The following is a 71696-nucleotide window of genomic DNA, read 5'->3' as shown; positions in this document are numbered from 1 at the left end:
CTATTAAAGTCAACCGCATCGGCCCTGGCCACATATCCAGACTGTTGGGGCCGTCCGCCTCGGGCCTGGCCCCATGTCCGAACTGATGGGGCCGCCAGTCTCGGGCCTGGCCCTTTGTCCGGAATATTAAGGCCGCACGCCTCGGGCATGGCCCCGTGACCGGATTGTGGGGTCCGTCCGCCTAGGGCCTCTCCCCGTGTCCGGACTGTGGAGGCCACCCGCCTTGGGCCTGGCCCCATCTCCGGACTGTGAGAGCTGTCCACCTCGGGCCTGGCCCCGTGTCCGAACTGATGGGGCCGCCCGTCTCGAGCCTGGCCCTTTGTCCGGAATATTAAGGCCGCACACCTCGGGCATGGCCCCGTGACCGGATTGTGGGGTCCGTCCGCCTAGGGCCTCTCCCCGTGTCCGGAATGTGGGGGCTGCCAGCCACGGGCCTGGCCCCGTGTCGGGACAGTTTGGGCCACCCGCCTCAAGCTTGGCCCCGTGTCTAGACTGTTGGGGCCGCCCGACTCGGGCCTGTTCCCGTGTCCGGACTATTAAGGCTGCCCGCCTTGGCCCTGGCGCTGTTTCCGGAATGTTGGGGCCGTCCGCCTCGGGCCTGGCCCCGTGTCCGGACAGATGGGGCTGCCTGTCTTGGGCCTCGCCCTGTATCCGGACTATTAAGGCCGCTTGCCTCGGGCATGGCCCCATGTCCGGACTGTGGGTACCGCCCGCCTCGGGCCTGGCCCCGTGTCCGGACTGTGGAGGCCGCCCACACCGAGCATGGCCCCATCTCCGGACTGTGGGGGCTGCCCGCCTCGGCACTGGCCTCGTGCAGGACTGTGGGAGCATCCCGACTCGGGCCTGTCCCTATGTCCGGACTATTAGGGCCGTCCGCATCAGGCCTGGCCCCGTGTCCAGATATGGAGGCCGCCCGCCTCGGGCCTGGCCCCGTGTCCGGCCTGTGGAGGAAGCCCGCCTCGGGACAGGCCCCGTGTGCGAACTATGGGTGCTGCCCAACTCGGGCCTGGCCCCATATCCGGACTATTAGGGCCTCCCGCATCGAGCCTGGCCCCGTGTCCGGACGTGGGGGCCGTCTGTCTCAGGTCTGGCTCGTGTCCGGACTGTGGGGGCCGCCCGCCTCAGGCCTGTTTCAGTGTCAGGACTGTGGGGGCAGCCCGCCTCAGGACTGGCCCCGTGCCCAAACTGTGGGAGCCACCCGCCTCGGGCCTGGCCCCATGTCCAGACTGTGGGGGCTGCCAGCCTCGTGCCTGGCCCCGTGTCGGGATTGATTGGGCCGCCCGCCTCGAGCTTGGCCCCGTGTCCGGACGTGGGGGCCGTCTGTCTCAGGTCTGGCTCGTGTCCGGACTGTGGAGGCCGCCCGCCTCAGGCCTGTTTCAGTGTCAGGACTGTGGGGGCAGCCCGCCTCAGGACTGGCCCCGTGCCCAAACTGTGGGAGCCACCCGCCTCGGGCCTGGCCCCGTCTCCAGACGTGGGGGCCGCCTGCCTCAGGCCTGGCCCCGTGTCCGGACTGTGGAGGCCGCCCGCCTCGGGCCTGGCCCCGTTTCCAGACTGTAAGGGCCACCCGCCTCGGGCATGGCCCCGTGTACAGACAGTGGGTGCTGACCTCCTCGGTCCTGGCCCAGTGTCCGGACTGTGGGGGCCGCCCGCTTCGGGCCTGGCCCCTTGTCCAGACTGTGGAGGCAGCACGCCTCGATCCTGGCCCCGTGTCCGGACTGTGGTGGGCGCCCGCCTCGGGCCTGGCCCTGTGTCCAGATTGTGGGGGAAGTCCGCCTCACGGGCTTGGCCCCGTGTCTGGATTGTGGGGGCCGCCCGCCTCGGACCTGGCTCCGTGCCCTGACTGTGGGGGCCGCCCGCCTCGAGCCTGGCTCTGTGTCCGGACTGTGAGGGCCGCCCTTCTTGGGCCTGGCCCCGTGCCCGTAATGTTGGGGCCACCCACCTCGGGCCTGGCCCCGTGCCCGGAATGTAGGGGCCGCCCGCCTCGGGCCTGGCCCAGTATCCGGAATGTAGAGGTCGCCCGCCTCGGGCCTGGCCCAGTGTCCGAACTGTGGGGGACGCCCGCCTCGGGCCTGGCCCTATGCCCGGACTGTGGGGGCCACCCGCCTCGGGCCTGGCCCCGTGTCTGGACTGTGAGGGACGCCAGCCTCAAACCTGGCCCCGTGTCCGGACTGTGGGGGCCGCCCGACTCGAGCTTGGCCCCGTGTCCGAAATGTGGGGGACTCCCGCCTCAGGTCTGGCCCATGTACGGACTGTGGGGTCCTCCCGCCTCGGGCCTGGCCCCGTGTCCGGACTGTGGGGGCCACCTGCCTTGGGCCTGAACCCGTGTCCGGACTGTGGGGGCTGCCCATGTCGGCCCTGGCCCCGTGTCCGGACTCTGGGGGCCGCCCAACTAAGGCCTGGCCCCATACCCGGACTGTGGAGGCCGGCCGCTTCGAGCCTGGCCTCGTGTCTGGACTGTGGGGCCTGCAAGCGTCGGGCTTGGCCCCGTGTCCGGACTGTGGGGCCTCCTGCCTCGGGCCTGGCCCCGTGTCTGGACTATGGGTGATGCCCGACTCGGGCCTGGCCCTGTGTCTGGACTGTGGGTGCCGCCTGACTCAGGTTTTGCCCCGTGTTTGGACTGTGGGGGCCGCCAACCTCGGGCCAGGCCCCGTGTCCTTACTGTGGTGTCCGCCCGTCTCGGGCCTGGCTCCCTGTCCAGAATTTGGGGGCCGTCCGCCACGGGCCTGGCCCCGTGTCCGGGCTGTGGGGCCTGTCCACCTCGGGCCTGGTCCCGTGTCCGGACTGTGGGGAACGCCGCCTCGGGCCTGCCCCTGTGTCCTGATTGTGGGGGATGCCCGCCTCTGCCCTGGCCCTGTGTTTGGACTGTGGGGGCCGCTCGCCTCGGGCCTGGCCCCGTGTCTGGACAGTATGGGCCCCCTGACTCGTCCCGGGCCCCGAATCCAGACTGTGGGGGCTGCCCGCCTCGGCCCTGGCCCCGTGTCCGGACTGTGGGGGCCGCCCGTCTCAGGCCTGTCCCCATACCCAGACTGTGGGGGCCACTCGCCCCGGGACGGGCCCGGTGTCCACACTGTTAAGGCCGCCACCTTAGGCCTGGCCCCTTGTCCAGACTGTGGGGGCTGCTCGCCTGGGGTTTGGCCCCATGTCTGGACCGTGAGGACCGCCCGCTTCGGCCTGGCCCCGTGTCCGGAATGTGGAGGACGCCCGCCCGGGGCCTGGCCCCATGCCTGGACTGAGGGGGCCGCAACTCTCGGGCCTTGGCCCGAGTCTGAAATGTAAAGTCCGCCCACCTCGGGCCTGGCCTGGTGTCCAGACTGTAGAAGCCGCCCACCTCAGGCCTGACCCTGTGTCCAGACTGTGGGGGCCGCCGTCCTCGGGCTTGGCCCCTTGTCCAGACTGTGGGGGTCCACCTGCCTCGGGATTGGCCCCATGTACGGACTATGGGGGCCTTCCGCCTTGGGCCTGTCACTGTGTCTAGACTGTGGGGGCCGCCCGCCTCGGGCCTGGCCCCGTATTCGGACTGTGGAGGCCACCCGCCTCGGGCCTGGCTTCGTGTCCAGACTATGGGGGACGTCCGCCTCGGGCTTGGACCAGTGCTCGGAATGTAGGGGCTGCCTCCTCGGGCCTGACCTCGTGTCCAGACGGCCTGGCCCCTTGTCCAAACTGTGGGGGCCACCCACCTCAGGCCTGGACCCATGTACCGACTGTGGGGACTGCCCGACTCAGGCCTGACATCGTGTCCAGACAGTGGGAGCCGCCCGCCTCGGACCTGGCTCCATATCCGGACTATTGGGGCCATACACCTTGGGCCTAGCCCTGTGTCTGGACTGTGAGGGCTGCCAGCCTCGGGCCTGGCCTCGAGTCTGGACTGTGGTAACCGCCTGCCTCGGGCCTGGCCTCGTGTCCGGACTGTGGGGGCCGCCCTCCTCGGGCCTGGCCCTGTGCTTGGACTATTGGGGCAGCCCACCTTGGGCCTGGCCCCTTGTCCGGACTGTGGAAACCACCCACCTCTGGCTTGGCCCCGTGTCCAAAATGTGGGGGCCTCCCTCCTCAGGCCTGGCCTTTGTCTGGACTGTGGAGCTGACCACCTCGAGCCTGGCCCTGTGTCCGGACTGTGAGGGCCACCCACCTCGGGCCTGGCACCGTGTCCGGACTGTGGAGACCATCCGCCTCGGGACTGACCCCGTGTCTGAACTGTGAGGGACGCCCGCCCCGGACCTGGCCCCTTGACCGGACCGTGGGGGTTGCCCACCTTGGGCTTTGACCCGTTTCCGAACAGTGAAGGCCGCCCGCCTCGGGCCTGGCCCCGTGTCCGGACTGTAAGCGCCACCCGCCTCGAGCCTGGCCCCGTGTCCGGACTGTGGGAGCTGCCCGCCTCTGGCTTGGCCCCATGTCCGAACTGTGGGGGCCGCCCGCCTGGGGCCTGGCGTCGTGTCCGGACTGTGGGGGTCTCCCGCATCGGGCCTGGCCCCTTGTCCGAAATGTGGGGGACGCCCGCCTCTGCCCTGGCCCTGTGTTTGGACTGTGGGGGCCGCTCGTCTCGGGCCTTGCCCCGTGTCTGGACAGTGGGGGCCCCCTGCCTCGTCCCGGGCCCCGTGTCCGGACTGTGGGGGCTGCCCGCCTCGGCCCTGTCCCCGTGTCCGGACTGTGGGGGCAGCCCATCTCAGGCCTGTCCCCATACCCAGACTGTGGAGGCTGCTCGCCCCGGGCCGGGCGCGGTGTCCACACTGTTAAGGCCGCCCACCTTGGGCCTGGCCCCGTGTCCGGACTGTGGGGGCTGTTCGTCTCGGGTTTGGCCCCGCGTCCGGACTGTGAGGGCCGCTCGCTTCAGACCTGGCCTCGTGTCTGGACTGTGTGGACCGCCCGCCTCGGCCTGTCCCCGTGTCCAGACTGTGGAGGACGCCCACCCGGGGCCTGGCCCCATGCCGGGACTGTAGGGGCCGCAAATCTCGGACCTTGGCCCGAGTCTGAAATGTAAAGGCCGCCCACCTCGGGCCTGGCCTGGTGTCCGGACTGTAGAAGCGGCCCACCTCGGGCTTGACCTCGTGTCCAGACTGTGGGGGCCGCCCTCCTCGGGCTTGGCCCCTTGTCCGGACTATTTGGGCCGCCCACCTTGGGCCTGGCCCCGTGTCCGGACTGTGGGGGCTGTTCGTCTCGGGTTTGGCCCCGCGTCCGGACTGTAAGGGCCGCTCGCTTCAGACCTGGCCTCGTGTCTGGACTGTGTGGACCGCCCGCCTCGGCCTGTCCCCGTGTCCGGACTGTGGGCGCCGCCGCCTCGGGCCTGGCCCGGTTTCCGGTCTGTGGGGGCCTCCCGCCTCGGGCCTGGCCCCTTGTCCGAAATGTGGGGGACGCCCGCCTTGGGCCTATCCCCGTGTCCGGACTGTGGGGACCACCCACCTCGGGCCTGGCCCCTTGTCCAAAATGTGGGGGATACCCACCTCGGGCCTGGCCCAGTGTCTGGATTGTAGGGGCCGCCTACCTCGGGCTTGGCCCAGTGTCCGGACTGTGGGAGACGCCCGGCTCGGGCCTGGCGCCTGTGCCCAGAATTTAGGGGCCGCCCCCCTCGGACCTGACCCCGTGTCCAGACGGCCTGGCCCCTAGTCCGGACTGTTGGAGCAGCCCGCCTCGGGCCTGGGTCCGTGTCTGGACTGTGGAGGCCGCCCGCCTCGGGCCTGGCCCCGTGTTCAGACTGTGGGGGCCGCCTGCCTCAGGCCTGGCACTTGTCCGGACAGTGGGGGCCGCCCGCTTTGGGCCTGGCCCCGTGCCTGGACTATGGATGCCGCCTGCCTCGGGCCTGTCACCGTGTCCGGACTGTGGGGGCCACCCGCCTCGGGCCTGGCCCCGTATCCGGACTATTGGGGCCGTCCACCTCAGGCCTAGCCCTGTGTCCAGACTGTGAGGGCTGCCTGCCTCAGGCCTGGCCTCGTGTCCACACTGTGGGAACCGCCCGCCTCGGGCCTGGCCCCGTGTCCGGACTGTGGGCACCGCCCGACTCAGGCCGGGCCGCGTGTCCGGACTGTTGTAGCCACCCAACTCGGGCCTGGCCCTGTGTCCGGACTGTATGGGCCGCCCGCCTCGGGCATGGCCCCTTGTCCGGACTGTCGGGGCCACCCACCTCGGACTTGGCCCCGTGTCTGAACTGTGGGGGCCTCACGGCTCGCGCCTGGCCCCGTGTCCGGACTGTGGGAGCCACCCGCTTCGGGCCTGGCCCCGTTTCCGGTCTGTGGGGGCCGCCCGACTCGTGGCCTGGCTCTGTGTCCGAACTGTGGGGGCCGCCCGCCTCGGACCTGGCCCTGTGTCCTCACTGTAGGGGACGCCCTCCTCGCGTCTGGCCCCATGCCCGTACTGTGGGGGCCGCCCGCCTTGGGCTTGATCCTGTGTCCGAACTGTGGGGGCCGCCCGCCTCAGGCCTGGCCTCATATCCGGGCTGTGCGGGCCATCCGCCTCGGGCCTGGCAACTTGTCTGGACAGTGGGGGCTGCCCGCTTCGTCCCTGGCCCCGTGTCTGGACTGTGGGGGCCGCCCGACTCGGGCCTGGCCCCATACCCCAACTGTGGGGGCCGCCCGCCTCGGGCTTGGCCCCGTGTCCAGACTGTTGGTGCCGCCCTCCTCGGGCATGGCCCCTTGTCCGTACTGTGGAGGCCGCCCACCTCGGGCTTGGCCCCAAGTCTGGACTGTGGGGGGCCGCCTGCCTCGGGCCTGGCCCCGTGACTGGAATGTAGGGGCCTGCCCCCCTTGGGCCTAACCCCTTGTCTGGACTGTGGGAACTGCCCGATTCAGGCCTGGCCCTGTGTCCGGACAGTGGGGCCGCCCGCCTCGGGCCTGGCCCCGTGTTCGGACTGTGGGGACTGCCTGGCTCGGCGCTGGCCCTGTGTCCAGACTGAGGGGGCCACCCGCCTCGGGCCTGGCCCAGTGTCCGGACTGTGGGCGCCACCCGCCTCGGGCCTGGCTCTGTGTCCGGTCTGTGGGGGCCGACCGACTCGGGCCTGGCCCCGTGTCTGGACTATGGGGGCCGTCCGCCTCGGGCCTGGCCCCGTCTCCGGAATGTCGGAGCCGTCCGCTTCGGGCCTGGCTCCGTGTCCGGACTATGTGGGCAGCCCGCCTCGTGTATGGCCCCTTGTCCGGACTGTGGGGGTCGCCCACCTCTGGCTTGGACCCATGTCCAAACTGTGATGACCGCCCGCCTCGGGCCTGGCCCCGTGTCCGGACTGTGGCGACTGCCTGACTCAGGCCTGGCCCCGTGTCCGGACAGTGGGGGCCACCCGCCTCGGGCCTGGCAACCAGTCTGGACAGTGGGGGCTGCCCGCTTCGGCCCTGGCCCCGTGTCCGGACTGTGGCGACTGCCTGACTCAGGCCTGGCCCCGTGGCCGGACAGTGGGGGCCACCCACCTCGGGCCTGGCCGCATACCCAGACTGTGGGGGCCACCCGCCTCGGGCCTGGCACCGTGTCGAGACTGTTGGTGCCACCCTCCTCGGGCATGGCCCCTTGTCCGGACTGTGGAGGCCGCCCACCTCGGGCTTGGCCCCATATCCGAACTGTGGGGGACGCCCACCTCGGGCCTGGCCCCAAGTCTGGACTGTGGGGCCCGCCGGCTCGGGCCTGGCCCCGTGCCTGGAATGTAGGGGCCTGACCCCGTGTCTGGACTGTGGGGGCCGCCCACCTCGGGCTTGGACCCGAGTCCGGATTGTGCGAGCCGCCCGCCTCTGGCCTGGCTCCGTGTCCGGACTGTGGGGACCGCCTGACTCGGGTCTGGCCCTGTGTCTGGACTATGGGTGCAGACAGCCTCAGGCCTGGCCCCGTATACGGACAGTGGGAGCCGCCCGCTTTGGGCATGGCCCCTCGTCCAGACTGCGGGGGCTGCCCGCCTCGGGCTTGGCCCCTTGTCTGGATTGTTTGGGCCGCCCGCCTTGGGCATGGTCCTGTGTCCGGACTGTGGGGTCCTCCCGCCTCGGGCCTGTCCCCATGTCCGGACTGTGGGGGCCTTCCGTCTCGGGCCTGGCCCCGTGTCCGGACTGTGGGGGCCTTCCGCCTCGGGCCTGTCACCGTGTCCGGACTGTGGGGGCCACCCGCCTCGGGCCTGGCCCGTGCTCGGAATGTAGGGGCCGCCCCCTCGGGCCTGACCTCGTGTCCAGACGGCCTGGCCCCTTGTCCAAACTGTGGGGCCTCGCACCTCAGGCCTGGACCCACGTACGGATTGTGGGGACTGCCTGACTCTGGCCTGACACCGTGTCCGGAGTGTGGGAGCCACCCACCTCGGGCCTGGCTCCACATGCGGACAATTGGAGCCGTCCACCTCGGGCCTAGCCCTGTGTACGGACTGTGATGGCCGCCCGCCTCAGGCCTGGCCTCGTGTCCGGACTCTGGTAACCGCCTGCCTCGGGCCTGGCCCCGTGTCCGGACTGTGGGGGCCGCCCTCCTCGGGCCTGGCCCCGTGCTTGGACTGTTGGGGCAGCCCACCTTGGGCCTGGCCCCTTGTCCGGACTGTGGAAACCACCCGCCTCTGGCTTGGCCCCGTGCCCGAAATGTGGGGGCCTCCCTCCTCAGGCCTGGCCTATGTCTGGACTGTGGGGCTGACCACCTCGAGCCTGGCCCCGTGTCCGGACTGTGGGGGCCACACACCTCGGGCCTGGCACCGTGTCCGGACTGTGGGGCCACCTGCCTCGGGCCTGGACCCGTGTCTGGACTGTGAGGGACGCCCGCCCCGGACCTGCCCCATGACCGGACCGTGGGGGCTGCCCGCCTCGGGCTTGGACCCATGTCCAAACTGTGAAGGACGCCCGCCTCTGGCCTGGCCCCTTGTCTGGACTGTAAGCGCCGCCCGCCTCGAGCCTGGCCCTGTGTCCGGACCGTGGGGGCCACCCGCCTCTGGCTTGGCCCCGTGTCCGAAATGTGGGGGCCTCCCGCCTCAGGTCTGGTCCATGTCAGGACTGTGGGGCCAACCACCTCGAGCCTGGCCTCATGTCCGGACTGTTGGGCAAACTACCTCGGGACTGGCAACGTGTCTAGACTGTGGGGGCTGCCCGCCTCGGCCCTGGCCCCGTGTCTGGACTGTGGGGGCCGCCCAACTAGGGCCTGGCCCCATACCAGGACTGGGGCCTGGCCCCGTGTCTGGACTATTGGTGCAGCAAGCCTCAGGCCTGGCCCCGTACACGGACAGTGGGAGCCGCCCGCTTTGGGCATGGCCCTGTGTCCATACTATGGGGACCGCCCGCCTCGGCCTGACCTCATGTCCGGACTGTTTGGGCCGCCCGCCATGGACATGGCCGCGTGTCCGGACTGTGGGGCCTCCCGCCTCGGGCCTGGCCCCGTGTCCGGACTGTGGGAGCCTTCTGCCTCAGGCCTGTCACCGTGTCCGGACTGTGGGGGCCACCTGCCTCGGCCCAGGCACCGTGTCCGGACTGTGGGGCCACCCGCCCTGGGCCTGGCTCCTTGTCCAGATTGTGGGGGCCACCCGTCTTGGGCTTGGCCCCGTGTCCGAACTGTGGGCGCCGCCCGCCTCAGGCCTGGCCCTTGTCTGGACTGTTGGGGCAGCCCGTCTCGGGACTGGCCCCGTGTCCGGACTGTGGAGGCCTCCCGCCTCGGGCCTGGCCCCGTGTTCAGACTGTGGGGGCCGCCTGCCTCAGGCCTGGCACTTGTCCGGACTGTGGGGGCCACCCGCTTTGAGCATGGCCCCATGCCTGGACTGTGGAGGCTGCCCGCCTCGGGCCTGGCCCCGTGTCCAGACTGTGGGGGCCGCGTGCCTCAGGCCTGGCCCTTGTACGGACTGTGGGGGCCGCCCATCTTGGGCCTGGCCCCATGTCTGGACAGTGGGGATGCCCGCCTCGGGCCTGGCCCCATGTCCGGACTGTGGGGGCCACCCACCTCAGGCCTGGCACTGTGTCTGGACTGTGAAGGCCAACCACCTTGGGCTTGGCCCCGTGTCCAGACTGTAGGGGCTGCCCGCCTCGGGCTTGGCCCGTGTCTGAACTGTGAGGGCCTCCTGCCTTGGACCTGGCCCCGCGTCCGGATTCTGGGGGCTGCCCGCCTCGGGCTTGGCCCTGTGTCCGAACTGTGGGGGCCATTCGCCTCGGGCTTGGCCCATGTCCGTACTGTGAGGGCCACCCGCCTCAGGCCTGGCCCGTGTCTGGACTGTGGGGACCGCCAGCCTTGGGCTTGGCCCGGTGCCTGGACTGTGGGGGCCGCCCGCCTCGGGCCTGGCCCTGTGCCTGAACTGTGTGGGCCGCCAACCTCGGGACTGGTCCCGTGCCCGGACTGTTGGGGATGCCCGCCTCGGCCTGTCCCCGTGTCCGGACTGTGGGGGCCACCAGCCTCGGGCCTGGCCCGTGTCCAGACGGTAGGGGCCGCCTGACACGGGCCTGGCCCCGTGCCTGGACTGTGGGGGCCGCCCGCCTCAGGCCTGGTCCCGTTTCCGGACTGCTGGGGCTTCCCGCCTCGGGCCTGGCCCCGTGTCCGGACTGTGGGGGTCGCCCGCCTCGGGCCTTGCCTTGTGCCCGGAATGTAAGGGCCGCCGACCTCAGGACTGGCCCCGTGTTCACACTGTGGGGATCACCCGCCTCAGACCTGGCCCCTTGTCCAGACTGTTGGGGCCGTCCGCCTCAGCCCTGTGTTCACACTGTGGGGGCCAACCGCCACAGGCCTGGCCCCGTACCCGGGACTGTGGGGGACACTCGCCTCGGGCCTGGCCCCGTGTCCGGACTGTGGGGGATGCCAGCCTTGGTCCTGGCCCCTTGTCTGGACTGTGGGGGATGCCCTCCTCGGGCCTGGCCCAGTGCCTGGACTGTGGGGGCCGCCCGCCTCGGGCCTGGCCCCGTGCCTGAACTGTGTGGGCTGCCTGCCTCGGGCCTGATCCCGTGCCCGGACTGTTGGGGATGCCCGCCTCGGCCTGTCCCCGTGTCCAGACTGTGGGGGCCACCCGCCTCGGGCCTGGCCCGTGTCCAGACGGTAGGGGCCGCCCGACACGGGCCTGGCCCCGTGCCTGGACTGTAGGGGCCGCCTGCCTCGGGCCTGGCCCCGTGCCTGGACTGTGTGGGCTGCCCGCCTTGGGCCTGGTCCCTTTTCCGGACTGCTGGGGCTGCCCGCCTCGGACCTTGCCTTGAGCCCGGAATGTAAGGGCCGCCCGCCTCAGGACTGGCCCCATGTCCGGACTGTGGGAATCACCCGCCTCAGGCCTGGCCCGTGTCCAGACTGTTGGGGCCGCCCGCCTCAGCCCTGGCCCCGTGTTCACACTGTGGGGGCCAACCGCCACAGACCTGGCCCCGTACCTTTACTGTGGGGGACGCTCACTTCGGGCCTGGCCCCGTGTCCGGACTGTGGGGGATGCCCGCCTCGGGCCTGGCCCCTTGTCTGGACTGTGGGGGATGCCCGCCTCGGGCCTGATCCCGTGCCCGGACTGTTGGGGATGCCCGCCTCGGCCTGTCCCCGTGTCCAGACTGTGGGGGCCACCCGCCTCGGGCCTGGCCCGTGTCCAGACGGTAGGGGCCGCCCGACACGGGCCTGGCCCCGTGCCTGGACTGTAGGGGCCGCCTGCCTCGGGCCTGGCCCCGTGCCTGGACTGTGTGGGCTGCCCGCCTTGGGCCTGGTCCCTTTTCCGGACTGCTGGGGCTGCCCGCCTCGGACCTTGCCTTGAGCCCGGAATGTAAGGGCCGCCCGCCTCAGGACTGGCCCCATGTCCGGACTGTGGGAATCACCCGCCTCAGGCCTGGCCCGTGTCCAGACTGTTGGGGCCGCCCGCCTCAGCCCTGGCCCCGTGTTCACACTGTGGGGGCCAACCGCCACAGACCTGGCCCCGTACCTTTACTGTGGGGGACGCTCACTTCGGGCCTGGCCCCGTGTCCGGACTGTGGGGGATGCCCGCCTCGGGCCTGGCCCCTTGTCTGGACTGTGGGGGATGCCCGCCTCGGGCCTGGCCCCTTGTCTGGACTGTGGGGTCCGCCCGACTCAGGCCTGGCCCTTTGTCCGGACTGTGGGGGATGACTGCCTCGGCCCTGGCCCCAGACTGTTGGGGCTATCTGTTGGGTCCATCCGCCTCGGGCCTTGCCCCATGTCTGGACTGATGGGGCCGCCCGTCTCGAGCCTGGTCCTTTGTCTGGACAATTAAAGCCACCCGCCTCGGCCCTGGCCCCGTGTCCAGACTGTCGGGGCCATCTGTTGGGTCCGTCCACCTCGGGCATGGCACCGTGTCCGGACTGTGGGGAACGCCCGCCTCGGGCCTGGCACCGTGTCCGGACTGTGAAGGCCGCCCGCCTTGGGCCTGGCCCCGTCTCCAGACTGTGGGAGCAGCCCGCCTCGGCCATGTCCCCGTATCCGGACTGTGGGGGCCGCCCGTCTCGGGCCTGGCCCTTTGTCCGGACTATTAAGGCTGCACGCCTCAGGCATGGCCCCGTGTCCGGACTATGGGTGTCATCCGCCTTGTGCCTGGCCCCGTGTCCGGACTGTGGGGGACGCCTGTCTCGGGCCTAGCCCCATGTCCGGACTATTGGGGACACTTGCCTCGGGCCTGGCCGCATGTCCAGATTGTGGGGGCCGCCCACCTGGGGCATGGCCCCATATCCGGATTGTGGGGGCCTCCTGCCTCAGGCCTGGCCCTCTTTACGGACTATTAAGGCCGCCCGTCTCGGGCCTGGCCCTTTGTCCGGACTATTAAGGCTGCACGCCTCAGGCATGGCCCCGTGTCCGGACTGTGGGTGTCATCCGCCTTGCGCCTGGCCCAGTGTCCAGACTGTGGGGGACGCCTGCCTCGGGCCTAGCCCCGTGTCCGGACTATTGAGGACGCTTGCCTCGAGCCTGGCCTCGTGTCCAGACTGTGGGGGCCGCCCGCCTGGGGCCTGGCCCCATATTCGGACTGTGGGAGACGCCCGCCTCAGGCCTGGCCCTTTGTCCGGACTGTGGGGGACGCTCGCCTCGGGCCTGGCCCTGTGTCCGGACTGTGGGGGACGCCCGCCTCGGGCCTGGCCCTGTGTCCGGATTGTGGTGGACGCCCACCTCGGGCCTGGCCCCGTGTACGGACTGTGGGGGACGCCCGCCTCAGGCCTGGCCCCGTGCCTGGACTGTGTGGGCCGCCCGCCTCGGGCCTGTCCCCGTGCCTGGACTGTGAGGGCCGCCCGCCTCGGGCCTGGTCCCGTTTCCGGACTGTTGGGGCTGACTGCCTCGGGCCTGGCCCCGTGTCCGGACTGAGGGGGTCACCTGCCTCGGGCCTGGCCTCGTGCCCGGAATGTAGGGGCCACCCGCCTCAGGCCTGGTCCCGTGTCCGGACTGTGGGGATCACCCGCCTCAGGCCTGGCCCCGTGTCCAGACTGTTGGGGCCGCCCGCCTCAGCTCCGGCCCAGTATTCACACAGTGGGGGCCAACCGCCACAGGCCTGGTCCCGTACGCAGACTGTGGGGTCCGCCCGACTCGGGCCTGGCCCTTTGTCCGGACTGTGGGTGACGCTCGCCTCGGGCCTGGACCTGTGTCCGGACTGTGAGGGCCGCCCGCATCGGACCTTGCCATGTGTCCGGACTATTAAGGCCGCCCGCCTCGGGCCTGGCCCCGTGTCTGGACAGTTGGGGCTGCATGCTTTGCAGCCCGCTCCAGGTCTGACGCCGTGTCAGGACTGTTGGGGACGCCCGGCTCGGGAATGGCCCCGTGTCTGTACTGTTGGAGCCGCCCACCTCTGGCCTGTCCCCATGTCTGGACTTTTAAGGCCACCAGCCTCGGCCTTGACCCCGTGTCTGGACTGGTGGGGCTGTCCGCCTAGGGCCTGGCCCCGTTTCGGGACTGTTTGGGCCGCCCGCCTCGAGCTTGGCCCCATGTCTGGACTGTTGGTGCCGCCCGACTTGGGTCTGTTCCCGTGTCCGGACTATTAAGGCTGCCCACCTTAGCCCTGGCGCCGTTTCCGGACTGTTGGGGCCGTCCGCCTCAGGACTGGCCCCGTGTCCGGACTGACGTGGCCGCCCGTCGTGGGCCTGGCCCTTTGTGGGGACTATTAAGGCCGCTCGCCTCGGGCATGACCCCGTGTCCAGACTGTGGGGGCCGCCTGCATCGGCCCTTTCCATGTGTCCGGACTATTAAGGCCGCCCGCCTCGGGCCTGGCCCCGTGTCTGGACAGTTGGAGCTGAATGCTTTGCATCCCGCTCCAGGTCTGACGCGGTGTCAGGACTGTTGGGGCCGCCCGACTTGGGACTGGCCCCGTGTCCGGACTGTGGGGGCCGCCTGCCTGGGGCCTAGCCCCGTGTGTGGACTGTGGGGGCCGCCCACCTCGGGCCTGGCAACATGTCTGGATTGTGGGGGCCCCCTGCCTTGGTCCTGGCCCCGTCTCCGGACCTTGGGGTCTGCCCGCTTCGGCCCTGGCCCCGTGTAAGGACTGTGGGGGCCGCCCACCTCGGGCCTGGCCCACGTCTGGACTAATAGGGCCGCCCGCCTCGGGCCTAGGCCCGTGTCCAGATTGTGGGGGCCGCCCACCTCAGCCCTGGCCCCGTGTCCGGACTGTGGGGGCCGCCCGACTCGGGCCTGACCCCGTGTCCGGACTGTAGGGGCCGCAAGCCTAGGCCCTGGCCCCGTGTCCGGACTGTGGGGGCCGCAAGCCTAGGCCCTGGCCCTGTGTCCGGTCTGTGGGGGCCACCCGCATCGGACCTTGCCATGTGTCTGGACTATTAAGACCGCCCGCCTTGGGCCTGGCCCCGTCTCTGGACAGTTGGGGCTGCATGCTTTGAAGCCCGCTCCAGGTCTGACGCCGTGTCAGGACTGTTGGGGACGCCCGGCTCGGAAATGGCCCCGTCTCTGTACTGTTGGGGCCACCCACTTCTGGCCTGTCCCCATGTCCAGACTTTTAAGGCCACGCGCCTCGGCCTTGACCCCGTGTCTGGACTGGTGGGGCTGTCTGCCTAGGGCCTGACCCCGTGTCGGGACTGTTTGGGCCGCCCGCCTCGAGCTTGGCCCCATGTCTGGACTGCTGGGACCGCCCAACTCGGGCCTGTTCCCGTGTCCGGACTATTAAGGCCGCCAGCCTTGGCCCTGGCGCCGTTTCCGGACTGTTGGGGCCGTCCGCAACGGGCCTGGCCACGTGTCCAGACTGTGAAGGCCACCGGCCTCGGGCCTGGCCCCGTGTCCAGACTGTGGGGGCCGCCCGACTCGGGCCTGGCCCTGTGTCTGGACTATTAAGGCAGCTTGCCTCGTTCATGTTCCCATGTTCGGACTGTTGGGGTCGCCCGACTCGGGCTTGGCCCCGTGTCCGAACTAATAGGGCCGCCCGCCTCGGGCCCAGGCCCCGTGTCCGGACAGTTGAGGCCTCCTGCTTTGCAGCCCCCTCCAGGTCTGACGCCGTGTCCGTACTGTTGGGGCCGCCCGACTCGGGCCTGGCCCCGTGTCTGGACTGTTGGGGCCGCCCGCCTCGGGCCTGTCCCCGTGTCCGGACTATTAAAGTCGCCAGCCTCAGCCCTGGCCCCATGTCCGGACTGTTGGGGCCGTCCGCCTCAGGCCTGGCCCAGTGTCCGGACTGACGGGGCTGCCGGTCTCGGGCCTTGCCCTGTGTCCAGACTATTAAGGCCGCTTGCCTCAAGCATGGCCCCATGTCCGGACTGTGGGGGCCGCCCGCCTCGGGCCTGGCCCCGTGTCCGGACTGTGGAGGCCGCCCACACCGAGCATGGTCCCATTTCCGGACTGTGGGGGCTGTCCGCCTGTGCCCTGGCCCCGTGCCGGACTGTGGAGGCCGCCCGATTCGGGCCTGTCCCCATGTCTGGACTATTAAGGCCGCCCGCATCAGGCCTGGCCCCGTGTCCAGATGTGGAGGCCGCCCACCTCAGGCCTGACCCCGTGTCCGGCCTGTGGAGGCCGCCCGCCTCGGGACAGGCCCCATGTCCGGACTATTTGTGCCAACTACATCGGGCCTGGCCCCATGTCCGGAAGTGGGGGACTGTGGGGGCCGCCCGCCTCAGCCTGTTTCGGTGTCCGGACAGTGGGGGCTGCCCGCCTCGAGCCTGGCCCCGTGTCCGGCCTATGGAGGCCGCCCGCCTCGAGACAGGCCCTGTACCCGAATTGTGGGGGCCGCCGAACTCGGGCCTGGCCCCATGTCCGGACTATTAGTGCCCCCCGCATCGGGCTTGGCCCCGTGTCCGGACGTGGGAGCCGTCGGCCTCAGGCCTGGCTCGTGTCCGGACTGTGGGGGCCGCCCGCCTCTGGCCTGGTTCGGTGTCCGGACTGTGGGTGCCGCCCGCCTCGGGCCTGGCCCCGTGCCCGAACTGTGGAAGTCGCTCGTCTCGGGACTTACACAGTGTACGGACTGTGGGGGCCGCCCGCCTCGGACCTCGCCCCATGTCCGGACTGTGGAGTCCGCCCGCCTTGGGCCCGGCCCCGACTCCAGACAGTGAGAGCTATCCGCCTCGGCCCTGGCCCCATGTCCGGACTGTGGGGGTTGCCAGCCTCATGCCTGGCCGCGTGTCGGGACTGTTTGGGCCGCCCACCTCGAGCTTGGCCCCGTGTCTGGACTGTTGGGGAAGCCCGAATCGGGCCCATTCCCGTGTCCGGACTATTAAGGCCGCCCGCCTCGGCACTGGCCTTGTGTCCGGACTGTTGGGGCCGTCCGCCTTGTGCCTGGCCCCTTGTCCGGTCTGACGGGGCCGCCCATCTCGGGCCTGGCCATGTGTCCGGACTGTGGAGGCCGCTTGCCTCTTGCATGGTCCCGTGTCCGGACTGTGGGAGCCGCCCGCCTCGGGCCTGGCCCCGTGTCCGGACTGTGGAGGCTGCCCGCCTCAGGCATAGCCCCATCTCCGGACTGTGAGAGCTGTCTGCCTCGGACCTGGCCCTGTGTCCAGACTGTGGGGGCTGCCCACCTCAGGCCTGGCCCCGTGACCGGACTGTGGGGGACGCCCGTCTCGGGCCTGGACCTATGCCCTGACTGTGGGGGCCGCCCGCCTCGATCCTGGCTCTGTGTCCGGACTGTTGGGGACGCCCGCCTCGGGCCTGGCCCTCTGTCCAGACTGTGGGGGCTGCCCACCTCAGGCCTGACCCCGTGACCGGACTGTGGGGGACGCCCGTCTCGGGCCTGGACCTATGCCCGGACTGTGGGGGCCACCCACCTCGGGCCTGGCCCCGTGTCTGGAATGTAGGGGCCGCCCATTCGGGCCTGGCCCCGTGTCCAGACTGTAGGGGCCGCCTGCTTTGGGCCTGACCCCGTGTCCAGACTGTGGGGGCTGCCCACCTCGGGCCTGGCTCATTGTCCAGACTGTGGGGGCCGCCCGCCTCGGGCTTAGCGCTGTGTCCGAATTGTGGGGGACACCCTCCTCGGGCCCGGCCCCGTGGCCGGACTGTTGGGGACGCCCGACTCGAGCCTGGCCCTGTGTCCGGAATGTGGGGGCTGCCAGCCTCGGGCCTGGCCCCGTGTCCGGACTGTGGGGGACGCCCATCTCGGGCTTGGCCCTATTCCCGGACTGTGGGGGCCACCCACCTCGGGCCTGGCCCCGTGTCTGGAATGTAGGGGCCGCCCATTCGGGCCTGGCCCCGTGTCGGGACTGTAGGGGCCGCCCACCTCAGGCCTGGCCCCGTGTCCGGACTGTGGGGGCCACCCCCCTTGGGCTTGGCCCCGTGTCTGAATTGTGGGGGCGCCCGCCTCGGGCATGGCCCCTTGCCCGGACTGTGGGGGTCGCCCGCCTCGGGCTTGGCCCCGTTTTAGAATCGTAGGGTCTGTGCGCATTGGGCATGGCCCAGTTTCCAGACTGTGGGGGCTGCCCGCCTCGGGTCTGGCCCCGTATCCGGACTGTATGGGAAGCACACCTGAGGCCTGGCCCCGTGTCTGGACTGTGGGGGCTGCCCACCTCGGGCCTGGCCCCGTGACCGGACTGTGGGGGACGCCCGTCTCGGGCCTGGACCTATGCCCTGACTGTGGGGGCCGCCCGCCTCAATCCTGGCTCTGTGTCCGGACTGTTGGGGACGCCCGCCTCGGGCCTGGCCCTCTGTCCAGACTGTGGGGGCTGCCCACCTCAGGCCTGACCCCGTGACCGGACTGTGGGGGACCCCCGTCTCGGGCCTGGACCTATGCCCGGACTGTGGGGGCCTCCCACCTCGGGCCTGGCCCCGTGTCTGGAATGTAGGGGCCGCCCATTCGGGCCTGGCCCCGTGTCCAGACTGTAGGGGCCGCCTGCTTTGGGCCTGACCCCGTGTCCAGACTGTGGGGGCTGCCCACCTCGGGCCTGGCTCATTGTCCAGACTGTGGGGGCCGCCCGCCTCGGGCTTAGCGCTGTGTCCGAATTGTGGGGGACGCCCTCCTCGGACCTGGCCCCATGGCCTGACTGTGGGGGCCGGCCGCCTCGATCCTGGCTCTGTGTCCGGACTGTTGGGGACGCCCGCCTCGGGCCTGGCCCTGTGTCCGGAAGGTGGGGGCTGCCCACCTCGGGCCTGGACCTGTGTCCGGACTGTGGGGGATGCCCTCCTCGGGCCTGGCCCTGTGACCGGAATGTAGGGGCCGCTTGCCTCGGGCCTGGCCCCGTGCCCGGAATGAAGGGGCCGCCCGCCTCAGGCCTGGCCCCGTGTCCGGACTGTGGGGGACGCCCGTCTCGGGCCTGGCCCTATGCCCGGACTGTGGGGCCACCCACCTCGGGCCTGGCTCCTTGTCCGAATAGTGGGGGCCGCACCTAGGGCTTAGCGCTGTGTCCGAATTGTGGGGGACACCCTCCTCGGGCCCGGCCCCGTGGCCGGACTGTTGGGGACGCCCGACTCGAGCCTGGCCCTGTGTCCGGAATGTGGGGGCTGCCAGCCTCGGGCCTGGCCCCGTGTCCGGACTGTGGGGGACGCCCATCTCGGGCTTGGCCCTATTCCCGGACTGTGGGGGCCACCCACCTCGGGCCTGGCCCCGTGTCTGGAATGTAGGGGCCGCCCATTCGGGCCTGGCCCCGTGTCGGGACTGTAGGGGCCGCCCACCTCAGGCCTGGCCCCGTGTCCGGACTGTGGGGGCCACCCCCCTTGGGCTTGGCCCCGTGTCTGAATTGTGGGGGCGCCCGCCTCGGGCATGGCCCCTTGCCCGGACTGTGGGGGTCGCCCGCCTCGGGCTTGGCCCCGTTTTAGAATCGTAGGGTCTGCGCGCATTGGGCATGGCCCAGTTTCCAGACTGTGGGGGCTGCCCGCCTCGGGTCTGGCCCCGTATCCGGACTGTATGGGAAGCCCACCTGAGGCCTGGCCCCGTGTCTGGACTGTGGGGGCTGCCCACCTCGGGCCTGGCCCCGTGTCCGCACTGTGGGGGGACACCCTCATCGGGCCTGGCCCCGTGCCCGGAATGTAGGGGCCGCCCGCCTCGAGCCTGGCCCTGCGTCCGGACTGTGAGGGACGCCTGTCTTGGGCCTGGCCTTATGCCTGGACTGTGGGGGCCACCCACCTCGGGCCTGGTCCCGTGTCTGGAATGTAGGGGCCGCCCATTCGGGCTTGGCCCCGTGTCCAGACTGTAGGGGCCGCCTGCCTCGGGCATGACCCCGTGTCCAGACTGTGGGGGCCGCCCACCTCGGGCCTGGCTCCTTGTCCGAACTGTGGGGGCCGCCCACCTCGGGCTTAGCGCTGTGTCCGAATTGTGGGGGACGCCCTCCTCGGGCCCGGCCTGTGGCCTGACTGTGTGGGCTGCCCGCCTCGTTCCTGGCTCTGTTGCCGGACTGTTGGGGACGCCCGCCTCAGGCCTGGTCCTGTGTCCGGAATGTGGGGGCTGCCCACCTCGGGCCTGGCCCCGTGTCCGGACTGTGGGCGACGCCCTCCTCGGTCCTGGCCCTGTGACTGGAATGTAGGGGCCGCCCGCCTCGGGCCTGGCCCCGTGCCCGGAATGTAGGGGCCGCCCGCCTCGGGCCTGGCCCCGTGTCCGGACTGTGGGGGACGCCCATCTCGGGCTTGGCCTTATGCCCGGACTGTGGGAGCCACCCACCTCGGGCCTGGCCCCGTGTCTGGAATGTAGGGGCCGCCCATTCGGGCCTGACCCCGTGTCGGGACTGTGGGGGCCGCCCCCCTTGGGCTTGGCCCCGTGTCCGAAATGTGGGGGCCGCCCACCTCGGGCATGGCCCCTTTCCCTGACTGTGGGGGTCGCTTGGCCCCGTTTTAGAATCGTAGGGTCTGCCCGCCTCGGGCTTGGCCCCGTGTCCAAACTGTGAGGGCCACCAGCCTAGGGCCTGGCCCCGTGTCCGGACTGTGAAGGCCACCCGCCTCAGGCCTGGCCCTGTGCCCGGAATGTAGAGGCCGCACGCCTCGGGCATGGCCCCCTGTCCGGACTGTGGGGGAAGCCTTCCTCGGGCCTGGCCCTATGCCCGGACTGTGGGGGCCACCCACCTCAGACCTGGCCCCGTGTCTGGAATGTAGGGACTGCCCATTCGAGCCTGACCCTGTGTCCAGACTGTAGCGGCCGCCCACCTCAGGCCTGACCCTGTGTCCAGACGACCTGGCCCTTTGTCCGGACTGTGGGGGACGCCCGCCTTGGGCTTGGCCCCGTGTCCGAACTATGGGGGTTGCCCACCTCGGGCTTGGCCCCGTTTTAGGACCGTGGGGGCTGCCCGCCTTGGGCTTGGCCCCGTTTTCGGACCATGGGGGCTTCCCGCCTCGGGCATGGCCCCGTGTCCGGACTGTGGGGGATGCCCACCTTGGTCCTGGTCCCATGCCCAGTCTGTGGGGGCCGTTCGCCTCGGGCCTGGCCCCATGTACGAAATGTAGGGGTCGCCCGCCTCGGACCTGGCCCCGTGTCCAGACTGTGGGGGCAGCCCGACTCGGGCTTAGCTCTGTGTCCGAACTGTGGGGGAAGCCCTCCTCAGGCCTGGCCCCGTGCCCTGACTGTGGGGGCCGCCCACCTCGATCCTGGCTCTGTGTTCGGACTGTTGGGGACGCCCGCCTCGGACCCGGTCCTGTGTCCGGAATGTGGGGGCCGCCCGCCTCGGGCATGGCCTTTTGTCCGGACTATGGGGGATGCCCGCCTCGGGCCTTGCCCCATGTCCGGACTTTGTGGGCCGCCCACCTCGGGCCTGGCCCCGTGTGCGGACTGTGGGGGACGCCCTCCTCGGGCCTGGCCCCGTGTGCGGACTGTGGGGGATGCCCTCCTCGGGCCTGGCCCCGTGCCCTGAATGTAGGGGCTGGCAGCTTCGGGCCTGGCCCCGTGCCCGGAATGTAGGGGCCACCCATTCGGTCCTGGCCCCGTTTCCAGACTGTAGGGGCCGCCCACCTCGGGCCTGACCCCGTGTCCAGATGACCTGGCCCTTTGTCCGGACTGTGGGGGCCGCCCGCCTTGGGCTTTTCCCCGTATCCGAACTGTGGGGGCCGCCCGCCTCGGGCATGGCCCATTGCCCGTACTGTGGGGGTCGCCCACCTTGGACTTGGCCCCGTTTTAGAACTGTGGGGGCTGCCCGCCTCGGGCATGGCCCCTTGTCTGGACTGTGGGGGCCGCTCGACTCGGGCCTGGCCCTGTATCCGGACTGTATGGGCCGCTCGCCTCGGGCCTGGCCCTGTGTCCAGACTGTGGGGGCCACCCACCTCGGGCCTGGCCCCGTGTTTGAACTATTGGGGCCATCCGCCTCAGGCCTGGCCCTGTGTCCGGACTGTGGAGGACGCTCATCTCGGGCTTGGTCCCGTGTCCAAACTGTGGGGGACGCCCGCCCCGGGCCTGGCCCCGTGTTCAGACTGTGGAGGCCGCTCGCCTTGGGCCTGGTCCCTTGTCCGGATTGTGGGGGCCACCTGCCTCAGACTTGGCACCGTGTCCGGACTGTGGGGGCCGCCCGCCTTGGGCCTGACCCCGAGTCCGGACTGTGTGGACCGCCCGCCTCGGGCCTGGCCCCGTGTCCGGACTGTTGGGGCTGCCCCCTTCGGGCCTAGCCCCGTGTCCAGACTGTTGGGGCCGCCCTCCTCGAGACTGGTCCAGTGTCCGGACTGTGGGGGCCGCCTGCCTCTGGCCTGACTCTGTGTCCAGACTGTGGGGGCCGCCCGCCTCGGGCCTGGCCCTGTGTCCAGACTGTGGGGGTCACACGCCTCAGGCCTGGCCCCGAGTCCGGACTGTGGGGGCCGCCTGCCTCGGGCTGGCTCCGTGTCCAGACTGTGGGGGCTGCCCTTCTCGGGCCTGGACTTGTTTCTGGACTGTGGGGGCTGCCCACGTAGGACCTGGTCCCGTGTCCAAACTGTGTGCTGCCGCCCGCCTCGGGAAAGGTCTTGTGTCCAGACTGTGCCCAGTGTCCGGACTGTGGGGGCCGCCCGCCTCAGGCCTGACCCCATGTCCGGACTGTCTGGACCGCCCGCCTCGGGCCTGGCCCCGTGTCTGGACTGTTGGGGCTGCCAGCTTCAGGCCTGGCCCCGTGTCCAGACTGTGGGGGCCGCCCTCCTCGAGCCTGGTCCAGTGTCCGGACTGTGGGGGCCGCCCGACTCGGGCCTGGCCTGTGTCCGGACTGTAGGGGCCACCTGCCTCGGGCCTGACCCTGTGTCCAGACTGTGCCGGCCGCCCGCCTCGGGCCTGGCCCCCTTGTCCGGACTGTGGGGGCCGCCCGCCTCGGGGCTGGCTCTGTGTCCAGACTGTGGGGGCCGCCCGCCTCAGGCATGGCCTTGTTTCTGGACTGTCGGGGCTGCCCGCGTAGGGCCTGGTCCCATGTCCAAGCTGTGTGTGCCGCCCGCCTCGGGCCTAGTCCCGTGTCCACACTGTGCCCAGTGTCCGGACTGTGGGGGCCGCCCGCCTCGGGCCTGGCCCCGTGTCCAGACTGTGGGGGCCGCCCGCCTCGGGGCTGGCTCCGTGTCCAGACTGTGGGGGCCGCCCGCCTCAGGCATGGCCTTGTTTCTGGACTGTCGGGGCTGCCCGCGTAGGGCCTGGTCCCATGTCCAAGTTGTGTGTGCCGCCCGCCTCGGGCCTGGTCCCGTGTCCAGACTGTGCCCAGTGTCCGGACTGTGGGGGCCGCCCGCCTAGGGCCTGGCCCCGTGTCCAGACTGTGGGAGCATCCCGCCTCGAGCCTGGTCCCGTGTCTGGACTGTGGGGACCGCTCGACTTGGGCCCGGCCCTGTGTCCGGAGTGAGGGGGCCACCCGCCCCGGCCCCGTGTTCAGACTGCGTGGGCCGCCCACCGCGGGCCTGGCCCCTTGTCCGGACTATTAAGGCCGCCTGCCTCGGGCCTTGCTCCGTATCCGGACTGTTGGGGCCACCAGACGCAGGCCTGGCCTTGTGTCCGGACTGTGGGGGGCGCCCGCCTTGGCCCCATGTCCGAACCGTGGGGCTGCCCGCCTCGAGTCTGGCCTTGTGTTCGGACTGTGGGGGCCGCCTGCCTTGGGCCTGGCCCCGTGTCTGGACAGTCTGGACCGCCCCCTCGGGCCTGGCCCCGTGTCTGGACTGTTGGGGCTGCAAGCTTCAGGCCTGGCCCCGTGTCCAGACTGTAGGGGCTGCCCTCCTCGAGCCTGGTCCAGTGTCCGGACTGTGGGGGCCGCCCGACTCGGGCCTGGCCTGTGTCCGGACTGTAGGGGCCACCTGCCTCGGGCCTGACCCTGTGTCCAGACTGTGCCGGCCGCCCGCCTCGGGCCTGGCCCCCTTGTCCGGACTGTGGGGGCCGCCCGCCTCGGGGCTGGCTCTGTGTCCAGACTGTGGGGGCCGCCCGCCTCAGGCATGGCCTTGTTTCTGGACTGTCGGGGCTGCCCGCGTAGGGCCTGGTCCCATGTCCAAGCTGTGTGTGCCGCTCGCCTCGGGCCTAGTCCCGTGTCCAGACTGTGCCCAGTGTCCGGACTGTGGGGGCCGCCCGCCTCGGGCCTGGCCCCGTGTCTAGACTGTGGGGGCCGCCCGCCTCGGGGCTGGCTCCGTGTCCAGACTGTGGGGGCCGCCCGCCTCAGGCATGGCCTTGTTTCTGGACTGTCGGGGCTGCCCGCGTAGGGCCTGGTCCCATGTCCAAGTTGTGTGTGCCGCCCGCCTCGGGCCTGTTCCCGTGTCCAGACTGTGCCCAGTGTCCGGACTGTTGGGGCCGCCCGCCTCGGGCCTGGCCCCGTGTCCAGACTGTGGGAGCATCCCGCCTCGAGCCTGGTCCCGTGTCTGGACTGTGGGGACCGCTCGACTTGGGCCCGGCCCTGTGTCCGGAGTGAGGGGGCCACCCGCCCCGGCCCCGTGTTCAGACTGCGTGGGCCGCCCACCGCGGGCCTGGCCCCTTGTCCGGACTATTAAGGCCGCCTGCCTCGGGCCTTGCTCCGTATCCGGACTGTTGGGGCCACCCGACGCAGGCCTGGCCTTGTGTCCGGACTGTGGGGGGCGCCCGCCTTGGCCCCATGTCCGAACCGTGGGGCTGCCCGCCTCGAGTCTGGCCTTGTGTTCGGACTGTGGGGGCCGCCTGCCTTGGGCCTGGCCCCGTGTCTGGACAGTCTGGACCGCCCCCTCGGGCCTGGCCCCGTGTCTGGACTGTTGGGGCTGCAAGCTTCAGGCCTGGCCCCGTGTCCAGACTGTGGGGGCTGCCCTCCTCGAGCCTGGTCCAGTGTCCGGACTGTGGGGGCCGCCCGACTCGGGCCTGGCCTGTGTCCGGACTGTAGGGGCCATCTGCCTCGGGCCTGACCCTGTGTCCAGACTGTGCCGGCCGCCCTCCTCGGGCCTGGCCCCCTTGTCCGGACTGTGGGGGGCGCCTGCCTCGGGGCTGGCTCCGTGTCCAGACTGTGGGGGCCGCCCGCCTCAGGCATGGCCTTGTTTCTGGACTGTCGGGGCTGCCCGCGTAGGGCCTGGTCCCATGTCTAAGCTGTGTGTGCCGCCCGCCTCAGGCCTGGTCCCGTGTCCAGACTGTGCCCAGTGTCCGGACTGTGGGGGCTGCCCGCCTCGGGCCTGGCCCCGTGTCCAGACTGTAGGGGCATCCCGCCTCGAGCCTGGTCCCGTGTCTGGACTGTGGTGACCGCTTGACTTGGGCCCGGCCCCGTGTCCGGAGTGAGGGGGCCACCCGCCCCGGCCCCGTGTTCAGACTGCGTGGGCCGCCCACCGCAGGCCTGGCCTTGTGTCCGGACTGTGGGGGGCGCCCGCCTTGGCCCCATGTCCGAACCGTGGGGGCTGCCCGCCTCGAGTCTGGCCTTGTGTTCGGACTGTGGGGCCGCCTGCCTTGGGCCTGGCCCAGTGTCTGGACTGTGGGGGCCACTCGACTTGGGCCCGGCCCCGTGTCCGGAGTGAGGGGGCCACCCACCCCGGCACCGTGTTCAGACTGTGTGGGCCGCCCACCGCGGGCCTGGCCCCTTGTCCGGACTATTAAGGCCGCCTGCCTCGGGCCCTGCTCCGTATCCGGACTGTTGGGGCCACCCGACGCAGGCCTGGCCTTGTGTCCGGACTGTGGGGGGCGCCCGCCTTGGCCCCATGTCCGAACCGTGGGGGCTGCCCGCCTTGAGTCTGGCCTTGTGTTCGGACTGTGGGGGCCGCCTGCCTTGGGCCTGGCCCCGTGTCTGGACTGTGGGGGCCTCCCACCTCAGGCCTGGTCCTGTGTTAAGACTGTGGGGGCTACTAGACTCGGGCCTGGCCCCATGTCCGGACTATTAAGGCCGTCTGCCTCGGGCATGGCTCCGTATCCGGAGTGTGGGGACAAGCCCCCACAAGCCTGACCTTGTGTCCGGATTGTGGGATCCGCCCGCCCCGGACCTGGCCCCGTGTCTGGACTGTGGGGGCCGCCCGCCTCGGGCCTGGCCCCATGTCTGGACTGTTGGGGCTGCCCGCCTTGGGCCTGGCCCCGTGTCCAGGCAGTTGGGGCCGCACGCCTCGGGCCTGGCCCCATGTCCGGACTGTGGGGGCCGCCCGCATCGGGACCGGCCCCGTGTCCGGGCTGTGGGGGCCGCCCGCCTCGGGCCTGGCCCCGTGTGCGAACTATTAAGGCCGCCTGCCTCAGGCATGGCTCCGTATCCGGACTGTGGGGGCAACCCGCCACAAGCCTGGCCTTGTGTCCAGAATGTGGGGGCTGCCCGCCTCGAGTCGGGCCCTGTGTTCGGACTGTGGGGGCCGCCTGCCTTGGGCCTGGCCCCGTGTCCGGACTGTGGGGGCCTTCCGCCTCGGGCCTGGTCCCGTGTTCAGACTGTGGGGGCTGCCCGCCTCGGGCCGGGCCCCATGTCCGGATTGTGGGGGCCTCCCGACTAGGGCCTGGCCCCGTGTCTAGACTATTAAGGCCACCTGCCTCGGGCCTGGCGTTATGTTTGGACTGGGGGGGCCTCCCGCCTCAGGCCTGGCCCTGTGTCCGTACTGTGGGAGCTGTCCCCTTCGGGCCTGGCTCCGTATCCGTACTGTGGGGGCTACTCGCATCAGGCCTGGCGCCATATCCGGACTGTGGGGGCCGCCTGCCTTGGGCCTGGCCCCGTGTCCAGACTGTGGGGGCCAATCGCCACATTCCTGGCCCCATATCCGGACTGTGGGGGACGCCAGCCTCGGGCCTGGCCCCGTGTTTGGACTGTAGGGGCCTCCCGACTCGGGCCTGGCCCCGAGTCTAGACTATTAAGGCCGCCTGCCTCGGGTCTGGCCTTGTGTTTGGCCTGGGGGGGGCCACCCGCCTCAGGCCTGGCCCCGTCTCCGGGCTGTGGGGGCCACCCACCTGGGGCTTGGCCCCGTGTGCGCTCTGTGGGGGCTTCCTCTTGCATCAGACCTGGCCCTGTGTGCAGACTGAGGGGGCCGCCTGACTCGGGCCTGGCCCCGTGTCTGGACAGTTGGGGCTCCTTGCTTTGCAGCCCACTCTAGGTCTGACGTCATGTCAGGACTATTGGGGCCTCCCGCGTCAAAACTGGCCCCATAACCGGACTGTGGGGGCCGCCCGCCTCAGGCCTGGCCCCGTGTCCAGACTGTGGGGGCCACCCGCCTCGGGCCTGGCCCCATGTCCAGCCTGTGAGTGCTGACTTCCTCGGTCCTGGCCCAGTGTCCGGACTGTGGGGGCCACCCGCTTCGGGCATGGCCCCTTGTCCAGACTGTGGAGGCAGCACGCCTCGGTCCTGGCCCCGTGTCCGGATTGTGGGGGTCGCCCGCCTCGGGCTTGGCCCCGTGTCCAAACTGTGAGGGCCACCAGCCTAGGGCCTGGCCCCGTGTCCGGACTGTGAAGGCCGCCCGCCTCGGCCCTGGCCCGTGTCCGGACTGTGGGGGCCGCCCTCCTCAGGCCTGGCCCCAAGTCCGGACTGTGGGGGGCTGCAAGCTTCAGGCCTGGCCCTGTGTAAGGACTATTGGGGCCGCCCACCTCAAGCCTGGCCCTGTGTTTTGACTGTTGGGGCCGCCCTCTTCGGGACTATTAATGCCGCCCAACTCAGCCCTGGCCCCGTGTCCGGACTGTTGGGGCCGTCCGCCTCGGGCCTGTCCCCGTGTCCGGACTGTTGGGGCCGCCAGCTCCAGGTCTGATGCCGTGTCTCGACTGTTGGGGCCGCCTACCTCGGGCCTGGCCTCATGTCTGGACTGTTGAGGCCGCCCGCCTTGGGCCTGGCTCCGTGTCTGGAGTATTGGGGCCACCCCGCCTTGGGCATGTCCCCGTCTCCGGACTATTAAGGCCGCAAGCCTTGGGCCAGGCTCAGTGTCTGCACTGTTGGGGCCGCCCGCCTCGGGCCTGTCTCCTTCTCCAAACTAGTAAGGCCACCCGACTCGGCCCTGGCCCTGTGTCCGTACTGTGCGGGCCGCCCGACTCGGACCTGGTCCTTGTCTGGACTGTTGGGGCCGCCTGCCTCGGGCCTTTCCCCGTGTCTGGACTATTGGGGCTGCCCTCCTCGGGCCTGGCCCTGCGTCCGGACTGTGGGGGCTGTCTGCCTCGGCCCTGGCCCCGTGTCTGGACTGTGGGGGCCGCAAGCCTCGGGCCTGGCCCTGTGTCCAGACTATTAAGGCCGCTCACTTCGGGCCTGGCCCCGGGTCTGGACAGTTGGAGCCGCCTGCTTTGCACCCGCTCCAGGTCTGATGCCGTGTCCGGACTGTGGGTTCTGCCCACCTCGGGCCTTGCCCCGTGTCCGGACTGTGGGGGATGCTGTCCTCGGGCCTGGCCCCGTGCCCGGAATGTAGGGGCCGCCCGCCTCTGGCCTGGCCCCATGTCTGGACTGTGGGGCACGCCCGCCTCTGGCCTGGCCCCATGTCTGGACTGTGGGGCACGCCCGCCTCAGGCCTGGCCCTATGCCTGGACTGTAGGGGCCGCCCACCTCGGGTCTGACTTCGTGTCCAGATGACCTGGCGCTTTGTCCCGACTGTGGGGGCCGCCCGCCTCGGGCTTGGCCCAGTGTCCGAAATGTGGGGGCCACGCGCCTCGGGCATGGCCCCTTTCCCTGACTGTGGGGGTCGCCTGCCTTGGGCTTGGCCCCGTGTCCAAACTGTGAGGGCCACCAGCCTAGCGCCTGGCCTCGTGTCCGGACTGTGAAGGCCGCCCGCCTCGGGCCTGGCCCCGTGCCCGGAATGTAGTGGCCACACGCCTCGGGCATGGCCCCCTGTCCGGACTGTGGGGGACGCCCGCCTCGGGCCTGGCCCTATGCCCGGACTGTGGGGGTCACCCACCTCAGGCCTGGCCCCGTGTCCGGAATGTAGGGACCGCCCATTCGGGGCTGGCCCCGTGTCCAGACTGTAGGGGTCGCCCACCTCGGGCCTGACCCCGTGTCCAGACGATCTGGCCCTTTGTCCGGACTGTGGGGGCCGCCCGCCTTGGGCTTGGCCCCATGTCCGAACTGTGGGGGCCGCCCGCCTCGGGCATGGCCCCTTGCCCGGACTGTGGGGGTCACCCGCCTCGGGCTTTGCCCCATTTTAGGACCGTGGGTGCTGCCCGCCTCGGGCATGGCCCCCTGTCCGGACTGTGGGGGACGCCCGCCTCGGGCCTGGCCCCTTGTCCGGACTGTGGGGGCTGCCCAGCTCGGGCTTGGCCCCATGTCTGGACTGTTGGGGCCGCCCACCTCGGGCGTGACCCAGTGTCTGGTGTGTTGGGCCGCGTGCCTCGGGCCGGGCCCCATGTGTACTGTGCTGGGCCTGCCCTCGGGCCTGGCCTCGAGTTTGCGGTGTTGGGCCGCCTGCCTCAGGTCTGGCCCCGCGTCTACTTTGCTTGGCCGCCTGCTTTGGATCTTGCACAGCGTCTGCTGTGTTGAGCCATCCACCTCGGGTCTGGCCCCGCGTCTGCTGTTTTCAGCCGTCCGCCTCGGGTCTAGCCGCGTGTCTGCTGTGATGAGCGGCCTGCCTCAGCTCTGGCCCCGTGTCTTGTGTTTGACCTGCCTGAGGCTTTTCCAGCCGCATCGTACTTGTTGATTTGCCTGTCACTTCAGTTCTAAGGTTTTTCAGCTGCCTTTGCCTCATGGTGTGACTTGTTGAGGCCTTCGGTGGAGTATGAATTTAAGTGGTATGTACAGCTGTCAGGCCCGTGACTTTTGCCTGGTTAGCCAGCTGACTTGTGGCTTGTACGTTTGTTTTCTCTACAGTCTCAATGCTTCAATACCCTTCACTACTGCTGATATTGATTAGGATGACTTCTGGGTGATACCGGCTGTCTGTGGTGATCCTATCAAACAAGGGGCCTTAATAAAGTACAGTCCTGAGGGTAGCTGGTGAGTCCAACAAATCTCCAGTCCATCCCTGATACTTAGATGTTAAAGGCAGACCTGTTTAATATGCTATCTCAGTTTGTCCTTTTGGTAGGGTAGGAGGTATAAATGGTTGCGCTAATCAGAATGAAACTATTGTAAGTCGGGAGTCTCAGAATGGACTGGTCGACTTTTTACTTAGTAAAATATTTATGTCCCAGTTATCCTTCAAATTGAAGTTGGTCATGGTTGTGATAAGCAGGGTAGTAACGACCGCGGTCGCAGAGGTCGCTGGGCCCAGCAAGTCAGAGGCCTGGCGGATCAGGGGCCCGCCGACACCAACAGAAACTTAAACTGGATGTGCGTTCTCGGACACACATCCAGTTGAAGTGTATTGCTGCGGATATACCCATTGGGTCCTTCAGCTACAGTACATGTTGCCGGCGAATCAGAGGTCAGCACGTGATGGGGCGCATGGCAGTGACGTCATGCACTCCCGTCGCAGGCCGAAGTCAGCTGCCGGCTTCACAACAGGACGCGTGTGGCGCGGGAGCGAGGGGAAGGTGAGTAGAGTATTTTTTTTTTTTTAAATAAGTGGCCATACTACTATACTGTATATGACTTTGGGGTGCTTTATACTACTATGTATGACTATAGGCTGCATTATACTGCTATAGTTGACTATGCGGGTGCATTATACTACTATACTGTATTTTTCAGACTATAAGACGCACTTTTTTCCTCCAAAATCCAAACTGTGCCTATACTATATACCTATGGCTGTGGGTGGTGGAGGCGTGGGAGGAGCGGCAGAGGGGAATGAACGGGGCACAGGAGGCAGCAGCCTACGCTGTGCCCGCTGCTAAAGGAAATGAATATTCACTGCTCCCCACGCCCATGGGCGTGGAGAGCAATGAATATTCATTTCTTTAATATTCATTTCTTTAATAGAGTGCACACTGTAGCTGTAGCGCAGCTCCTGCTGCCGCTTTGCGGTCTGTGTGCACTCTATTAAAGACCATGAATATTCACTACAATCCACTCCCATGGGTTGTAGTGAATATTCATGGTCCTTAATAACGGGCACACAGACCACTGGCGGCTGCAGGAGCCGCGCTGCAGCTACAGTGTGCGCGCTATTAAGGAGAGTGAATGGTCACTGCTCCCCATGCACACAGTTCTGGCGCAGGGAGCAGTGACTATTCTGGCACAGCATCTCACAGTGTGTGAGGGCGCATGGTAGTAATGCACTATGGGGTGCATTATGCTACTATATATGACTATGGGGGTGCGTTATACTGCTATATATGACTATAGGGGTACATTATACTGCTATATATGACTATGGGAGTGCATTATACTTCTATATATGACTATGAAGGGGTATTATACGACTATATATGACTACGGGATGCACTATACTACTTTATAGGACTATGGGGATGCATTATACTACTATATATGACTATGGTCGTGTATTATACTACTATATATGATCATGAGGTGCATTATACTAATATATGTGACTATGGGGTGCATTATACTACTATATATGACTATGGGGTACATTATACTACTATATGGGACTATGGGGGTATATTATACTGCTATATATGACTATGGGAGTGCAATATATTTCTATATATATATATGACTATGAAGGTGTATTATACTACTGTATATGACTACGGGGTGCATTATACTACTATATATGAGCTCCCTGAAGAAGGCTAGACGAAACGCGCGTCGGGGCGACGGGCGGGCGGCTGCACAGAGCACTTTATCAAGGTATTAACCCTTCTGATATTCATTCTTTTGTTCATTTCCATTTTTTCACATAGGCATCGGGAAACTGTGTTTGGAATTGTTGTTGATTGGAGACTATTCATTTTTTTTATGTCAGTCCATACTTACCTATTCCTGTACTAAACAGGTGGTATTCAATGTTGTTAACACAGTTCTCCCTATATGCATATAACATTTGATTTAGCCACAACATTGACTAAGCTTTAAATTAGGTTTGTCCTCATTTCACATGTTAATTTGTGGCAACAACATTATTTTATTATTGAACAACCTATTAGGGTCGTACATTCTCTTCACATCTTATATATTATACAGGTCTTTTGATAAAAAAAATTCTTATTAATGGTCTGTGCATATAAATTAATTTGCTGCCCGCTCATTTTTGTGAAGCACTGCATTGTTTTTTATTGTTTTTTTTTTTATTTTAAGACACAATAAAATCTATTTTTATGGTTGAATAATATACTCGTACAATTCCTTTTTTTGGGGGGGGGGGGGGATCAAGTCCCTGGAGGGAAAAAAAGGGTGTGTGTGTCACATATATATGACTATGGGGGAACATTATACTGCTATATATGACTATGCAGGTACATTATACTACTATATATGACTATGGGGTGCATTATACTGCTATATACGATTATGGGCTGTGCATTATACTACTATATATGATTATAGGGTGCATTATACTACTATGTATGACTATGGGGTGCATTATACTACTATATATGACTATGGGGAGCATTATACTACTATATATGACTACGGGATGCATTATACTACTTTATATGACTATAGGGGTGCATTATACTATTATATATGACTATGGTCGTGCATTATACTACTATATATGATTATGGGGTGCATTATATTAATATATGTGACTATGGGGTGCATTATACTACTATATATGACTATGTGGTGCATTATACTACTATATGTGACTATGGGGGTACATTATACTGCTATATCTGACTATGGGAGTGCATTATACTTCTATATATGACTATGACTATACTACTGTATATGACTACAGGATGCATTATACTACTTTATATGACTATGGGGGTGCATTATACCATTATATATGACTATGGTCGTGCATTATACTACTATATATGACTATGAGGTGCATTATACTACTATATGTGACTATGGGGGTACATTATACTGCTATATATGACTATGTGGGTACATTATATTACTATATATGACTATGGGGTGCATTATACTACTATATATGATTATGGGGTGCATTATACTACTATGTATGACTATGGGGTGCATTATACTACTATATATTACTATGGGGAGCATTATACTACTATATATGACTATGAGGGTACATTATACTACTATATATTGCAATGGGGGTACATTATACTACGGTATATGACTATGGGGATGCATTATACTACTATATATAACTAGGGTGGTGCATTATACTACTACATATGTCTATGGGGGTATATTATATTGCTATATATGACTATGGAGTGCATTATACTTTGTATGACTAGGAGCTGTGCATAATACTTTATGGATGACTATGCGGTGTGCAGAATATTATATGGAGGACTATGGGATGCATTATACTATATGTAGGACTCTGGGATGCATTATACTATATGGAGGACTATGGGATGCATTATACTATATGGAGGACTATGAGATGCATTATACTATATGGAGGACTATGGGATGCATTATACTATATGGAGGACTATGAGCAGTGCCTTATACTTCTGTATGGAGCCCCATGACTTGAATGTACGCCCCTGCCGCTGGTCATAAGACAAATTAAATCATTGTAAGTTCAGTTAATATTAGGGGTCTGGAGTCATAAATTGGACTTGTTGGCATTTAAGTTGGTTAACCATTTAGTTTCCAGGTTATCCTTTTAGTTGGATTTGTAAGTTGGGCATGGCTGAGCTGAACAAAACCAGTGTAAGTCCAGTTGATCCTCCTGGGTTGGTGTCATAAGATGGACTGCTCAGCGCTGAAGTTAATAAACATCTACATTTCAGTTTACCCTCCCTGTTGGAGGTGCAAGCTGGACATAACTGTACTAAGCTGAATAAAACCACTGTAAGTCTAGCTAAGGCTCCTAGTTGGAAGAGGTGGTCTTGTGGATGCTAAGTGATTAAACAGTCAATGCTCCAAACTACCCTCCTGGTATGGAGTGGTAAGGTGAACTTGATTATGTCATGTTGGGCGGCACTATACCAGTCTGCCCTCCTAATGGAGGGGCGAGCTGGACTCGCCGGTGTGGGGCTGATAAACCATCAACATCCCAGTCTATCCTCCTAATTGGAATTGCATGACAGACATGATTATACTGGTTCTGGTAAAAAATATTCCAAGACCAGCATATCCTCTTGGTTGAAGTCGGAAAATAGATATATTAGAAATTAAGTTGGTGGAACCATTATACCCAATAAGTATTTTGGGATTAAAGTCCTAAAATTGGTAGATTGAACTAAGTGGTGAGTTGGTTAAATATACCGCTAATGCGCTTTTTGGGTGATAAAACTGCAAGTCTGCAAAAAATATACAAGCGGAGGAATCGATGGATGAGTTAAAATGTCCACTTACCGGTCAGACTCCTGTGGCGAAGGAGTAACATCTTTGCTAGTCAAGACGAATGCCTTCGCACTGAGTTTCTTCTGATAACTTAACTTTACGTCCTAAGGGACACACCAAAAAAAAAAGATTGGTGAAGTCGGATTGAAATAAGATACTAAATATTCTGGTTTCTGGACCACTTTAGCATTCTGGGATGTTCAATCTACACTTGATAACATAGAGTTGGCTGGGTATTTTAAACTATTAGGTGATCATTGACACTGGAAGGGTTTCTTATGGGACAGATCTTGGCCTTAGGGGGGCCTTACTTTAATACTTTAATATCAACAATATTGCGTTTGCGATCCGACGTCATCCAATATACTCAGCCAATCGCAGCATGCAGCAATTTTTTTCTCATGCCGGCTACTCGGCAGTGTGAGCGCCCCCTGAAGGTATCACCTTGACAATCACAGCAATGAACACATCACACAGAGGTGTTGGCTCTGATTTTTTGTGGTTAAATGGTGCAGCTCTGAACTTCACCACAAACCCCCCCAGCTACATAATGTGTGAACAGGCCCCCAAGATTGTGTGAAGAGACACTTACCTGGACTGGTCTCCTTCAAGCTGTCAGGGTGTACAGACACAAAATGATTCAGGTTTAAAAATGTGTACATTCTACCTCAATTGTGATGTCATGGAATGTCGGTGATTTCATCAGAACTGTCACTACTTTTTTTTATGGATTCAGTTTACAACATCAACAAAAAATTCAATAAAAAGACAAAACCCCCAACTCATTTTATAATTATAAGACCACATTTAAAGGGACCCTTTTATTTTATCTCTATTACCTACTGCTCTATATAGTAAGCGAAAACGCAGGACTCCATACTGCCATTCCTGACCACAGTAAACTGCAACCCCAATGTCACCCCCTAATCCGACAGGAACAAAAGAGCTGACAACAGAGAATGGTAGCATTTAAAATTAGATTTCTGTTGCTAAATGCTATAATTTGACGATGTAAGTGGCAAAACTACACAAAAATGGAGTCACATAAAGATGTCCTAACCTGACCACCCACTATGTACATGCCTTACTAGAGCATAGGGATGGCATAGAGGACGAGCTCCATTGTAGTCTTCCATAGTGGGGAGCCAGTGAAAAGAGCTAGAAGACCCTCAACAAACATGTATTATCACATTGTCATCCTCCTACTATAGGGGGCATGTAAGACTGTGTCCTGTAGGGGTCACTACTTCCCCAGTAATATAGCAGCTAATTGCTAGGGGTCTTAGCTGCCATACTTGTTAATATCAACCAATCATCAGCGACTCCTCATTTAGGGAAGAGCTTGTCCTGAAAATGTCTTATTACAGAGTGTTCCTGGCGATCCATAATAATACCGGTGGATATGCTATAAGTGTACCAAAGCTTAAAAGTAAAGTGCTACCTACCTGGACTCGTGCCCTTCCAGCTGTCAGATCCTAGTGACACAAGATGGCTCCGATGCAGAGCTTCAGACATTCTACTCCAATTGTGATGTCATGTGATGTCTATGATGTCATGTGTATTGTGATGTCATCATAGCTGTCACTATTATGTTAAATTTACAACTACAAGAAAAAGTTTATTTTTAAAGTGTAACGTAGAGATCTCCTGCAGGGCGACTGTCTGTCACTTCTGACACACCTATGACATGTCATCATTGTGGCGTGATGCACATGTGATGTCACGCCAGGCTGGCTAATCATTAGAAGAGCTGCGGATAGCAGAAAATAGGAGACTCTTCATAAGGTCACAGACTACCAAGCTGAACTGAGTCCAGCCAATCCATCCAAACCATCTCTAGTTTGTTTGCGAATCTGGGCGAGGTTTTCTTTGCCCATATCTTTTTGGCTAATTCATCATTTGAGACTTTTCAAAATGTCAAAAGATTTTTGTGCAACTTTTGCACCATTTTAAAAGCTTTTTGTAAGAGTCAAGCGACATTTTACTTAACCCCAATAAAACATAAAAAGCAAAAGTGCAAATAAAATTAAACTTTGTTGCATTTGTGCCATATTCATCCAATATTGTGCGCCATTTTGATGTTAATTCTGTCAAAGAAAAAAAAAACGAAGATATGACAAAAAAAAAAAGATTTAAAATAAACTCAAATGATAAATGGAAGCCATAATATTTTAGCTTTGTGTATGGCTGAGGGCTCATTCACACCATCGTATTTTGGGTCTGAGTGCTGTCAGTGAAAAAAACTAACAGCACTTGGACTAATGTTATTCAATGGGATTTTTTTTTCACTGACCGAATTATCTATGTTAAAAATAAATAAATAAATGGCAGCATGCACTTGCTTCTTCCGTTAATCAGATGAGACTCACCCATTTAAGTTGATGGCTGCACAAAAAGAAATTTGATGCCGTACGGAGCCACCGTACAGCATCCGATATATTGCAATCCTGTAATACAGGAAACTGTAAATGTTTAATAGCTGCTACTGTAAAAAAGTGGATTGTACACCGGTGACAAGTGAGAATAAAAATCATCCCACTTTTTTGGATAAAACTGAACGATATTTTGTACGCTCGTGTGAATCTACCATGAATGTGTGTGTAATGAGCTTTTTACGTATATGGGGTGATTATCGTTCAAACGATCATTCATTGTCTACTATAAACATGCCAACCTTCTTTTTTAAATCCGAATTTTACAGTGAATAGCAATTTTACATTTAAGGCGCAGTCAGACGGCCGTATAAATCGGAATGAGATCAGATCGCAACACTCAGACTGGCTGGCGGCTCTCCCTACCAGAGCGTGACAGCTTCATGTATTTCTATGCAGCTGACATGCTCAGGACGGGAGAGCTGCTGGCCAGTCCTAACGTTGCTATATGATCTCTGTCCGATTAGGTTCTAAAGATGTACCATATACCTATCTTCGTATAAAATAGTGGTAATAGTTTTACCCTCTTTCACCATTCAAGTGGATTTTTGGGGATTTAACAAAATTTTGTCAAGAGTAACTGAATAGTGTAAAATAAAGAAATAATTACTACTTACCTTTTCAATCCCCTGTTGCCTCCAGCTCTGCTGGTCCCTGACAGTCCTGCAGGGATGACTGATCATCCATTATTCATGTGACTGCTACAGCCAATCACTGCATTTAGGAGTCACATGGCGCACATGCAAATGTGGCTCCTGAAGTCTGTGATTGGCTACAGCAGTTACACAAATGATGTACAGCACTCATCGCTGCAGGACTATTGGTGAGCAGTGGGGCAGCGATGTTCAACAGGCAAATATTGTTAATTTTCTTTCTAACATTCTCAAACTTTTAGCCAATTTTTTTAAAGTCTTGGTAAAGCCACTTGACAAAAATTACAAAAATAATACAGATCTTGTTATTTTATCAGCTAGATTACTCCATCATACTCCTTAGTGCCTTTGCTTTCCTTATCAGTGTGAACTATGCTTAGCACATATCATCTTTCTCCATCCCGGCCTGCGTCAGTAATCAGATTTTCCTCTCTTCTGGGTGGAACCTTTTAGTTACTGGCTATAAGAATAGGTAGAGAGACATCTATTCTTATATTCATCTGCTGTCTCTCTGCTACAGAGGCACATGTCCCTTAAAATAGTTAGATAGTTAGTTGTCCTTTCAAGTACACATTCACAGGTAAGAGGTTAGGGAGTGCATTACTCACAGGGCTCAGGTCTCATTGTTTGTGCAGTTAATCAATTTAAGTAGTTTGTCCTCCTGTTTTGTGAGTCAACAAGCCACAGGGTCCACACAATGGTTAATCAATATATTTAGCAAACATTCATTGTTCCACAGACCAATAGAAGACAACAATCAGGGTTATACAAATAATCATATGTCCTTCTTGACCAGCCAAAGAGATACTCATACATTTACAAGTCAACACAAAGATAATAGTGTATTTCTCTTGGCTTAACAAATGTAATTGTCTGGCTGATTAGGATTATAAGCTGTATCGTCACAATCTGCTTAGTTAGAATAAATAAAATACTGATTTCCATACCCTCTTATTTACGTAGCACAACAATATTTATTTTTAATTGTTGGTGTTGGTGACATAAATATATACAGGGAATTATAGGGGTGGCTATAGACACAAACATATGTCCTGTGGAATAGTCGCCTTTAAACCCCATACATGCATTATGATTGGGACTAGTGATGAGCGAACGCGCTCGCCACTGCTCGGTACTCGCCCGAGCATCTCACTGCTCGGCGCTATGCGAGTATTTCCTGGTTGCCCGGGCGGGAGCTCGGGTCCCCTCCCTGCATGTTTGGGGCTCTTTAGAGAGCCAATGAACATGCAGGGATTGCCTGCCACACACTGTAATGCTGTAGCCATGTTGGTTGTGGCATTACAGTGATTGGCTGGTTGCACAGCATCAGCAGGTGTATATAAGACCTGGTGCTGCCATGCTTGTCACAGTCTACCCCTGAATCAGGCAGGATAGGGAGAGCTGCTGCTGAGCTAGGGAGAGATTTGCTTCTTTATTAGTTAGTGTAGGTATACCACAACATCTATATATATCCATCTGACCTAACTGTCCTTCTGAGGACTAATCCAGCTGCATCTATTCATTGGTGACAGCAGGAGTTAGGCAGGCAGCCAGTGTATGTGGCAGACTGCAGTGCATATAGCAAGAGGGTCCATTGAACGTCTTGTTAGTCAAGGTATTGCAGAACATATATATATCAGAGCTAGGCAGGCAGGCAGTGTATGTGGCAGATTGCAGTTCATACAGCACAAGAGGCTCCATTCCAGTTCTGTCTGCTGCTGCAGTTACAGATATTTCGAGAAATAGCCCCAGGTATCAGGGGCCAGGAATAATTTTTTTTTATCTTAATCCTAATTATTTGCTTAAAAAGCAATCCAGAGAACACAATTTTTCTGCTCCATTTGCTTGTTGCCACTGCAGAATAGAGCCAGCTCCTTTCCATATTACAGCGATAAAAATCCAGAAATTTGTAGTGAACGTGGAAAATATTGGCCTCCATTTAAATTTTGTTGCAGTGTGTTAGTGAAGTTATTGACACCAGGTCACTGTGAAAAATAGTAAGCTACAGGCCAGCTATTTAAAACTGTGGTTTTCCGTCACACGTATCACATACAAGTTCACTCCAAATTCAGCCATTTCTGGCCTCCATTTAAATTTTGTTCATTGCATAGGCAAACACTATGGGAGACCCACTTCCTAATAAAGGGACCATTGTTTTAGGAGGCTCACCGACCTCTACGTCTCTTGCAAGGGGCATTGGAGTGCCTCCAAATTTTTGGCAGCCCTTGCAGTCACTGCATACGCAATAACAGTATAGGAGACCCACTCGTTAATAATAGGAACAACAAAGCATAGCCGGATGATGGCTCTTTAACAATAGTGAGGGCCTACTGCTGGCCCTTTAAGAATAGTAAGGGCCGCCTGATGGCTCTATAAAAATAGGCTTTGTGACTTTCAGAGTCCCTCCATCATAAATGAAACAGAATGTGTCCGATGATGTGTCACACACCACATGGCCAGAAAAGGTTGTAAAATGTTAAAATGACATTTCCCAGTGAATGCATTTGTCTTGGTTGAAAGCAGTGCAAAACGCTACGTGTGAACATAGCCCAAGTGTGTGGAGGAGCATTTTTGTTTTTGGTTATTTATTTTGCCTTATATACAAATCATTACCCTGGAAATGATGTTCATTAACATATTTCCCAGGAAAATCCATTTTGGTTTCGTTTTTATATGTTTTATTGCGAGTCCGTAAAAGTGGCGTAATACCTCTGATAACGTTGTTGACAGCAGTGACCTGGGAGTCAGAAATGCTTCCAGGGGTCTTCCCTATGCTGTTCCCATGTCATTTGAGTACTGTTCCCATCGATTTGGGCAATTTTTAGGCCCTCTGCAGACTGCTGGGGGGAACAGCCAGAAAAATGCTCGAGTTTCCCATAGACTTACATTGGGCTCTTTACTCGGACCAAGCACTCAAGCATTCCAATTTGCTCGACTCGAATAACGAGTACCCGAGCATTTTAGTGCTCGCTCATCACTAATTGGGACACATTTGTTATGGGGAAATTATCTCAGTATCAAAACATATCTTTGTCATTTAATTTACATGAAATTCTCCACCAATTGTTTGTGAACTTAACAATTGTAAGAAAAACTATTGACTGGGATTTTTTTTTAGTACTAATTTAATATTTTTAAATAGTTATCTGTTCATCTAGAGCCATGTGAGATTGTCCTCTTTTTGGTGCTATTATGGAAACCTTAGGATCTAACAGTGAACGATCAGATCTCTTGGTGCGATTGTGTATTTCATGGTCATCCACTGACTCCATCGGCATCTTTAACTACATTGCTGCTTCATGGGGAAATGTGGACGTGTTGGTGTCTTTATAGTATGGGGTTGTCCTCAGGGTCTCTTAACCTCAGTGCCATAGACAGGACCTGAGAGCCTAAGATGGCGCTTTTCATCACACATCTTGGCCATTCCCTTGTGTTATTGGTCCCCGAGACACCTCCACCCCGCTTGGCTCGTGTGTAAAAATGCTAACAGGCTTCTTACTTTCGCTGTCTGAGCTTCCCGCTTCTCTCTTTCTCCTCCGCACGCTGCAGATGATACTAACCTCCTAACGGGCTTTGATATCCTGGATGTTACAGAAAAAAGGGCTGATGATGAATTTAATCCTATTCCGGTAATGGTTTCCAAAAATTCCCAAGGTATGACAGAAAAGGGAGATGATCAGTAGGGTCGAAGACTTTGATTTAAAGCAAGTAATTGCTTTGCACCATTAAAGAACAAAACAGACTTTTCTGGCATTAAGGGGTTAAAGCTGAACACTTAATTATAGAAATGTATACATTTTATCTGGCAGGTACCATAAACTAAATTGCAAGTTAAATTCGCAGTTATAAAACAAGGTCATTTTATAGCAGAGCAGGCGATGAAGTCACATTGCGATTCCTTGACCCAATCATTGGAAATCCAATAAAATAGAATATTTGTGAATGTTACCCAATGCTTTTTTATATTTGTATTACCATGTAATATATTAGTTTCTTGGTGAAATTTAAAGATTTTTTTTGTTTTTTTTTAATGAATTGTTTGGAAGGAAAAAAAACAGTTTTCTCTCTGGAGGACCTGTCATTTTATGTATTACACAGACAACCTATTGATTTGAATGGGCTCTGTGTAATACTTAATTTTTCCTGTGGAGGCACTGCAGGGAAATTGAACACCTACTGCTAGGTTTCTTCACAGATTACAGCTGATCACTCAGGGTCCCAGCACAGGGACAGTTTGTGATCAGCAGATTAAGGGGCCATTGTAATAAGTATAGATTGTTTAAAGTGGAGGACCCCTTTAGGATATTGTAGTGTGTGTGTGTATACATAGGGACTTCTATGGGAGACATATGGCAGCTCCATCTAACTTTGTATGGAGCTAAAATATGGTCATGTATGTGAGCGATTGTTCACAAAGTTTTCTAACTGGTTATGGTTTTTTATTAAAAAAAAAAAAGACTGGGATCAGTAATTTGGGGTTCAACCCGTTAATAGAAGCGATCATCATAAAATTACTAATTAATTAAATCAGGTATTGGGGGTGAAAGTATTACCTGTATTTAACAATTTTTGGCATTTTTTTTATAACTTATAACCAACTGTATTAAAAAAAAAATCTTACAATTTTCACATTGGCCACTGAGGATTTTTCTTAGATCCTTAACTTCCTTTTGTTTCAGGAGATCCTCATGTACATTGGCCACAATGGTCAGACCCTGACCCTATCTTTTGGACTCAAGTGTTTAATGAGTGTGCAAAGGTCATTGTAAAGAGAGTAAGAGTCTAAAAAATTCCTGGTGACCATTGTGAAAGCTGCAAGATTACAATTTTTTTTTTATTTCAATTTTGATAAAGAGTAAAAAAAAATTGCCACAATTTTAAAAACAATACATGAACATAAAAACCTAATTTAAACTGTCACTTTCTGATGATGGCTTCCCTTTAACATGTCTTAATAATGGATAATATAGCCAAGGTCCTCCTAAGATTCGCATCGCTCTATGGTGAGACTGTATAATCCAATGGTAAGTTTGTGAACGCATTAACCCCTATGTGCCAGAACAGATCGCACAACTTAATTCCACCTGCTTAAACAGCAATGAACTTAAAGTTTCCGGGCTTGTTCACATTCAGCATTTTAATCACATAAAGGGGTTGTCTGGCTTAAAGCTACAGGTCTGCAGTCACTCTGTGACTGCAGACTTGTGAATCCTCACATTGTGCACACTGTGAGGATTCTCTGGTGCTGGCGGTGGGCGTGTAACCGTAAGTATTTGATTTTCATACATGCGGTCACATGCAAACCCGATGGGTGCGACCTTGCTCAATTTAAGTGTCTAATTAGAATGTGGCCGGGAGTATGATAATTGCATACTTGCACTCACAGGGCGCAGTGCTCTCGATGTGAGGATTCACAAGTCTGCAGTCACATAGAGGGACTGCAGACTTGTAGCCTGAGACTGGACAACTCCTTTAAGCTAAGATTTACTATCATTTAATTTCCCTGGAAGCTTAAGACGCAAAGAAATACCTAAATAAAATGCCAGTTGTGAACAAGCCCTTGTAGCCTACGTATGTATTACTGCTCTCTCATTTCTGCACTCACCTTCTACTCGAGCTTTATCTGTTTTTTTCCCCAAACACATACTGAATCGCTCTCTTTCCCCCACTTTCCAGGTCCTCACGCTAATAACAGCAGTGGGAACTCTGAGTCTAGCCTACCAAACATGACCAGGTCACTTCTACTGGTGGATCAGCTCATAGACTTGTAAAGCGCACACATGCTAGCGAGCCTCCTAACCTCCCTTCTCCCACAGAGGAGTAACCCTGCATATATAGATAGATAGATATATGTACATCTCTTTATTTTTTATTTCGACCTTCTGTGCACATCAGTATAGTGTGGATCTGCTATGGAGCCTCTGGCTGACTCTGAATACATATCCTTACCGCCTTTTTTTTTTTTTTGTCGTGTGCTAACTGCTTCCATCTTAAGTGATTAAAAAGAAAGACCTGTGGGATGGAAGGACTGTGCGGGATTGGACGACTGTATGTCGAGTGGGTGACCAAGAAAATCTTAAGCTGTGGATATACTAAAATTCCATATTTCCTGTACAATTGCCGTACCCCTATATCATTACTCCTGATAAGCTGATGTGGTTTTTGTTTTGTTTTTTTAAATCCAAGTTCGCTTGCCATGTCGACCTGACGCGCCCCCAGGGCCGTGGGGTACTCGACAGCCGGGCCGATGGCTGCTAGAGGGGATTATCACGGTGGCTGGCCCGGTTCGTGACCCAGGGCGGTCAGTAAAAAGGGACAAAGAAAAAAGGGAAGAGTTTATATGGGAAAGTTCGTGACGCCACCTGTGGTATCTGGTGAGAATCATCAGCGCTGCGGCAGCCCGCTGAGGCCGGTGATAAGGCAGCTTGATGGTACAGCTCCCCACAGGTGGAGCTAGGCCTCAGGGCAGCGTATGAAGAGGGGATGCAGGGAAGCAGGACAGAGGTGACCCTGCCGGGTCAGAGTAAAAACAGGGACAGACACGATAGTCACTTCAGTACCTTTTACTGATGGAAATTCAGGCACATCCCAGAGCACTGTAGGGTGAAGGGTGCTGTGGTGAGGACAGGGACTGGAAATTCATATTCCCAGTTATGAAGGTCTCAGCAGGAATGCTAGTCTGTCTGACTTCAAAGGACCCCAGGGGAAATGGTGTATTCCCCACAGTCAGGATATGACTTAATTACCATTACGTTACTATGCCGGCTCCAAAAGGCAATTACCAAAAGGATGCTATTGCCCAAGAGAGAATTGAATACAGGTCAGCTAGGATATATACATTTGTAGCGCAAACGCCTATTCCTGACAAGAGTATGGGGGAGCTAATTGAATCATGGCAATGAGGAATAGCTAATTGAATTACCTCTGAAGTCAGGGGAAGCTCCTGTGTTAGATCAATTACCATGCGCACCTTACAATGAGAATATTGCTGGGAAATGGATTATGAAATGTCTGATAGAAGGGAAGAGGAGATTGCATGTAAATCGCCTACTTTCTGCCCTGCCCAAGTTACGTATATATGTGTCCCTCTGTGAGAGAGGAGGGGTCTTCTGTTGAGGGTCGCCTGTCGCTACAGATGTGCAGAAAGACACAAGGAACCGCCCTGGACCCATGACAGCACCCTTCCTGCTGTGCCCAGAGACCTTTGATGAAAGTGTGGTATATTCACTTTTATTCCTTTTAATTTTACTGCATCGTATTACTGCTTCCTTACTGTATTTGTCTGACTACTGTATATATATATATCTTGTAACCGCTTGTATATATTGTACCTAGCATCGCTCTTTTGAGTAAATAAATATATAAAATTTATAAGCTCGCTTCACATTATCCTGAACCCGGAACTCACGGAAGTTGTGAGGAAGGATCAGGGGCACGTGGCTCCGATCGGTTTGTGACAATTGGTGGCAGCGGTGGGATTTGGATATCTGTGAACTGAGCTCGGTGCTAGTTAGTAGATCAGAAATAGTATACAGTGAAAGCATGTGTACGATACTGTACCCTTCCCCCTCTTAGTTTTCTGTCCTATCTTTTATTTGGCTACGGTCTCTGGTGGATGGCATACTGCCTCAGAAGCAAAGGTTCCCAGATGAGTGCTACCAGAGGGGACGCTGAGCAGATGGAAGGCGGCAGTATGGTGCCAGTCGCTGACCAGACTGAGGTGTCAGAGGAGGGTGGAAGTGCCCCCGACACCCACGAAAATCCTTGACATTCTGTTATGCAATCCACAGCTCCAGCTGGAGGGGCCAGTAACCCGGCCCTGGACGCTCTTATGCAGGCCTACCTCCAGGCTCTGAGAGATGGACAGCAGGAGCAGAGCCAGGCTGTGCTCCACATGTGGCAAGCTGAGCAAGATGCCCAGGAAAGAAAGGAGCAAGCTGAGCGAGATGCGTGGCGAGCTGAGCGAGATGCCCAGGAAAGAAAGGAGCAAGCTGAGCGAGATGCATGGCAAGCTGAGCGAGATGCCCAGGAAAGAAAGGAGGAGAGGCAGTACCAGCTACAGTTAGCCCAGCTGAGGAGCCGGCAGGACCCACCGGCTCAAACAGCACAGACTCCAGCAGCCCCAAAAGCTAAGCAGCGCTCAGAGGATCAACCTGTCCTGGAATTGGACGGAGACCTGGACATTTTCCTGAAAGGGTTTGAACAGGTGTGTCTCCAGTACCAGGTACCCAAGGCAGACTGGGCACGCACCCTGTCCACCAGGCTAAGAGGGAGAGCCCTGGACGCTTTCTCGTCTCTCCCTGCAGCCCAGCACCAGGACTATGACCTCATTAAAGCTGCGCTGATCCTGAGGTACCGTCTCACGCCTGAGGTGTACAGAGTGAAATTCCGCAGCCTGAGGAAAAGACCGACCGAGAGCCACCTAGAGACTCTGCTCCAGATAAGTGGCAGCTTCACAGATGGGCAGAGGGAGAGATATACAATCCCGACGAAGCAACCTTGGATCTGTTCCTCAAGGAGCAATTCTTAAACATTTGCTCCGAGGAAGTGCAACAATATGTCCTGGACCGGAAACCCCAAGATGCCAGAACTGCTGCGGAGCTAGCAGATGAGTACGTCGCCAACCGGACGTCGCGGAGACCCGTCAGTACCGGCTGGAGGGGGGGTAAGACCAATCCTGTTGCGGGTAACCCTGCAGTTTCCCCTGAGACTACCCCCACCCGAAAACCTATGGGCCCCATTGTTCCCCCTTCCAAGCCCCAGGGAGGACCCCCTCGATGTCACGCCTGCAATCAGCCGGGACATTACAGGGCGAACTGCCCTAGCCGGAAGAGGAACCCCCCTACTTCCCAAACCCCAGCAGCGGGTCCAACAGTTTATGTGGTGGGGAGGGGTGGGGCCAGGCCCAATGACAATCTCCAGCAAGTGACTGTGGGGTATAAAGTGGTTATGGGACTAAGGGACTCGGGGGCCGATGTGACCCTAGTACAGTCTGAACTGGTACCCCCGGAGAGTATCATCCCTGGAAAGATGCTGACCGTCAGCGGGGTTGGTACGGAGAAGATAACTCTACCCATGGCTTGTGTGCATCTGGATTGGGGTGTGGACAAGGGGCTGGTAGAGGTCGGGGTTACATCTCGTCTCCCTGCTAATGTCTTGTTGGGGACAGACTTGGGGCCTCTCACCTCTCAGTATGGGAAGAGAGCAACCCCACTGCCCCGTGGTAATGTATCTGTAAGTGATATTATACTTTGTTGTACCATACATGCTGATCCTTGTAGTGACGTGCCAGCGGACAGGAGTGCAGCTGGGGGGGATTTAGCCCCCCTTCCTGCTCTCTCAGCTGACATGTCCAGCTCTGAACTTTTCAGTGAGAATGCTAATGTAATTCATTGTCATGCTAATGAACTCTCTGGCTTGGCTGAGGAGCTGGTGGGGGCCTTGCCAGCCCCTCCCAACTGTCAGCTTGCACATGATCCCTCCAGCAGCTCAAAACCTAGTGAACCTGTCAAGTGTGTATCACATGTTGGGGCAACCCACAGTGACCCCATAACCCATCCAGGTGAGGGAAGGGGACTGGAACTCCCTGAGGAGACCCCGGGCATTGCTGTGGTCACCCGCAGCAGGAGGGCTCAGGAGGCAGAGGCCGCTTTGCACCCTGACTCCTCCACCCCATCACCTGGGTCTGGGACTGGGCCCACTGGTGTTAACCCCCCAGCGCCGTTCCCTGAGGGTTCCGGCGCGAGAGTGCGGCCTTCAGGTCCCTGTTAGCGGGCTCCAGCCAGGAGTTCCAGGCGGCTGTCCAAGCCGACAGCAGCCTGGAAGCCTTGAAGGAACACGCAGGTAAGCCCCCCTTGGAGACAGACAAGGACCGCTTGTTCTGGGACCAAGGGAGGCTGTATAGGGGAACACTGACCTCAGATGGACAAGAAGGTTGGCGCGGCGAGAGGCACCTAGTGGTTCCTCAGCCGTACCGAGCTGAGTTGCTAAGGCTCGCGCATGAGATTCCGTTGGCTGGTCACCTAGGGGTCGCTAAGACCAAGGCTCGGCTAGCCCACTTGTTTTATTGGCCTAAGATGGGGACAGCAGTAGATGCCTACTGCAGTTCGTGTGTCACCTGTCAGAGGATGGGGAAGGCGGGGCCAGGCCCTAAAGCCCCATTGATACCTCTGCCCATAATAGATGAGCCTTTCCAGTGGATTGCTGTGGACCTCATTGGCCGCTGCCCATTCCTAGCAGCTCCGGGAAACGCTACATACTAACGGTAGTAGACTACGCTACTAGGTACCCAGAAGCTCTCGCGCTGTCCTCCATCTGGTCAGATGTAGTGGCCAAAGCCCTGCTGAAAATCTTCACCCGTGTTGGTTTCCCCCAGGAGATGCTCATGGACCGAGGGACCCAGTTCATGTCTGACTTGATGCAGAGCCTGTTTAAGCAAACAGGGGTGCAATATCTGGTGTCCAGCCCGTATCACCTACAGACTAATGGCCTGGGTGAACGGTTCAATGGCACGTTGAAACAGATGATCCGAATGTTGGTCGAGTCCCAGGGACGCGACTGGGAGCGACACCTCCCACATCTGTTGTTTGCTTACCGGGAAGTGCCTCAAGCCTCGACGGGGTTCTTCCCCTTCGAGCTCCTGTATGGAAGACGGGTACGGGGACCCCTCGCTCTCGTGAGGGAATCCTGGGAGGAAGAAGCAGCCACCCCGGGCGTTTCAGTCGTGGAATTTGTCTTGCGATTCCGTGACAGAATGCAGGCTCTGACGCAGCTGGTGCATGACAACATGGTCCAGGCCCAGGCAGAGAAGAAGCGCTGGTATGACCAGAATGCTCGGGAGAGGACATACCAGGAAGGGCAGAAAGTATGGGTCATAGTCCCTGTGCCTCAGGAAAAGCTTCAGGCAAGATGGGAGGGCCCTTATGACGTGCATCAGCAGCTCAGCAAGGTCAATTACCTGGTCACAATTGACCCGGTCCGGAACAGGCAGAAGGTCTTCCATGTCAACATGATGTAAGCGCATCATGACAGGGAAGCCTGTGCCTTTCCGGTGTGCAGTCTGCCAGAGGAAGGGGAGGAGGAGGACCTCATGGATCTGCTCGCACATGCCCGTGCGGGAGGATCCATGGAGGATACCCCCATGAACATCCTTCTGTCTGAGGACCAACGGTCCCAGCTGAAGGAGGTCATGCGCCCTTTCCCTGGCCTCCTCTCGGGAAAGCCCGGACAGACAAAGCTGGCAGTCCACCGAGTGGACACGGGGAATCACGCCCCTATCCGAACGGCATATCGCGTCTCCTTGGAGGTACAGGAGCAAATGCGGAAGGAGATTGCCGAGATGCTGGAGCTGGGGGTGATCCGCCCATCCACCAGCGCATGGGCCTCACCTGTAGTCCTCGTACCCAAAAAGGACCGGACGACCCGGTTCTGTGTGGATTACAGGGGGCTCAATGACATTACCGCCGATGACGCGTTCCCCATGCCGCGCATCGACGACCTGCTTGACCGGTTGGGCAAGGCTCAGTACTTGACCATCATGGACTTGAGCCGAGGATACTGGCAGATTCCTCTGTCCCCAGAGGCACAGGAGAAATCAGCCTTTATCACTCCTTTTGGACTGTATGAGCCCACCGTCATGCCATTTGGCATGAAGAATGCCCCCGCCACTTTCCAGCGGATGGTTAACACCTTGCTGTCAGGGTGCGAAGGGTTCGCAGCTGTGTACCTGGATGACATTGCCATCTTCAGCCCCACTTGGGAGGAACACCTTCGGCACCTGTCAGAGGTGCTGGTGCGGATCCACAGGGCAGGCTTGACAATCAAGCCGGGAAAGTGTCAGATGGGCATGACCGAGGTCCAATACCTGGAACACCGGGGAGGTGGCGGGAGACTGAGACCAGAACCCGAGAAGGTGGATGCTATCACGACCTGGACCACCCCAAGGACCAAGAAACAGGTGATGTCTTTCTTGGGCACGGCCAGGTACTATAGGAAGTTCGTACAGGACTATAGTGCCCTGGCCAAGCCCCTGACAGACCTCACCAAGTAGAAGCTGCCGCAAGCTGTCAACTGGACAGCGGACTACGAGCGCTCCTTCCAGGCCTTGAAAGCTGCCCTGGCAGCAACCCCTGTACTCCAGGGGTACGACGACTCCCGGCCGCTTGTAGTACAGACTGACGCCAGCACCTACGGACTCGGTGCGGTGCTGAGCCAACCTGACTCAGCAGGTCAAGAGCACCCTGTTCAATACCTCAGTCGGAAACTTCTGCCGAGGGAAGTGGCCTACTCTACGGTGGAGAAAGAATGCCTGGCGATCGTGTGGGCTCTGCAGCATCTGCAGCCATACGTGTACGGGCGCCATTTCACCGTGGTGACGGACCACAACCCCCTCACTTGGCTATCTCGAGTAGCCGGTGAGAACGGAAAGTTGTTGCGTTGGAGCCTAGCTCTCCAACACTACAACTTTGATGTTCGGTATAAGTCCGACCGGGCCCACGGTAACGCAGATGGGTTATCCAGGCAAGGGGAGGCAGCTGAAGTGCTTGCGGATGATGACCGACGAGGTCTTCCTCCGAACGCACTCTACAAGGGGGAGGTGTGGTGAGGACAGGGACTGGAAATTCATATTCCCAGTCATGAAGGTCTCAGCAGGAATGCTAGTCTGTCTGACTTCAAAGGACCCCAGGGGAAATGGTGTATTCCTCACAGTCAGGATATGACTTAATTACCATTACGTTACTATGCCGGCTCCAAAAGGCAATTACCAAAAGGATGATATTGCCCAGGAGAGAATTGAATACAGGTCAGCTAGGATATATACCTTTGTAGTGCAAACGCCTATTCCTGACAAGAGTATGGGGGAGCTAAGTGAATCATGGCAATGAGGAATAGCTAATTGAATTACCTCTGAAGTCAGGGGAACCTCCTGTGTTAGATCAATTACCATGCGCACCTTACAATGAGAATATTGCTGGGAAATGGATTATGAAATGTTTGATAGAAGGAAGAGGAGATTACATGTAAATCGCCTATTTTCTGCCCTGCCCAAGTTACGTATATATGTGTCCCTCTGTGAGAGAGGAGGGGTCTTCTCTTGAGGGTCACCTGTCGCTACAGATGTGCAGAAAGACACAAGAAACCGCCCTGGACCCATGACAGCACCCTTCCTGCCGTGTCCAGAGACCTTTGATGAAAGTGTGGTATATTCACTTTTATTCCTTTTAATTTTACTGTATCGTATTACTGCTTCCTTACTGTATTTGTCTGACTACTGTATATATATATCTTGTAACCGCTTGTATATATTGTACCTAGCATCGCTCTTTTGAGTAAATAAATATATGAAAATTTATAAGCTCGCTTCACATTATCCTAAACCCGGAACTCACGGAAGTTGTGAGGAAGGATCAGGGGCACGTGGCTCCGATCGGTTTGTGACAGGTGCATTTCAGGATTCTCCCCAGTGAGCGGGTGTAGGGCCTCCTGTTTCTTGCCTCTGCGTAGTAAGTTTCTGACCTGCCTGGAGCTAGGCCTAACTTTATCTCTGTTCTGCACCTGCTGACCTTGTGGTAGGGCCTTCTGTTGGAGATCACTCTCCCTATTCTTTGGGGTCTCCATGATTCCTGACCCTGGTACGTATCAGCTTTTGGTGATCCTGGGACATGTAGTTCACCAGGGGTTCCGGTCGTTTTCTACTGGTCATGAAGATCCACGTAGACTTGGACCCGGTGTCCGGTACATACTTCGGGCTGAGCTGGTTAAGCTCCTCTGCCCCCTATGTTACTCACTCTCCTCTCGCCTTCGGCCACGCTCAAGGCCCTAACTAGGCTACAAACTCTAACGGCAGCTTGCCGCGCTTCACCGCTCTTATGGCGTCGGCACACCTTAAGCTCACTATTCTGAGCTACAACTGAGTCTGGACAGTGCTCCACTGCAGCTGACTCCTCTCAGGCACGTTTACTGCAGGAACTCTCTCAACAGACTGAACTGCCTAGCTCCACCTTCCCTATTTATATCCCTAACGGGCTCCCTCTGGTGGTCTGAGGTGGAAGGTGGAGGTGTGTGTATGCTGTGGGGGCCTCTTGTGGAGGAATCGTTTCATGCACCCTTCCAGGATCTGTGGTATCAAGCGCAGCTGGGCGCCACAGTCTATATGTACTGAAAGAAGATTCCCACCGACCTGTGTATTTTGTTGTCCTGAGATACTCGTATATGGGACAGAACATAACCAATTCAGGATTGAATGACGGCACAGCTTATTTTTGACTTTGAGGATGGCGACGCTAGTGACTTTGCCTAAACATATTCAGTGTTAGTATTTGTATCTCAGGAAGCAGAATATATTATAGTTTTTGCTTAGAGGAGTTCACTACCTATATGTATTTTTTTTTTTCCAGAAAAAAATCTGATTAGTAATGTAGGCTGGGATGGGGAATGGCCAGTGTTGTCAGCGGTGAGGCAGACTGCTTACTGTGAATACACACCTCAATAGCTAAATCCGGACACAATGTTCCTAACACTGATTTGAGGACCAAGAATCGACAGCAGGATTGTAACCTTGCATTTTCCTGTTTCTTAATTTAATACTAATCAGATTTTTTCTTTAAAAATTGAATGGAAGTGGAGAATTCCTTTAAATGTTTGTGTTCTATCGGAGATTACAGAGCCTGGCAACACTAGTGTTCGCAATCCAATGAAATGTGGCATATACCACACGAAACTGAAAATTCAAGGAGTCTGTGATGTTAATGGATCTATGTCTTCTGCTATGTTACATATGTGAGTTCTCTGATTTACCTCTGTTTCCTCAACAAATTTTCTGAAGGAATAAAGAAGTCATATTTGGCTGCTTAGCACTTAAGATGTGGAAATTTCATAGACTTAATGACCTTAATTAAAAAGTTTCATAATTAATTGCATTTGTAACGTGCCACAATGGTCGGGGTTTGGCAGCTAGTCTTGAGGGGTAATCCTGCCCTACTTATAGTCAGACCACTCTTTGGAGACACAACACTGATTTAATAGTAACATTTCCTATTGATTTTTCCATTTGGCCCCTAAATTAGTGACTAGTGTTGAGCGAGCACTAAAATGCTCGGGTGCTCGAAGCTCGGGCCGAGCTCGCCGTGATACTCGGGTGCTCGACCCGAGCAACGAGCCCAATGTTAGTCTATGGGAGACCCGAGCATTTTTGAGGCGGCACCCCCGGCAGTCTGTAGAAAGCCTAAAAAGTGCCCAAAACGATAGTGATAGCTCAAATGACATGGGGACAGCATGGGGATCGCCCCAGGAAGCATTTCTGACCCCCAGGTCACTGTTGTCAACAACGTGTTCAGAGGTATTAAGCCACTTTTACAGGCTCATAATAAAACGTTCAAAAACGAAAGTGAAACTTTTTTCCTGTGAAATACAGTACAGACCAAAAGTTTGGACACACCTTCTCATTTAAAGATTTTTCTGTATTTTGATGTCTATGAAAATTGTACATTCACACTGAAGGCATCAAAACTATGAATTAACACATGTGGAATTATATAGTTAACAAAAAAGTGTGATACAACTGAAAATATGTCTTATATTCTAGGTTCTTCAAAGTAGCCACCTTTTGCTTTGATGACTGCTTTGCGCACTCTTGGCATTCTCTTGATGAGCTTCAAGAGGTAGTCACCGGAAATGGTCTTCCAACAATCTTGAAGGAGTTCCCAGAGATGCTTAGCACTTGTTGGCCCTTTTGCCTTCACTCTGCGGTCCAGCTCACCCCAAACCATCTCGATTGGGTTCAGGTCTGGTGACTGTGGAGGCCAGGTCATCTGGCGTAGTACTCCATCACTCTCCATCTTGGTCAAATAGCCCTTACACAGCCTGGAGGTGTGTTTGAGGTCATTGTCCTGTTGAAAAATAAATGATGGTCCAACTAAACACAAACCGGATGGAATAGCATGCTGCTGCAAGATGCTGTGGTAGCCATGCTGGTTCAGTATGCCTTCAATTTTGAATTAATCACCAACAGTGTCACCAGCAAAGCACCCCCACACCATCACACCTCCTCCTCCATGCTTCACGGTGGGAACCAGGCATGTAGAGTCCATCTGTTCACCTTTTCTGCGTCACACAAAGACATGGTGGTTGGAACCAAAGATCTCAAATTTGGACTCACCAGATGAAAGCACAGATTTCCACTGGTCTAATGTCCATTCCGTGTGTTCTTTAGCCCAAACAAGTCTCTTCTGCTTGTTGCCTGTCCTTAGCAGTGGTTTCCTAGCAGCTATTTTACAATGAAGGCCTGCTGCACAAAGTCTCCTCTTAACAGTTGTTGAAGATATGTGTGTGCTGCTAGAACTCTGTGTGGCATTGACTTGGTCTCTAATCTGAGCTGCTGTTAACCTGCGATTTCTGAGGCTGGTGACTCGGATAAACTTATCCTCAGAAGCAGAGGTGATTCTTGGTCTTCCTTTCCTGGGGCGGTCCTCATGTGAGCTAGTTTCTTTCTAGCGCTTGATGGTTTTTGCAACTGCACTTGGGGACACTTTCAAAGTTTTCCTAATTTTTCGGACTGACTGACCTTCATTTCTTAAATTAATGATGGCCACTCGTTTTTCTTTACTTAGCTGCTGGCCTGCTTTAGGGAAGCATTGGACAAGCCCACCAGAGAACTCGACTCCTCCGGTGGGCCCTGGCTTCTCCATCAGGGGAGTTGAGAGTGCCAAGGTGAGGAGCATGATGATGATAGAAGTTAGCATCTGCTTTGTTTTGTTGGAATGCAAGCGTAAGTGTGCAACCTGCCACCCACCCACCCCCAGGCTGCAATACCATACTGCTAGCTTGCTTGCACTTGAAATTGGGCCTTTTAGGCATGTGGAGGCAGATGCCGGCCATCATGTCATGGCTGCGTCGGCGGCCCTTTTATCCATACTCAGTCCCCAGCAGCCAGGGGTCGGCCGGGTGTCCACACTCGGTCCCCAGCCGCCCCGTGGCTGGGTGTCCACACACGGTCCCCAGCCGCATGGGGGCAGCCGGGTGTCCATAAACAGTCCCCAGCCGCCCCTATTTCTCCTGTTACCGACCAACACACTTTTCTTAGACTGGCCTGCTTTAGGGCAGCATTGGACGAGCCCACCAGAGAACCAGACTCCTCCGGTGGTCCCTGGCTTCTCCATCAGGGGAGTTGAGAGTGCTAAGGTGAGGAGCATGAGGAGGATGATAGAAGTTAGCATCTGCTTTGTTTTCAAGGAATGCAAGCGCATGTATGTAGTAGCGGCTAGGCCTAAGATGGTCAGCGTTTTGGCGCATATCCTACCTCCTCCGAGGATTGCTGGATGTTTTCCTGCTACTATCCAAGTTCTATGATTCCAATTAAAACAAAGCTTCAGGTGATAAATGATGGATGAGGTAGCGGCAAAGGAGAGAGCAGGAGGAACAGGGACCATTCACATCAATATCAGGCCAGTCAACCACATATGTCTTAGGTTATGTTTCTGTACCAAAAGGAGCAGTTCAGCTACACAGTTATAGAGCATACAGTGAGTGCAATGCCTACCAAAAATTTTGAGGCACTCCAATGCCCCTTGGAAGTGACATGGAGGTCAGAGGGCCTTAACTAAACCTTTTTTTCCATTTATAGCAACTGGGTCTCCTGTGCACTGTTGGCCTAAGCAGTGAATGGAAGGCTTTCCAAAAATTATGAGGAACTGCAATGCCCCTTGAAACAGACATGGATTACAGCGTAGTAAAAACCTTCTACCCATTATTGGGGAGTGTGTCTCCCTTAGTTTTCGCCTTTGCATTGAAAAGCAAAAGCTGACTAAAATTCGGAGGAAATGCAATGCCCGTTGGAAGAGTCGTGGAGATTAGATGTAAGGTAATTAAAAACAACATTTCAATGCCCCTTGGAAGAGCTGTGGAGTTCAGAGTGGCTTAAGAAGATGCTTTTAATGCCCCTTTGAAGAGACGTGGAGGTCACAGTAGCTTAACAAGACGGTTTTAATGCCCCTTGGAAGAGCTGTGGAGTTCAGAGTGGTTTAACAAGACGGTGTTAATGCCCATTGGAAGAGACGTGGAGGTCACGGTAGCTTAACAAGACAGTTTTAATGCCCCTTGGTAGAGTGATGGAGGTCGCAGTGGAATAAAAAGACAATATCAATGCCCCTTGGAAGAAACGTTGAGGTCACAGTAGCTTAACAAGAAGGTTTTAATGCCCCTTGGAAGAGTGGTGGAGGTCGCAGTGGAATAAAAAGACAATATCATTGCCCCGTGGAAGAGACATGGAGGTCACAGTAGTTTAACAAGATGGTTTTAATGCCCCTTGGAGGAGTGGTGGAGGTTGCAGTGGAATAAAAAGACAATATCAATGCCCCGTGGAAGAGACGTGGAGGTCACAGTAGCTTAACAAGACGGTTTTAATGCCCCTTACAAGAGCCATACAGTACAACATCTTAAAAACATTATTCCCATTATTGGGGAGTGGGTCTCCCATAGTATTTGCTTATGCCTTCCAAGCAAAAGCTTCCAAAAATTAGGACGGAGCAACTTGCAATGCCTCTTACAAGAGCCATGCAGAACAGCATATTACAAACATTAGTCCCATTATTGGGGAGTGGGTCTCCCATAGTATTTGCTTATGCCTTCCAAGCAAAAGCTTCCAAAAATTAGGACGGAGCAACTTGAAATGCCCCTTACAAGAGCCATGCAGTACAGCATATTACAAACATTAGTCCCATTATTGGGGAGTGGGTCTCCCATAGTATTTGCTTATGCCTTCCAAGCAAAAGCTTCCAAAAATTAGGATGGAGCAACTTGCAATGCCCCTTACAAGAGCCATGCAGTACAGCATATTACAAACATTAGTCCTATTATTGGGGAGTGGGTCTCCCAAAGTATTTGCTTATGCCTTCCAAGCAAAAGCTTCCAAAAATTATGAGGAAATGCAAAGCCCGTTCGAAGAGTCGTGGAGGTCCCAGTAGCTTAACAAGACGCTTTTAATGCCCGTCAGAAGAGACGTGGAGGTCAGAGTGGTATAACAAGACACTTTTAATGCCCCTCAGAAGAGACGTGGAGGTCAGAGTGGTTTAACAAGACGGTTTTAATGCCCCTTACAAGAGACGTGGAGGTCAGAGTGGTATAGCAAGACGGTTTTAATGCCCCTTAGAAGAGACGTGGAGGTCAGAGTAGTATAACAAGACGGTTTTAATGCCCCTTACAAGAGACGTGGAGGTCAGAGTGGTATAACAAAACGCTTTTAATGCCCCTCAGAAGAGACGTGGAGGTCAGAGTGGTATAACAAGACGGTTTTAATGCCCCTTACTAGAGACGTGGAGATCAGAGTGGTATAACAAGACGCTTTTAATACCCCTCAGAACAGATGTGGAGGTCAGAGTGGTATAACAAGACGCTTTTAATGTCCCTCAGAAGAGACGTGGAGGTCAGAGTGGTATAACAAGATGCTTTTAATGCCCCTCAGAAGAGACGTGGAGGTCAGAGTGGTATAACAAGACGCTTTTAATGCCCCTCAGAAGAGACGTGGAGGTCAGAGTGGTATAACAAGACGCTTTTAATGCCGCTCAGAAGAGACATGGAGGTCAGAGTGGTATAACAAGATGCTTTTAATGCCCCTTACAAGAGACGTGGAGGTCAGAGTGTTATAACAAGACGCTTTTAATGCCCCTCAGAAGAGATGTGGAGGTCAGAGTGGTATAACAAGACGGTTTTAATGCCCCCTACAAGAGACGTGGAGATCAGAGTGGTATAACAAGACGCTTTTAATGCCCCTCAGAAGAGACGTGGAGGTCAGAGTGGTATAACAAGACGGTTTTAATGCCCCTTGGAAGAGACGTGGAGGTCAGAGTGGTATAACAAGACGCTTTTAATGCCCCTCAGAAGAGACGTGGAGGCCAGAGTGGTATAACAAGATGCTTTTAATGCCCCTCAGAAGAGACGTGGAGGTCAGAGTGGTATAACAAGACGCTTTTAATGCCCCTCAGAAGAGACGTGGAGGTCAGAGTGGTATAACAAGACGCTTTTAATGCCCCTCAGAAGAGACGTGAAGGTCAGAGTGGTATAACAAGACGGTTTTAATGCCCTTTGGAAGAGACGTGGAGGTCAGAGTGGTATAACAAGATGCTTTTAATGCCCCTCAGAAGAGACGTGGAGGTCAGAGTGGTATAACAAGACGCGTTTAATGCCCCTTGGAAGAGCCATACAGTACAGCATCTTAAAAATATTATTCCCATTATTGGGGAGTGGGTCTCCCACAGTCTTTGCTTATGCCTTCCAAGCAAAAGCTGACAAAAATCAGGATGAAGGAACTTTCAATAATGGCAACACGGACCACGGTCACCCTGGTGGTATAGTGGTGGTGGAGGCTGAGGATAAGGAGAAGAACATAAAACAGCCGAAAGGAGGAAGCGTATACCCATGTGTGGGTGTGAAGCGGTGCATGTGAATACACCTCCCGAAATAACACAGTGGATTTGACTTTATGTTACTCTGCTGTTATTTGGTGGTGATGAGAAGTCTGGCCCAATCCAGCCCTTGTTCATTTTGATAAGGGTCAGCTAGTCAGCATTGTCAGTTGACAGGCGAGTGCGCTTATCAGTTATAATTCCCCCAGCGGCACTAAAAACACGCTCCGATAACACGCTAGCGGCAGGGCAGGCCAGGACTTCCAAGGCGTACAGAGTGAGTTCATTCCAAGTGTCCACCTTGGATACCCAATAATTAAAAGGCACAGAGGAATCACGGAGGACGCTGGTACGGTTGGCAAGGTACTCCCTCACCATCTTTTGAAACTTTCCACTCCTTGTGAGAGTACCCCGCGCCTCAGGGTCTGTCCGAAGGGAGGGTCTGAGAAAACTGTCCCAGAAAGTTGACACTGTTCCCCTGCCTCTGCTGGATTGGAGTTGCGTCTCTCTCGCATGTACGCCTTGGTTGGGCAACGAACTGTGACCTCTGCCGCTAGCGTGTTCAGATGGGATTTTTTTTAACACTTCTGCAGCAAGGGCCTTCTGGTACTGCCCCATTTTTGTAGACCTCACCACCTCAGGAATAAGAGAGTGAAAGTTCTCCTTGTAGCAGGGGTCTACAAGTGTCACCAACCAGTAATGACTGTCACCCAACATTTTGACAACGCGAGGGTTAGGGTTAAGGCAGCGTAACATAAAGTCAGCCATGCGCGCCAGACTGGTAATGGGCAAGATTTCCGTGTCCTCACCAAGATGACGACTGACCATGCTCTCCTCCTCCTCCTCCTCCTCCCCCCTGTCCTCAGGCCACCCAAGCTGAACCAACGGTATGACAGTTGTACAGGTACTACCGTCTACAGCGCATGATACCATCTCCTGTTCTTCCTCCTCCTCCTCCTCCTCTCCCTCATTGTCCCCCAATGCACGTTGGGATGAGATGAGGCTGGGCTGTGTGTAATCGCCCGCTACGGCTTCTTGATCCATCTCATCATACTCTGGCTGCAATGCCTCCTCTTTAAATCTCTGCAGAGAGCGTTGCAAAAGACAGACAAGTGGGATGCTGACACTAATGATGGCGTCATCGCCACTCACCATCTTGGTGGCCTCCTCAAAGTTTGTCAGGATGGTACATATTTCAGACATCCAGGTCCACTCCTGAGGTCTTATGTGTGGAGTCTGACCTGAATATCGACGGCCTTGTTGCAGCTGGTACTCCACAACTGCTCTCTTCTGCTCACAAATCCTTAGCAACATGTGGAGGGTAGAGTTCGAACGTGTGGGGACATCACACACCAGTCGGTGTGCCGGAAGCTGCAAACGCTGCTGCAACACAACAAGGGCGGCGGAAGCTGTAGCCAACTTGCAAAAATGAGCTGACAGGAGGTGTACTTTCACGAGCAGATCTGGCAACTCGGGGTATGATTTAAGAAACCGCTGAACCACGAGGTTAAGCACATGAGCCAGGCATGGTAAGTGTGTGATCTCGCCTCGCCTCAGAGCCGCCACCAGCTTACGGCCATTGTTACACACGACCATGCCTGGATGTAGGTTCAGCGGTCTCAGCCACAGATCTGCCTGCTCTTTCACAGCTGTCCACAACTCACAAGCAGTGTGAGGTTTATCACCTAAGCTTATGAGTTTCAGCACAGCCTGTTGCCACTTGGCGGAGGCAGTACTGCAGTGCCTCCAGCTTGTAACTGATGTGGTGATATCTGAGATGGAGGCTGAACATGAGGAGGAGGAGGAGGAGGATGATGCGCAGGAGCTGTACACTGTGGGGGCAACTCTGACTGACATAGGGCACGCATTCCTCGGTGTGGGGAGGATGTGTTCCGTCCCAAGGTCCGACTGGGTCCCGGCTTCCACTATGTTTGCTCAGTGTGCCGTCAGGGAGATGTACCGTCCTTGGCCACAAGCACTTGCCCACGTGTCCGTTGTCAGGTGGACTCTCCCAGTAACTGCGTTGTTGAGGGCACGGCTAATGTTTTGGGACACGTGCTTGTGTAGTGCGGGGATGGCACACCGGGCAAAATAGTGTCGGCTGGGGAGCGAGTACCGAGGGACGGCCACCGCCATAAGGTTGCGGAAGGATTCCGTCTCCACCAGCCTAAAAGGCAGCATTTCCAACGCAAGCAGTCGTTAAATGTGCGAATTTAGGACTGTGCGTTACCTGCAAATTTCCGCTTTCGTTCAAAGGTCTGGGATATGGATGTTATGTTCTGCTACCAAAGCTAAGGAAAGAGAGGAGATCTGTCCCTACTATAGGACTCAGCTGAATCCCTACGATGTAACAGGGAACCTGATCCTGCGATCAGACCTGCTAAAGTCCTAATCTAGTCTGTACGGAGACCTATAGATGTGGGGAGGGAATCCCTACAAGTACTAAGGACTGGGAGGAATATGGGACACCTCCTAACAGAAATAGTAGCAGACAGACGAACAAACAAAATAGATAGAACATAGAGGTCCGTAGACCAAGCAAACTAACAGAGCTAGATACAGAGCACAGGCTAGCTAGAAAGTAGATATACAATGAAGTCCAGCAAAGCCAGAAGGGCGGAGCAGGATTAAATAGGCCAACAAGGTCATGTGACCAGCAAAGGAAAAAAAACCTAACAGCAAGGTTCTAACAGTACCCCCCCTTCTAAGAGGATCCTCCGGATCCCCTAGGACCAGGCTTATCAGGAAATCTCCTGTGAAACGCTCTGATAAGTCTGGACGCGGAAACATCATCTGACCTCACCCAAGAGTTATCCTCGGGTCCGAAACCTTTCCAGGCCACAAGATACTGCAAACTACCTCTATACCGTCTAGAGTCAAGGATGCGAGAAATTTCATATTCCCCGTCCTCCACCACCGGAGGAACAGAGGCAGAGGCGTCACCATCCGACACAACAGCTTTTTTTAACAGAGAGACATGAAAGACCGGATTAATTCTCCAGGAGGTAGGAACCTCCAACCTAACAGCAGATTGGTTGACAACCTGAAGCACCTTAAAGGGCCCTACAAACTTGGGATCCAATTTCTTAGAAGGAATCCTCAACCGCAGATTCCTAGAGGACAACCAAACCATGTCACCAACAGCGAACAAAACTTCCTATCGTTTCCTATCAAAGTAGTCTTTAGATTTTCTGTTGGCCTCCTGAAGATTACCACGCACATCCGTCCAAACTCTTTCCAAATCACCGGAAAAATTCTCCTCCTCAGGCACGGCAGATCCCAACTTGGAGAACGACCCAAACGACGGATGTCTCCCAGAACAACAAAAAAAAGGCGAACAACCAGCAGAAGAAGATGTATGATTGTTCAGAGCAAATTCGGCAAGTGGCAGAAACTCAGACCACCCCTCTTGATTGTCTGCCACAAAACAACGCAAGAACTGCTCAACATCCTGGTTTTTCCTTTCTGTCTGGCCATTAGATTCAGGATGATATCCGGACGAAAACGACAAATGAATTCCCAACCTGTCACAAAAGGCACGCCAAAAACGAGCCACGAACTGAGGACCCCTATCAGAAACAATGTCAGTAGGAACGCCATGAAGTCTGACAATTTCCTTGACAAAGGCCTTAGCGAGAGTTTTAGCGCAGGGCAGTTTGACGAAGGGAACCAAGTGACACATCTTGCTAAAACGGTCCACGACCACCCAGATGACAGTAAAACCCTCAGAGGGGGGAAGGTCAGTTATAAAGTCCATAGCCAAATGTGTCCAAGGAGCACTGGGGACCTCCAAAGGACAAAGTAACCCCGCAGCAGGAGTATGTGAGGACTTAGATCTAGCACATATAGTACATTGGCGCACCCACTTAATGACTTCCTTCTGCCATCCAGGCCACCAAAAACTGCGACCCACCAGTCTCTTGGTCTCAGAGATTCCGGGATGACCTGCCAACCGAGATTCGTGACACTCAACAAACAAATCTCTCCTAAAGGTCCCAGGCACAAACAACCTCCCATGAGGAGTGTTAGATGGGGCATTCTCCTGAGCTTTAAGAATCTCATCTTCCAAAACGGAGTCTAAAGCAGCTATCACAACACCTTCTTGTAAAATGTTTTCCTCTTTCTCAGCACCGACTATGGGAGAAAAACTGCGAGACAAGGCATCCGCCTTAACATTCTTAGTACCAGGGATGTAAGTAACGGAGAAATTAAACCGCGAGAAAAACAGTGCCCACCTAGCCTGACGGGCATTCAGGCGCTTGGCAGCATCAAGATATATCAGATTTTTATGATCCGTAAGAACCTGAACGGGAAATTCCGCACCTTCCAAGAAGTGGCGCCAGTGTTCAAATGCGAGTTTAATAGCCAATAATTCCCGATTACCAATATCGTAATTCAATTCAGTCTCCGAAAATTTTTTTGAAAAAAAGGCACAGGGATGTAATCCATCCCTGTTATCCTGAGACAATACTGCGCCAACCCCCACAGAGGAAGCATCAACCTCAACCAAAAACGGCCTAGTCACATCAGGCTGCATAAGGATGGGAGCAGAGGTGAACCTCTCCTTGAGATACACAAAAGCTTCAATGGCCTCAGAAGACCACTGAACCGCATCAGCATCTTTCCTGGTGAGATCAGTCAGAGGTTTGACAATACTAGAAAAATTTTTTATGAATTTTCTATAGTAATTGGCGAAACCCAAAAACCTCTGTATCGATTTCAAACCAATAGGCCTAGGCCATTCCTGCACAGCCTGAACCTTAACCGGATCCATCTCAAAACCTTTGCTGGAGATAATGTAGCCCAAAAAACTAATTCTCTGTACAGCGAACTCACATTTCTCCAGCTTAGCAAAAAGCGAATTGTCCATTAATAACTGTAATACCTCACGCACGCTCCGCCAATGAGACTCCAGATCTGGCGAATAAATCAAAATGTCATCCAAATACACAACCACATTTTTACCGATCAAAGGTCTAAGGATGTCATTAATCAGATTCTGAAAAAATGCAGGAGCATTAGTAAGACCAAAAGGCATAACCAGATTCTCAAAATGACCCACAGGAGTGTTAAAAGCAGTCTTCCATTCATCACCCTCCTTCATGCGCAACAGATTGTATGCCCCCTTAAGGTCAATTTTAGAGAACCACTTGGCCCCCAATAACTGGTTAAACAGATCAGGAATCAATGGCAGTGGGTAAGGATTGCGTACCGTAATTTTGTTAATCTCACGAAAATCCAGACAAGGACGTAAACCGCCGTCCTTTTTTTTTACAAAAAAAAATCCAACTGCCACAGGAGACTTAGAGGGCCTAATGTGACCGGCGGCCAAACTTGTCTGTATGTATTCCTCCAAAGCCTTCCTCTCAGGAATAGTAAGGTTAAATAAACGACTTTTAGGAAGAATAGCTCCAGGGACAAATTCAATAGAACAATCATAGTCTCTATGGGGAGGCAAAACCTGCGATTCTTTCTCAGAAAAAACTCTCCAAAAATCCTGTATAGGAACAGGCAATTCTCCCCTATCCAAAGCTGCAATACGCCCGTTACAACACTTGTCATAACATTTATGGCTCCAGGATTTAATTTCACTGGTAGACCAATCCAGTACAGGATTGTGAAATTTTAACCAGGGCAAACCCAATATTACTGGAGAAGGCAAGTTATTCAACACTACCAAATCCAATTTCTCATGGTGAACACCATTAATAGTGAGAGGAAATTCACTGACCTTGAGAGTAATATTCTTCAAAGGGGAGCCATCCACAGAAACCACAGCAATGGGGGATGATAAAGGTTCAGGTTTTAAATTGAGTTTTTCCACGAATCCCCCATCAATTACATTCAGTGTAGACCCGCAATCAACAAACACCCGAAATTCCATTAATTTTTCCTGAGCAATCGTGGAAGCAGCTAAAAATATACCCTTGGAATTTAAACAGGCAATACGGGCGTGACTGACCATTTTTTTTTCTTTCTTCATACGAAGCTCACAGCCTTTAATCAAATGACCAGATTTTCCGCAATAGAAACACAAGCCTTCCGAAAAACGACGGTCTTTTTCTTGAGAGCGAGGTGCCACCGATCCAATCTCCATCGGTTCACCACTGTTAGTACACACATTATCATAACCAGAAACTGACATAGCAGAGGATTTGCTCTCATTAACCCTAGCACGCAGTCTTCTATCCACCCGTATAGCTAATTGCATAGCCTGTTGCAAATCCTCAGGTGTAGGATAAGCAATTAGCAGGTCTTTAACCCTTTCACTGAGCCCAGCAAGAAATAGACTTTTCAGAGCAGAATCGTTCCACCCTGTTTGAGTGGACCAACGACGAAAATGAGTACAATATTTTTCCACATTACCTGATCCTTGTTTTAAACGTCTCAACTCAGTCTCAGCTGATGCCACACGGTCAGGATCATCATATAATAATCCTAAAGCAGAAAAAAAACTATCCACTGATCTGAAGCATGTATCACTAGGTTGCAAAGAAAAGGCCCACTCCTGAGGCTCTTTGCGCAAAAGTGACATTATGAACCCTACGCGCTGGGATTCATCCCCAGAGGACTTGGGTCTCAAACGAAAATACAATAAGCAAGCATTTTTAAATGAAAAAAATTCTCGATGTTCACCAAAAAATAAATCCGGCAAACATACCTTAGGCTCCAAGAAATATGCTCCAGGACAGTTACTCACGTGCTGACGGAGCTCGGCCACTTCCAGAGAGAGTCCCTGCAGGTGTTTAGCCAAATCCTGAACCGACACCATGATGGAACAAAAAAAAAAAAAATCTTTCCTTAGAGAATTTGCAGGCTGGACTTACTGTTATGTTCTGCTACCAAAGCTAAGGAAAGAGAGGAGATCTGTCCCTACTATAGGACTCAGCTGAATCCCTACGATGTAACAGGGAACCTGATCCTGCGATCAGACCTGCTAAAGTCCTAATCTAGTCTGTACGGAGACCTATAGATGTGGGGAGGGAATCCCTACAAGTACTAAGGACTGGGAGGAATATGGGACACCTCCTAACAGAAATAGTAGCAGACAGACGAACAAACAAAATAGATAGAACATAGAGGTCCGTAGACCAAGCAAACTAACAGAGCTAGATACAGAGCACAGGCTAGCTAGAAAGTAGATATACAATGAAGTCCAGCAAAGCCAGAAGGGCGGAGCAGGATTAAATAGGCCAACAAGGTCATGTGACCAGCAAAGGAAAAAAAACCTAACAGCAAGGTTCTAACAATGGACAATTGAACGCTGCGGTGGGACATGGACGTTGATGCTGTTTCTTGAGAAACTGCCATAACAAGTGAAGACTGAGAGGAGGGGGCATCTTTACATGCAGTATGGACAGGGGATTGCCTTGCACACACAACAGGGGGTTCTACTGCACGCACAACAGCGGAAGAAGCAGTGGTGACACCCGCTGACACTGGTCGTGGACCCTGGGGTTCGCCCCACAAAGTCGGGTACTTTGCTGCCATGTGCCTGATCATGCTGGTGGTGGTCAGGCTGGTAGTTTTGTCACCCCTGCTGATACTGGCATGGCAGGTGGTACAAATGGCCTTTTTGGGGTTATCAGCAGAGTCTTTAAAAAAATTCCAGACTCTGAAAGACCTACCGCTTGTGCTGGCAACGTCCCTCGTGTTGGTGTTACGGGAAGCGGTTGCCCGCCTTCTGTCTGCGGCCACCACACTGCTTCTTCCTGCCTGTTGGGGTACTCTGCCTCCCTTGCCTCTGTGTGCTGCTGGCCTCACTCTGCATCTCCTCCTGCCACGCTGGGTCAGTTACTAGATCATCCACCACCTCCTCCTCTTCAACTTGCGCACACCGATGCTCCTCCTCACTTCCTGGCAATTGTGTCTCGTCATCGTCCACCTCTTGTGACAAATTGCCAGCGTCGACTTCCTGTGGCCGTGGCTGTTCAAATATTTGGGCATCGCTACATGGGATCTCCTCTTCCACCACTTCAAGCGGAGCAGGCGAGGGGCACAAATCTGGAAATGGACCAGTGAACAGCTCTTCAGAGTGTCCAAGTGTGGGATCAGTTGCTGTCTGACGACACTCGGCATGGTGGGAGGAAGGAGCATCAGGGTGAGGAGGAGTATGCAGTCGAGACTCACGGCTACTAAGAGTTGACCGTGTGGAAGACAGACCGGAGGTGGTGGTGCCCAGGTAACTGGAAGTATTATCTGCTATCCAATTAATAACTTGTTCACACTGATCAGTTCACAATACTGGTGTTGTTCTGTGCTTCCCTAGTAATTCGGTCAAGAAGTGGGAGCGAGAAGATGTGGCTGTGGGTTGTGGCACATTTTAACCTTGGCCACGGCCCCGTCCTCTGCACGCACCATCACCAGAACATCCACTTCCACGTCCCTTGCCACGCGCCTTGCCCATTGTAAAGGAAGTAAAATAGCTTACACTCGCACTATCAATGGAAAAAGGGTAATAAAAAGTAGATTAGAACCGTGGAAGAGGAAAACCACAGTTCTATTTCTCTGGCCTACACCCGATTCTTTTAAACAATCAGAACAATCAGGGAGAAACTATTACTGTTTTTCTTTACGGAAAAAATACCAAAACCTGAATAATAGAGATTTTTTACCGTGGAATGGCAAAACCACAGTTATTGTTTACTGGGGTATACCATAAAATTTTAAATATATATATTTGCGGCTGAACAGTGAGGGACACACTCAAACTGTTTTTTTTTAGATACAAAAGGCCCAAGACTGGATACTACAGAGATTTGACCCGTGGAACTACAAAACCACACTTGTGTTTCTGTGGCCTATACCAGACTCTTTTCAACAGATATATTTTTGTGTCAGAACAGTCAGGAGACACTACTGTTTTTTTTAAGGCAAAAAATGCGAAAAACAGGATAACAGAGATTTTTTACCGTGGAACAGCAAAACCACAGTGTTAATTTACTGGTGTATAACAGACTTTTTAAAAAATATAGATTTGCGGCTGAACAGTGAGCGACACACTCAAACTGTTTTTTTTTTTAGATATAAAAGGCCCAAAACTGGATACTACAGAGATTTGACCCGTGGAACTACAAAACTACACTTCTGTTTCTGTGGCCTATACCAGACTCTTTTCAACAGATATATTTGTGTCTGAAAAATCAGAGACACACTTTTTTGGGGGGGCGGGGGGAGGGGACACCAATAGGTTAATAAGACGGGTATTTGTACGTGTGAAGGAGGAAAAAAAAAGAGGATTTAGATGAAAAAAAAGGATTTTTACTGGCCCCCGAGACCTGGAGCTAAGTCCAGCAATTTCAGCAACAGGAGCACACAGGACTGTAATGCAGCGTTTGCTGGTATAACCACTGAGTCTCCTATACAGCCTGCCTGCCTGCCTGATATCTGGGATGGATATTAGTCCTGAGAAGGACTGTTTGTTTGATCTGGCAGCCTTTACAGACCCTACACTAACTATTTCGCAGGATAAATCTCTCCCTAGCTCAGCAGCACTGTCCCTACGCTGTCTAAGACTGTGTCCAAGATGGCGGCGCCCGGTTTTAAATACTCGAGGTGACGCTGTGTGGCCAGCCAATCACTGTAATGCCCACAAACAAAATGGCTGCGGCATTACAGTGATTGGCTGGCAATCCCGGCATGTTCATTGGCTCTGTAAAGAGCGCCAAACATGCAGGGCGGAGACCCGAGCTCCCGCCCGAGTAACGCGGAAATGCTCGGCGCTCGCCGAACATCCCGAGTAGCGTGATACTCAGGGGAGTACCGAGCAGTGTCGAGCATGCTCGCTCAACACTATTAGTGACAAAGACCAATTCAATCTTGACCCCCACCATTGTAATTTTTAAATATCTAGCTGTCTTGAAAGGCAAATATTAAAAAAATAAAAAATAAAACCCTGTGAGCTATCAAGTCTGATGCAATGGCTATATGAAAGATCGATAACGTAAGAGGTCCTAATCAATGTGTAATATATCATAGTTAAGCAGGGTATATAAATATATAGGCAGTAATGGTAGTTGGAGAGATGTGTGAATGATCATGAGTGACATGTATGATATACGTAATGATCAGGTGCTATCATTTTATTATTCATGGTTTACCAAAGCTTGCTATGCAAACTGGACCTCTTCTGTAAGCTGCCGGTTTACATTACACTTGATTTCCTTAAGTTAATTTATATAAACTAAATATGGAGGAGCAGAAGCTTCAGAAACACCCTAACATCATTTCAGCTAAATATCAACTTATGGAAGGATAACACGAGGTTATAAAACATATGAACTCCTGACATTTTCAGTAGACAGGTTTGCCTTTTGCTTGCATGATGCATCATTTTAGTGCATAAAGAATGGTTTTTTTTTGGACATCCTTCCTTTAAATTGGGGCATCTGTATGAAATCCTATGAAAGATGGATAATTGGGTGAAGTCGTACCCAACTAATAATCCCCTTAAGTCAGGAATAAAGTTCTCCATGATAGTTTAACAAGTTTCCCTGACATCAATTTCAACATGTTCCCTTCCCCTTCAGGAGCTTTTTTTGCCATATATACTGTATAAGCACAAAAAAAAAGTGTTTCTTCACTCCACTCCCATCCGTCTGCCAGGGAAAGCACCTACAACAGGTATGAGTATCAGAACTGGGCAATGGAGAAAGGTAATCTAGTTTTATGAATCATTTTCTTTTACATCATATGGATGGTCAGGAACAGTTGTGCTCAAAAGTCAACTCTGTCTTCTGACCTCAATATCATTGAGCCACTCTGGGGAGATCTCAAGCGCGTAGTTCATGCTAGACAGCCCAGGAATTTACAGGAACTTGAGGCTTTTTGCCAAGAAGAATGGGCAGCTTTACCATCTGAGAAATTAAAGAACCTCATCCACAACTACCACAAAAGACTTAAAGCTGTCATTGATGTTAGAGGGGCAATACACGGTATTAAGAACTGGGGTATGTGAACTTTTGATCAGGGTCATTTGGATGTTATTGGATGTCATTAAGATTTAAAAAGAGAAAACACAATAGTTTGACAATAAAAGGCTTCACCCAACCAATAACCATGAGTGGAGAAAACGTTTTTTGTTGTCATTCATATTCTCTGAAACAAGGCCAAGAAAGGAAAAATTCTGCCAGGGTATGTAAACTTTTGAGCACAACTGTATGTATGTCACTTACGTAGAAGAGCGATGGCAGCAGGATCCACTATGGGAACATGGCAGAGGCAGTGCCATATTCTGGGCAATGTTCTTCTGTGTCCTGCCATGTGGATTATACTTTTACTTTTGATTCGTAAACATAAGTGATGAGTGCCACTGCTTGTTACTTGAGTTTGCCTAGGGTGCTTGGGTATGCACAGAGTATCGCGGGTGCTCGGGTGACATGTTTGAGTCCCCCCGGCCGCATGTTTCGCAGCTGTTAGACAGACACAAAATGTGGGGATTGCCTGATAAACACTGGCAACCCCCTTATGTTTTGTAGCTGAAACAAGCATTGCAGGGACATGAACAACTCACTCGAGCACCCGCACTACTCGGTGCATACCCAAGCACCCTCAGCAAACTGGAGTAAAGAGTACTTGCGCTCATCATTAGTAAAGATCATTGCAAACCAAGTATCCACCCTTCCTGGCAATGGTTTTAATGGCAGTGGCTGCATTCAGCAGGAAAATTTCCCCCAGCCACACTGTAAAATTTGTTCAAGGATGGTTTGAGGAACATGACAAAGAAGATCAAAGCCATGACTTGTCCTCCGGATTCTCCAAATCACAATCCAATCAAGCATCTGTGGGATGTGCTGGAAAAATAAGTCTGACCCATGAAGGCCATGCCTCACGATTTACGGGGCTTAAAGGTGTTGTCTCATCATAGATATTTATGACATCCACAGGATATACTGTGCGTGTATATATTTATATATATATTATATATATATATATATATATATATATATATATATATATGTATACACACGGTATACACTGCTCAAAAAGATAAAGGGAACACTCTAACACATCCTAGATCTGAATGAATGAAATATTCTCATTGAATACTTTTTTCAGTACAAAGTTGAATGTGCTGACAACAAAATCACACAAAAATCATCAATGGAAATCAAATTTATTAACCAATGGAGGCCTGGATTTGGAGTCACCCCCAAAATTAAAGTGGAAAAACACACTACAGGCTGATCCAACCATGATGTAATGTCCTTAAAACAAGTCAAAATGAGGCTCAGTATTGTGTGTGGCCTCCACGTGCCTGTATGACCTCACTACAACGCCTGGGCATGCTCCTGATGAGGTTGCGGATGGTCTCCTGTGCATAGGCGAATTATAATGAGGGCAATCTGGGCTACCACCCGGGGCCCCGGGGCGTCCATGGCCAGATTGCCCTCATTATAATATGTGCGGCGCCGCGGCACATACCAGCAGTCAGAGGCGGCCGGACCGCTACCCCAGCAGCGGCGCACGGCCGCTGCTTCTTCTTCGGCCAGGCCAGCACTGCACCTGTTAACTTCCCTGTGCTGGCCCGGCCGTGTCTGCTAGTGTGAAGTCACGCAGTGCGCGCCCTCCACTGCTACTTACCACCAGAGAGGAGCTGGACGACGGGAGCCAGGGGATGGTGAGTGTGTGTGAGTGTGTTTGTGTGTGCAGGCAGATATCATTGTGTGATGTCTGTTTATCTGGAGGGCGCCGTGCGGCCTCCCGCTGTCTCTGGGGGGGCGCCGTGCGGTCTCCCTCTGTCTTTGGGGGGGCGCCGTGCGGCCTCCCGCTGTCTCTGGTGGGGGCGCCGTGCGGCCTCCCGCTGTCTCTGGGGGGGGCGCCGTGCGGTCTCCCGCGGTCTTTGGGGGGGCGCTGTGCGGCCTACCGCTGTCTCTGGGGGGGCGCCGCGCGGCCTCCCGCTGTCTCTGGAGGGGCATCGTGTGGCCTTCCGCTGTCTCTGGGGGGGCGCCGTGCGGCCTCCCGCTATATCTGGGAGACGCCGTGGGGCCTCTTGCTGTGTATAGATGGCTACGTGCGGCCTCCCGCTGTGTATAGATGGCGTCGTGTGGCCTCCTGCTGTGTATAGATGGCACCGGGCGGCCTCCCGCTGTGTATAGATGGCACCATGCAGCCTCCCGCTGTGTATAGATGGCTACGTGTGGCCTCCCGCTGTGTATAGATGGCGTCGTGTGGCCTCCTGCTGTGTATAGATGGCACCGGGCGGCCTTCTGCTGTGTATAGATGGCGCCATGCAGCCTCCCGCTGTGAAAAATGGCTAAATGCGGCCTCCCGCTGTGTATAGATGGCTACGTGTGGCCTCCTGCTGTGTATAGATGGCTACGTGTGGCCTCCTGCTGTGTATAGATGGCTACGTGCAGCCTCCCGCTGTGTATAGATGGCTACGTGCAGCCTCCCGCTGTGTATAGATGGCTACGTGCAGCCTCCCGCTGTGTATAGATGGCTACGTGCAGCCTTCCGCTGTGTATACACTGTGTTCCAAATTATTATGCAAGTAATATTTTCTCAGATTTTCCCAAATTACCTATATGAATTGCAGTCATTGTAATTTTCCAGTCAAATAACTATTACAGTATAATTGAAAGGTTTTTGTACAAACTGCCTATGATAACAGTATATTTTTAAAAAATAAAAAACTCAAACTGCACTCAAAATGCATGTTCCAAATTATTATGCACAGCAGAGTTTTCAACCGTTTCATTTTAATAAAGAACAAAATAATGGTCATTTTTGAAATTATAAGCATTAGCAGGTTATTACAAACTGAAATCAAACAGTTTTCAACTCAAAACTTTATTCTAGGTGATGTTACATTTGCACATAGGACCGCTTGTTCGAAAGGAGCTTCTGAACTCTCTCGTCCTTTGCATTTGTCAGGTTTTGGATGGTTTCTGCTTCAATTGTTTTGCATGAGGACAGAATACCCTCCCAGAGCTGTTGCTTAGATGTGAACTGCCTCCCGCCATCATAGACACTCCTTTTGATGATGCTCCAGAGGTTCTCAATGGGGTTGAGGTCAGGGGAGCATGGGTGCCACACCATAAGTTTGTCCCCTTTTATGCCCACAGCAGCCAGAGATGCAGATGTGTTATGTGCAGCAGGAGACGGGGCATTAACATGCATGAAATGATCTCGATGGTCCAGATGGATGGAGTGGAGGATGGCTGGTTGATGGACACCCCATGCAAACACGGCTACAGCGCTAACAAGGAGAAGGTGGAGTAATGTTTTGGGCTGGAATCATGGGGAGAGAGATTGTCGGCCCTTTTAGGATCCCTGAAGGGGTAAAGATGAACTCCATAATGTATGTTGAGTTTCTCAAACAGCACTTCCTTCCATGGTTCAAGAAGAAGAACCGTGCATTCCGCAGCAAGATCATTTTCATGCATGATAATGCACCGTCTCATGCTGCACATAAGACATCTGCATCTCTGG

Source organism: Phyllobates terribilis, unplaced genomic scaffold, assembly GCF_046119375.1.
Source record: "Phyllobates terribilis strain yellow unplaced genomic scaffold, ASM4611937v1 Scaffold_2__4_contigs__length_985480577, whole genome shotgun sequence".
In the NCBI taxonomy this organism is placed as follows: Eukaryota; Metazoa; Chordata; class Amphibia; order Anura; family Dendrobatidae; genus Phyllobates; species Phyllobates terribilis.
The sequence above is the reverse complement of the archived record's forward strand: the minus strand, read 5'-3'. Positions refer to the sequence as shown.